Genomic DNA, 72,089 nt, shown 5'->3' on the forward strand with positions numbered 1-72,089 from the left:
AGATAGAGCTAGGCGTCATCTGCATATTGATGACAACCCAGCTTGAAACTCTGAACCAGCTGGGCCAGAAGGTGCATAAAGATGTTAAGAAGGGTGTGGGGGGAAAGCACCACCCCCTTAGGGACCCCACAAGGGAGTCCACAGGGACATGACAGCTCATCCTCCGCTGCTACACTCTGTGTCCGGCTCTGCAAGAAGGAGCACAGCTATTGAAGGTCTGTCCCCTATATCCTTGCCCTGGCGAGGTAGCGAGCCAACAACTCATAGTCGACCACATGAATTGTAGCCGACACATCTAACATCACAAGGATGGTTGAACCACCCTGATGCAGCTGGCTTTGGAGATCATCCATCACCATCTCCACCCCATGGCCAGGACATATGCCCAACCAGTATGGGTCGAGTGCCAAAGTTTCTTCCAAGAATGCCAGGAGCTGGTCTGCAGATTTAAACTCTGCTAACAAGGAGAGTAGCCTCTCTGTCATTTAAAAAGTTTTTGTGATCTTCTCTCCTTTAATATTATTGCCATTTGGGTTTTCCTATTTAATGCCCTGGGCATATTTGTTAAATACTATGAAACACTTAAACAGTTATTAAACATATGCTCAGCTCTATTTTAGAGGCTGCTCATCCAGAAATATTTCTGGTAGTCAGCCAAATGTCCTTTGCCTGGAAAGTAAAACAAACCCTAAGAAGACAGAACGTGCATCCCTGAATGAATAGAAGGATGAACTGAAGAACACAGAACACCAAATTCCATGGAATATATTTCAGACTTACTTTGCAAACTGTTCACAATCTGACTACTTGCTATTAGTAGATAGCAAAGGGAGAACAGACCGTGAACAAGAAATCTTCCAAAAATATAAACATGTTGAGAAGTTCAATGTGAATGGAATCCCCATTTGAACTTACTGATCATTTACACACAACTCAGACCCCTGACTGGATCCCCTTGATGTTTTTGTTTGAAGTTCAACTCAAATGCAATGTCAGGCGGATTTGCATCTGCACTGTAGCTACTGTACAGAAGACGTTGCTTCATGTATTACAGGGTCATGGCAGGTCAAGCTGTGGCAAATAGCTTACATTTTATATCCTACGTGTTGCAACTGTAGCTTTTGCATGGGCACATTCAGTGTACAGTACCTTCTCAAATACAGAAAGCATATATCTCCCAGGTTCATGGTCATGTCATTAAAATGATCTGCTTTTTGAGCACAGATAATTCTTGGTTGGCACCTTCTTTGCACATACACATCAAATAATGCATCTTTACATCTGCATTTTTGATTAACAAACACCAAATAATCTGGGTGCGATGGGTCAAGTACAGAAACCATGCCATCCTGACATGCTGTTTGACTAGTGGAACTATCTTTTAACAATAATAATTTTGCCAAGGCAAAGGAAAATATATTGGCAACAGTGCAAGAATGTACATGCCCATCTACATCTGGACATGTTGCATTTATTTTTCATTGATAACGAACACTGAGTCAGTTGCCATGAAGGGCACAAAGAAAAGTCATTCTTGGAAGTCACCGTGGATTTCTTTTTATTTTAAAATGTGACAAATTGCTGGGAGGAAGATTATAGTAAAGGTGGTGGGTGGACATAGTGGCAGTTGGAGGAGAAGGGACTCTGTGGAAAAGCTCTATGAGTTCATGTGGGTGCAACTGGCTTTCTAGCATAACTGAAGACATTTGAACTCTTCAAACTCCATTAAACAATTTGTTGGATGTTCAACTATGTTGAAGGCAAGTGGCAGATAAATCATGAGTTGTAATCAGTAAACAGACCATGCATTAAAACAGCAGGGGATCAAACATTTTTAAAAGGTATTAAATACCTGTTGGCTTTGGAATAAAACTGATTCCTATCCTCCCCTTCATGCAGGTTTATTGAATTTTTTGAGGCATGGCAGGTTACAGCAAGAAGGGGAGGCTAGGAGGCTATTAGTCCTGTACAGAGTTACTTCAATCTTAAATGCATTGATTTCCATAGACCTAGACTGGAGTAACAATGCCTAGGATTGTTGTTGTTGTTTGGGTCATGTCTGACCCATCGCGACCCCATTGACAATGATCCTCCAGGCCTTCCTGTCCTCTACCATTTCCCAGAGTCCATTCAAGCACGCATGCATAGGATTACACTGTTATAATTTCTGAGAAATCTTTTGCACTCTGTTATTTTGAATTCAAGACTGTCTCTGAGACAGTGACCCCTAACCTTTTTATCACCAGGGACCGGTCAACGCTTGACAATTTTACTGAGGCCCGGGGGGGGGGAGTCTTTTGCTGAAGGACGTCGCTGCTGCCTGAGGCCCTGCTCCGCTTGCTTTCCCGACAGCGCCCCTGACTTCCCACCACCCACTGGGGGGGGGTGCTGCCAGCAACAGCTGCACAAGGCCACACTGAGGGGGAGCCCCAGCCATGGTGGCCGCCGGAGAGCACCGAAGGTGAGCTGGCGGCCCCGAGGCAGTAGCCAGGGCAGAGGATGAGGAGGAGCCACGGCCTGGTACCGACTGATCCACGAACCGGCACCGGTCCCTGGACCGGGGGATGGGGACAGCTGTCCTAGAACACCAACTACAAGAAGGACTGAGCCAGAAACATAACAAACAAGCTTCTACCCACACATGGGGGGGGGGGAGCCATTTCTCCCACACTTTGCCGTACAGGATTAGTAAATGCTGCTGGATTCTGTGAAAGGATGAGGCAGAGAAGTATAAGGGATCATCAAGAGCTCAGCATCATCAGCTGTTTAGTACCAAGGGATGAAGAAGAGCTGTGGTTTTTTTGTGCCCTGCTTTTACTACCCAAAGTAGTCTTGTAGTGACTTACAATCACCAACCTTTCCTCTCCTCCAACAAGACACCCTATGAGGTAGGTATGCGAGGCTGAGAGAGCTTTGAGAGAACTGTGACTGGCCCAAGGTCAACTAGCTGGCTGCATGTGAAGGAGTGGGGAAATCAAACCTGGTTCTCCAGATTAGAGGCCACTGCTCTTAACCGCTACACCAAGCTGGCTTGGTATTGTGGTTAGGAGTGAGGACTTCTAATCTGGCGAGCCAGGTTTGATTCCGTGCGCCCCCACATGCAGCCAGCTGGGTGACCTTGGCTCGCCATGGCGCTAATAAAGCTGTTCTGACCGAGCAGTGATATCAGGGCTCTTTCAGCCTCACCTCCATCACAGGGTATCTGTTGTGGGGAGAGGAAAGGGAAGGCAACTGTAAGCTGCTTTGAGCCTCCTTCGGGTAGAGAAAAACGACATATAAGAACCAATTCTTCTTCTTCTGGCTCTCTCAGTGACTAAGATTCTGCCACATGTGATTCAAAATCAAAATTTTTCTACCACTCTTCCCAACTGTGTCCTGCAGAAAGTCTTGCAGAGTCTCTGACACCCCAAGAGTCTGAGGATTTGAAAATCAACTGTAGTTTGCAGAGTTTCCAGCAGACTCTTTGACACCTGTGATTTTCCATTTCCCCTGCGGCAGAGGAGGAAAGAAGGAAACTCTCAAGGGATCAATTAATACTTTAACTCCACCTAAGGCAAAGAAAGGTTTTCCAAGGTGTCTGGCACTATGATTCAGGTCACAAAGATTGTGCCAACCCGTAAACAGATCATTCCTAGTTCAAAGGCAAACCTGGGTCTATCAGGATCAGCAGAGATGGCACCATCCAAACGACTGACTGACTGACTGTTATGGAAACCCCCCTCATCCTGTTGATACTTTTTCCTTGAGCGACCTCTCTCATTCTCCTGGCTGCACTCGGCTGTGCTAAATAATACCAGGAGGAAGGTGCCAGCTATACCCAGCCTGGTTGACTCCGAATAAGTGAAACACTATCTTGTACTGGATCAGCCTGTTTAATTTAGGGTTTGTAATTTCAAAATATTACAGGTACTGAGGCTTTTAAAGAACAAAACACAAAATAAACATTCAGGCTGCCAAACTGCTTCATTTGACAAAAAGGATTGCGATGTGTAGGAGTAATTCAGAAGGATGGTTTTGAAATCTGAGTTCTAGCCACTCTTCAGAAACAAGATTGCAAATAAAAGTGTGTAACAGATGAAAACACATCCGTTCTGGAAGGCCAGGCCTCTCCTTTTAAGTATAGCCCATCCTTCTTCTCTATCTCCCCCAGGCCTATCCTGAGAAATCAAACCAGCCCTGGGGAAAAAGGCCTCTGAGTAGCTCCATCTGTGCTTCTGATTGGCAAGAAGGGTGCAGCCAAGCAGGCCCATGTGCTGAGAACTGGAAGGCACTGAAGCCTGATCCTGACTGGTGGAAACCTAAACTGACCCCAGTGCTTTGGTTCTGGAGAGTGCCTGTGCCATCAGATTTCACAGATGAGCAGGCCAGATGCATTAAACATGAATACAAAATTTTGTTTATTTAAACAGATACGTAAATAAAAATAATTTAGATAATTTCTTACATTCCTTTCACAAGATTTCTCAAGGTAAATTACAAAATGAAATAAAAACAAGTGCAAGAAGAGGCAACCATATCTTGCATATCTGTTCTTTGTCCCCCCCCCCCCTTCTTGCCACATTTTTTTCACTAAAATGGCTGTTGTTGACTTGCTTGATGTATCCAGGCCCTGGTCATTTTAAGATAAAGAAATAAAAAGAGCCAGTTTGATGTAGTGGTTAAGAGTGACGGCTTCTAATCTGGTGAGTGGAGATGATTCCCTGCTCCTCTCCCACATGCAGCTTCTAATCTGGTGAGTGGATATGATTTCCCATTCCTCCCCCACATGCAGCCAGCTGGGTGACCTTGGGCTAGTCACACTCCTGTTAGAAGCTGTTCTTACAAAGCAGTTTCTTCTCAGAGCTCTCTCAGCCTCACCTATGGGGTCTATTGTGGGAAGGGAAAGGGAAGGTGATAGTAAGCCACTATGAGACTTCTTTGGGCAGTGGAAGGAAGGTTACAAAAAACAATTCTTCTTCTTCATCAAATAGCCACTAGGACAGGCAGGACATATACCATGGCCATCCTGAGAAAGAAAGAAGCGTTGCAGAAGGACAGCTGTAGAGGCTGTCTGCTGAAAAAGCACCACAGTTATAATGCATGACAATTCAGGACTCAAGGATCACTTTTCTGGGGCCAGTGCAAACTAGAAGTAAAGAGACTCCTAAAGTTGCCAACTCTGGATTGGGAAATTCCTGGAATTTTTTGGGGTGGAACCTGAGATAGGCAGGGTTTGGAGAAGGGAGGGACCTCAGCAGGGTGTAATGCCATAGAGGCTACTCCTAAACTACCCTTTTCTCTAGGGCACTGATCTCTGTAATTTGGCGATCAGCTGTAATTTGCTGTGAATCAATCCTGGCCTCCTGCTCACAGACCTCCTGCTCCTTCTGTAGCCTATATCCAACCTCATGAATCAGGAAATTTAAAGACATATATACTTCCAAAAGGATGCAAGTAGACCATACCATGCTAAAGGGCTAAGACGCTGATAACCCAACAGTGGAACATGCAACAAGGTCATAGGAAATCGCCTCTTGGGGAGAAATAATAGTGTTAATGATTATTGTATTTGGTATTTATCTACTGTATTTCAAGTATTCAAGGGAGCTCAAGCCCAGTCTCCCTTCCAGCAGACATGTAAGGCAGGGCAATGTAATCTGCAGCTGGAGCACAGCTGCTCACCTTGGCAGAAGGATAAAAAGAAGTGGCTAATGTTGCTTCCTTTGCAGGAACCACTGCTGCTGGGGGGGATCCTTCATTTGCAGCACACTTTGCACCCTGTTGAGTCAACATCAACACATATCAGCACCACTGCCTCAGATTCTCCTGCAGGGTGTGAATGGGGGAAGAGCACTGATAGTGACTCACAAACTGGGGGTGTATCTGAGGAATGAACTGCAGCTAAAGGAGGAAGTGCAACAAAGTCTTTTCCCTACCTTGCTGCAGAGTATGTCAGCTTAAGTTGAGAGTTTTTTGAAGCCTCTTATTCTCTCTTTTTATAAAAGGCAGCCTCAGTAACATTTAGAATGCAGAGTATGATCATATAAATCACAAATTCAAAGCAATACAAAACTGTTCCTCCAGTTCCTCATGGTTGGAAAGTCACCTCCACGCACACACGCACACTGGAAAGATGCTCTGTATGCATTTATGAACTGTGCATGTTTGCCTGCTCCTTCCCTTGCCAAGCTGCTGGGGGTCATCAAATTCAAGCACTCTCAGGCTGCCTTGGAAACAACTGATAAAACACTTGCCATCTCCATAATGACTGGCTGCTCAGCTTTCATCTGGTCAGCCTGGAGCTCTCCCGGAGGAAGTGTCAGGCTGTCCCTTTCAGGCAGTTGGGTCAAAGCTGAGCATTTACAGAGCCAAGTTCTGCTTCAAGAAGCAACGGGCAAACTACTGGCTCCTCCCAAGCTGCTGCTACTCCTCTCCAACATTGGCCCATGGCAAGCAAAATAGCCAATCCACCCCATCAGTGGAATCCCAGGTCTAGCTTCATGCCTGTGGCAGAACTGACAGTCCTCCTCCTGCTGGCCCTCTGTATTGACACAATGGATATGAGAAGAATGGTTGGTTGTATATATGAAAGTTACATGGAGGCCTTCTATTTAAAGTAATGGCTGGTGTCATGTGGTGACAGATGTCCCAGGCTAGGGACCAAAGAAGGAAGAAGGGAAGAAGGAAGAGAGCTGAAGTTGAGCAACATATAGGGCTGCCAGCTCTTGATTGAGAAATACCTAGAGACATTAGGGGTGGAGCCAGGAGTAAGCAGGATTTGGAACAGGAAGGGAACTCAGTGTTGTATAATATGATGGAGCCTGACCTCCAAAGTAGCCATTTTCTCCAGAAGTACTGGTCCCTTTAGGCTGGAGATAACCTGTAATACCAGGGAATCCCCAGGTCCCACCTCAGGACTGGGATTCCCAATTCCTTCCCATACATGCAGCAAGGTCCTCAGTGGATTGCTTAATGCCTCCTGTGAAGCTATGAACAAAATTAGTGAAATAAGCATGGTTACTAGCTAAACTGAAAATTAATTTGTAAAGAATTTAGCCAACTCTTAAGTAGAAGTCAGAATTTTCTGAAATGTCTGGATCTAAGTAAGAATCTATTCTTTGAATAAAAGATGATTGAAACTTGAATCATGAGTGAGGGCATGATTCTGCAACAGGAGTGCTGCTGCTATGAATTTCAGCCATGAAGGTAGTGTCCCCCTCAGGCTAGGAAATAAGGCTCCTCCACCATCATGATTACCATCAATGCATCAATTGGATTGCATGGAATGTTTGTTAATACATATTTTGAACACAAAATATAGGAGCTTTAAATATGCCCAACACCTTTTTCCTATTTTTATTTTCGATTTGTGGTGGCTGTATCTCTACTTGGCTTTTCCTTCAGTGCCACCCTCCTACTTTTGTCCTATAAATTTATGGCCTGATTTCCTCTACTCTGAAGTACCTGTGTTGTTCTTCCTATCTTCCCTGTCTATCTGGTTTCCCGATCTAGGCATATATTTCTTCTCATTCTGCACACATTGGATAATGCACTTTCAGTTAACTTTAGAAGCACTTTTTCCAGTTTTGCACAAGAAAATACAACTGCAAAAGCCCATTGGGAGCGATTGTCCAACATGTGCAGAAAGTAAACCACCCCATGCACCCCATTCGAGCTCAGACCTAATTAAGGATGTCACTGAACATACAAATGAACAGCAGTTATTTCGTATTTGGATAGAACAGTAATAAAAGGAGTGCTTTTCTTCTTTGGATCAGGGATACCTAATATGTAAAGCCTGAAGTTTTTTTAAACGAGAATAGCAACTATATGACTGCTCTGGTATTCAGAGCCACCTATATGAACTATAAAGGTAAAGGTAAAGGTATCCCCTGTGCAAGCACCGAGTCATGTCTGACCCTTGGGGTGACGCCCTCTAGCGTTTTCTTGGCAGACTCAATACGGGGTGGTTTGCCAGTGCCTTCCCCAGTCATCACCGTTTACCCCCCAGCAAGCTGGGTACTCATTTTACCGACCTCGGAAGGATGGAAGGCTGAGTCAACCTTGAGCCGGCTGCTGGGATTGAACTCCCAACCTCATGGGCAGACAGATTCAGACAGCATATCGCTGCCTTACCACTCTGCGCCACAAGAGGCTCTTGCTATATGAACTATACTGTTCATATAAATATGAAAGAAGGAGGAGGCAAGGAGACAACCTTGTCTAACGCTCAGGAAATAGTCTGAATTCTATACTGTAATTGACTATTAACAGGATATGAAACTGTAGAGTGTCTGCATGTGGAGTTCCATTCTGCTGTACTTTGCTAGAACAGAAAATTCCTAACTCCCTTTATCCCCTGCCTATTTCTTGCTCATTTTTCCAGTGAGAAACTAAAAAAGCCAATGGGGGTACAGAAGTAAATTGATTGCCTCTGCAACTCTTCTGATTTGTTTGAAGTATGCTGGCTTTTTGTACCAAGGTTGGGGAAAGTGAAGGGGAGTTGACTGGATAGAGCTCATACTGGAGAGGCCTGATAGATAGGCAGAGTTTGGATAAAATGCTGTGAGAACCATCACTTTTGTGTGTGGGGGGGGAGAGGGGTTGGTACAATTTTTTTTGTAGTGGATGTTAAGGATCTTGTCAAATTTCATGAATACAGTTTCAGTTTTAAAAGTCCCCATTTCTGGCTTGGGAGCTTCCCACCCATTTCTGGCTTGGGAGCTTCCCACTCAGGACATTTATAAATCCCTGAAATGCAATCAGAACTTTACTAATCAAGATGAAATCGGAACCATATCCATTCTTTAATACCATATGCTCTTTGAATCTGAAAATAATTATTTCCAACATTCATGAGTAGTCAGAAATCTTCAAATCCATCAGTTGTTCTCGTGCCTTGTTGTCTGGTTTTGGTTTGCCATGTAACAGAGAGAAGGGAGATAGAAACTCAGCAGATGTGCATCACAAAGATGTCATCCAAACAGAATATGTAGTTGACCTGTTATCTTGAGGGGACTTTTTGTGTACACTGTACAGTTTAGATTTTGGGAAGTCTTCCTATTCTATATGAGCTTGCAAATTGTTTGCATGAACAATTTGTTCTCTGGGACAGTGTTTATGTGCTAGGCAGGGGCAAAGGCTTTAGTTGTACGCATTGGCAGACTACCAGAATTGTGTGGTTGGGGAGAGAAGACAGGTGCTGAGAGTGGAACAGAGGAAGAGGCAAGCTGGTAATAGGCTTTGGCAGCCTAAGAGAGGGGAAAAGGTAGCTAGGAATATTCCTACAGAACAATCAAAGAAGGTAATCAGAATGGATGTACTTTGGTTACATAAACCAACACAGTGTTTTTAGAGTTGTGACCTAGCGCTGTTATGATGAGTCCTTGATCACATTGGTATATTATAGTTTTGGTTCGTTAGTCAGCTGTACTTGCTTGGAGAAGTATGACTTGGTCACAGTTATCTATATGCTGATCACATCCAGATTAGACTGCTGCAATCCACTTTACATGGGATTGCCTTAGAAGACTATAGGATATCTTCATTTGGTCTAAAATTGTTTACTTGAACGGGTAAGTAGGAACAGCTCAAAGGTACTGGAAGAACTTCACTGGGTACTGACTTATTTATGGGCACAGTTCAAGGTCCTGGTAGTTTTAATATCTGAAGGACTAAATAGCCTGGAGCATGATGATCTGAAAGGCTGGCTGCTCCAATTTGAATCTGCCCAACCAACAGAGCTCCTGCATGGTATTCCTATATTGTGAGATGGGCTAGATGTCTATTGGAGACAGGGTGTTCTTGGTTGTGACATTTTGTCTGTGGAGGTTCAGTTACCCCTCGAGTAGATAGGGCCCAGAGGAAAAACTCACCAAAGGAAATGGCAGAGTTGATCTTTCCCTTCTCCAAGCAACTTCTTAAGGCTGGAAGAATGTCATAGGAAAAATGTACATCAGTGCAGAGTTCTGTAGTAACAAAGGGGGATCAGGTAAAACAACCTGTATTCCCCTCTTCCATTAGTACAAGTCAATAACAGAAGAGGGAAAAGGAAACAGTTTAACCTAATTTCTCCTCAAGGTAGCTATGTCCTGTGCTGTGGTGTTTTTCGTTTGTGTGGTTCTCCAGGTCCTCATACAGGATTTTCAGAGCAAAAGCAGGCTACTTGCAGAAGGGAATGACAGGGGGAAATCCCTGGCCCAGGGCTAGCTCTGCTCATTTTGCTGTCCCAAGCAGTGACAGCATGGCTTGGAAGGAGACATGCTCCTCTTGCTGCATGAGTGAGGTTAGTATCTGCACATGCCCTGGTGCATTTTTGAGCAGTGGTGGCACAAGTTCCCTTTTCACCTGCTCAGCTTCTACCTGCTATAGAGTTTCTCTACAGGCCACTTAAGCTAGGAAAGTTGGGAGGTACAAGTAGGGGGCCCAAATCCTGGTTGGGAAATCTTGGAGATTTGGGGGTGGATCCCGGGGAAGGGAATATTTACAGCTGGGAGGGACCATAACAGGTATAACGCCATAGCATACACTCTGCGAAGCAGCCATTTTTTCCAGAGAAACTGGAGGTCAGTTATAATTCCAAGAGAATCTTCAGGACCTACCTGGAGGTTGACAACCATAGGTACAAGGCATTGTTAACCAACGGTGACCTGCCCAATGATGCCCAAAGTGACCATGTGGGTCACTTGGGCAGTGAACCAGCTCTATTTCTCCCAACTCCTCCATAAGATTTTCTTCAGGATACAACCTATTATCTTCAAATGGGGCCATTCCCAGCCTTATTTACCAGGTAAAGTTTTTCCTGTTTTCCTAGGCTTTGGGTGGTAGGTGGACAGAATGAGTTTTTCCCCTCTCACTCTTTGTACTGTTTTTAATATTTGCTGTGATGCTGAAGCTGTTTTAATTTATACAGATTGTTAGGGGATTGATTTTATTGTGTTGCAAGTTGCCTCAAGAATTATGCACCAGCCAGCATATAAATGGTTTAAAACAAACAAATAAAACCAGAAAAAAAAAATAAAAGCCAGAGATTAACTCAGGCTGAAATTCCACAAGGACCATTCTAAGGGAGATGAATGTTTTAGCTCAATGTGTACACAAGACACACCCCTCACACTCTACCATAAATGGACAATGGGAAAACCTTGAGTCTCTGCAGGAGACCTTACAGCTGATCCCTGCCTCTGGTCTGAGAAAGCAACCATGTCATGTCAGGAGTGAGATATAAGGTAGGTCAGCCTATCTTCAACTTCATGCCATACTTAACCAAGACTTTTATCTAGCCTCTTTACTCAGAGAATAAATTTTAAAGGTGCATATATCCTTATCACTGCTGGATATGTATACTCAGGTAGGTATTAAACCTAGCCCATCTTTAAAATTGACTTAGAATAGTCTTTGGATCCATGAACAAAATTAAAATAAAAAAGCATAGTATTTTTTAAAAAGGATACTAATATGAAATATTAAAATGAACCGAGTTGTATCAATTTTTTTAACCAATCTGAATTTTCTGGGTGAAAAAACATTATTACATAGCTGTTGCTCTGCTAGTTTAATTTGTCTGCTTTGCAGGGCTGTCTCTCCCTCTCTCTCTGTCTCTCTCTGGAATGGCCATGAAAAGTCATGTCAGTCTGACCCCCCCCCCCCAGAAGAAACAAGGCAACTTGCTAAAGAGCAGCAGTTCTGTTCTTGAAAAGCTACAGAAAGGCAATAGGATACTGGAGCTAATTGTCAATGGACATTTGTAAGCCAACAGATGAGACTGAAAGGCTGAGCTATAAGAACTTTGATTTTCCTTTTAGAATCATTAAAAAGAAACTCTGCATATTCCCACTTTTGCGTGCAGGAAAAATACCTGGAAGCGCAGTACCGAGAAAAGAAATGGGGGAAAAAACCTTAAGGCTGATTTCCGCTCCTCACCTATATAAAATGATCAGACGTTTTCAGATTCAACAGCAAATCAAGAGGCAAGTGGCTACACATCAGAGCATAAGGTAAGACACTATGAGTGATATATATCTATGAATTTGGCTTACCTTTCTGTAATTATCTGCACACCTTGTTGCCTACTAAATATGTGATTATATACACACACATTTGTATCTAGTTAATCTTATTTGGAAGATATCAGTTGTTCACCAGCAGCAAACATTTCAATTATACGACAGCATGCAAAGATTAAAGTAGCAGCTATCAGCTTCCTATGGTTTTCAGAGGAGGGAAGAAAGGTCTGATCCTCTAGAATTAGTACTGGATTCCTGCACAAAGGCATACCACTGGGTAAGGAATGTACCTAATTTCATACATGATGGACAAGTAGTTCTACTCTATATCAGTCTTGGGGTCATCAGTCTTTAACCAAATGCTCAGGATGCTGCCCCTGAGGGTCCTCTGTTTCTCAGGACAATGAATTAAGGTACTCAAGTGGGAAGGGAAGTTAGTAAAGATCCTTTTCATCAATTCCACTTTGTTCATGTTTTACAAGATCCAAGCCTATTACTGTGTTGGTAATTTTAGTGAGCTTTCTGCAATTAATTCAGGCAGTATTTCTTGAGCATTTAGTCAGTTTGTAACCCAGAAGGTTATGTGCATAGCTAAGTTCGGTTATCCTCCTAAATGTGCATCACTTTGCACATTAATAATGATTGCTTTTTCAATGGTTCTAAAACTGCCCAACAATGTTTTTTCTTATCTTTTTTTTCATCTCAGTCACAATGTATGAGAATGAGAATATGCAGAGAATGAGAAATGCTAAATTTGCTGATGAACACATGCATTTGCATATAGGAGAATGGGCAGCTGTGATTGTGGAGCATAATCCTGCCTTAAGATATAAAGGGAAAATCCCAGAGGAACTGGCATGGCCAAAATGATGTTGTAAAGTGCTGAAAATATCTGACAAAATAAGAACTTGCTTGTGAGATCACACCAATGTCCATCTATAGCAGCACTGTGTGTCCCATAATGGCCACTAGGGGCGCATGCAAAAATAGTTGCATTTGAATTAGGCTGTAGTGTCATTTTTAATGTTTGTTTTGCATTTTTAAATATCCGATTTAAAGCTAGTGAATTAATACGTTGAGCTGGGGGTTGGACTAGATGGCCTGTATGGCCTCTTCCAACTCTATGATTCTATGATTCTAACAAACTTAATCAGTTAGCCATTTTTGCAGAAATGTATTCAAAACACAGTGAATTAAAATCTGATTTGATTTTTATATCATTAACTTGGTAAGATAACCAATCTGAATAGCATTTCCTCTGAATTTCAGATCCTATGTAGGCCAGATTTGGCTATTTGTGTATTTACATTTGTGTTCTCATGGCAGCAAGGGATAGAATAGTGGCAGAAAGGAGAGAGAGAGAGAGAATCTGGAGATATGTGCTTGACAGGAACATGCATGTTATAGAATGCTTACCCAAGGTCACATCACACATAATCATTCCTGATTCTGTGCACCATGTTGGCTCACAGACTTGAGTAAGAGTTACACTGAATACAAGCAGGGGTACTCCTTGCTGGAGCCACTATAGCTTTTGAATTTTTGCTTGGTGACAGAAGCAGGAAAATACCTCATTTATTCCTCCCAGAAGAAAGAATAGTAGAAGTGTCAAAGATAGAGGCAGAAATTTTGGCCATGGCTCATTCACCTTCTTAAGCCCACTGCCTGACATCTATTACAAAAGAGGCAAAAAAAGAGGTAGTCTTTCCGGATCAAGTTTAAGGTATTGGTTTTAAACTTTGAGACTTTACGCGGCCTGAGTCTTATCTATCTGCAGGACCACTTATCTGTTTATGCCCCCTGCAGGGCTCTTGCTCCATGGGTATAGAATCATAGAATCATAGAGTTGGAAGGGGCCATACAGGCCATCTAGTCCAACCCCCTGCTCAACGCAGGATCAGCCCAAAGCATCCTAAATCATCCAAGAAAAGTGTGTATCCAACCTTTGCTTGAAGACTGAGGGGGAGCTCACCACCTCCTTAGGCAGCCTATTCCATGAATGAATTTACTGGTTTTCCCAGGCCTCTGGGATATATGCCTGGCCTCGACCTGGGCCCCCAGAAGAGCTAAGGGCCCTGTCAGAGTTGTCAACTTTCCACAGGACCTGCAAGATGGAGCTCTTCCACCAGGTGTACGGTTGAGGCCAGGGCAGTACCTGGTGTTACCATCTGAGGATCTCTAAATTGAGGTCAACTAGGTTCCTCGCTCCCAGTGAGAGAGAGTTATTGACCCATATGCTGAACGGGGGAGAGGTTTGGTATTTTATTGTTTGCCAACTTGTTATACTATATTATATTTTTGTATTAAGGGGTATTTTAAGGGGATTTTACAGTATTTTTACTGATTTTGTAAACTGCCGTGAGACATCTGAGAGCGGTGGTATATAAATATAAAATAAATAAATAAAGCGCCTCAGATCTGTCTTAGCTTAGTTAATTAATTATTATTTGAACGAACCAAAGCATATTAATGCTTTTCCATCTACAGTGCAGGTTCTTTAATGTCTATTCAGTGGTTCTGTCAGCATAAAAAGTGGTGAAGACTTACCTCCAGCCACCATTGATGTGGTGGAGGAGCGGGCGGTGGGAAGATGCACAGGGGGGTGGCACCATGGTGGCAAGTTCGGTGGGCACTGCGTACACTCATTGCACCCACTTTGATGCATGGGTGTTGGCTTGGGGCACCTCAAAAGGTGCCACATCGAGGGGCTCTGCCTCTTGCGCCAAACTTGCTGCCAGAGCAGCTTCCCTTCCACCCACTCTGTTAAGCTTATGCTGCTAAGCTTATGTCTGTATGGCCACAATATCTTTATATTGCATTTCATCATAGCTGGCGGTTTTGGCATGGGATGGAGCCTGTTTGGGGGAGTTCAATCTGCACATTGGACTCTCCAAGTTGGGGACCTCCCTATGAGATTGCAACATAATGATGGGGGGAAGCACTCACCATCAGGGTTTTGCATTCAGGCAGCATCTTATTTAAACTGGGTTGCTAACCATGCAAAGCAGCTATGTAGCGCACAGAGAAGCTTTTCATGGGCAATAGCCCAATTTAAACAGGTTACTGAGCAAGTACATCAATGGAAAGGGGGAACAAAGCCTGTGCCTCTCTGTCTCTTGGTCTCTGCAACTCTGCCTGCCTGTCACATAGACCGATTATGCATGGACAGAGAAGGGCAGGCCAGTGCCTGCATGACAGCAGGGCTAATCCCTGCTTATGCATGATGCCATTGCCATCTGGGCCCCCTCCCAGCCCTGGCTCCAAGTAGGGCCTCTGATGGCCCACAGCAAGGGAATGTGGATTCTTCCATGTTACCTTGTTTGCAATGGTCGCAATCCGAGGCCCGGTCTGGCCAGGGCCGTGCATACAGAAAGAGCCAGGTCTTTGAGGCCTGCCTCCTCCCCCCACCTAGGGATACCCCGTTCAAATTCGTGGTGTGTGGCATTGAATGGAGCATTTGTACCCCCCCTCCCAAAGGTGGCAGAGCAGCAAACTGCTGTGAGGCACGGCGGAACCCACCCGCCCTGGAGTCGTGTGTGCCCACACACAGCTGTGGTTTAGATTGTGTGTGCCAGGGTGTCTCCACCTGTTCTTACACAAGAAGAGGTGGGGCATGCTGCCCCACTGCTAGGAATCGGTGGCATCCCGGTGTGGCCGCCTCTGTGCATAATCCATCATATACAATCAAACTGTTTGTCTCTGTCTGCTAAATATCTTGTTGACTAGCTACCCATTGTACAGAAGGCAGAAATTGTAACCTCAACTCTCTTCCTTCACAATCTGCTCTTCTGCCAGCAGGTGCAAGCAAAGTCACTGCCTAAAAGAAACTACTCAGATTTTACACAAATGCAGGCCCATGTTTACATATAATCCCAAAGTCCTCCCAAAGAGATTGAGAGGTACAAAGATCAGCAGAAAGTAGAATGCTAAGTACAGTAATGTCAATTGGGAAATCCATGATTGGCAAAACTGTTAACTGTTCTGACTGGATAATGTCTGTATCAGGAAAAAATATGCTGAGTCACCCCCTTTCCTTCCCGCCCTTCTTGCTGCTTAGAAATATAAACCAGAATGTTCCATAATAAAGTAAAGTTTTTGACTGTTCCAGAATGTTGGAAATAACTAAGTTTGGATTTGGGTCATATCCTTATTAGAAACTCCCTAAGGGCACATTCTTCATGACCAGCTATATGACGTATATCATGTTCTCCTAGGTGGAGTATGATACAATAGTCAAGAAAGATACATTAAGCAAGATAATTCAGGAACATTTTTTTTTGTTAACAGGAAAATATCTTAGCCAAAGAGAAGTCTTTCTCCAGTGCCATGAAAGTTTTCTACAGCCAGTCTGTCTTTCTTCTATTCACAACATGGGCCTTGTACTTGGTGCCAGTCATTGGGAACAGATTTTTCTATTTTGGACCTTGTGCTTTTTCAGTGAACATTAATGAAATTCGAGATGGCTTTGCTACAATTAAAGCCTTCATTGTAAGTATTGTTCTGTTCCTTCCTTCCATGAAGACCTAATCACGTAGAGATTCATTAGGATGAAATGTCTGGGTGAAGATGGTTTGCTTATATGATTCCTTGGACTGAGCACTTCCAGGATGAGAAAGACCAAACATTGTGACAATTGTGGCAGAGAAAACCAAAACAGGTGGCCCTCATGGACATTATCTGCCATCACATGATCTGCTATCCATAAAAATAGAAAGTCAAAACTGAATGAATGTGTTTGCCACCAGTGCTGAAGTGCACAGGAACCCAGAGGCCTCTTGAAGCCCTCATGAAAAAAGAATGCAAACTAGGATATGTATCTTGGGCTCATGACAAAGGCAGCCACTAGTTACCCTATTTTGCCACTAAGTTAAGACAAGAAGCAACACTGGCAGTCCCATCAAGAGCCACAAATGGGTCATTGTCAGTTGCTGGAGGGAGATATTCATGAGGCCACAATATGATTTCTGTTTTCATAACATATATTAGTAAAACAGCATAGCTTTTGGATTGCCACTGATAAGTTTCATTTGAAGGAAAATAGATCAAGGCTGCAGAAAAAGATTTAAGATTGCAATCCTTACTTAGCATATGCTTGGGAGTAAGCCCTCCTGAAGTTCAAGGAACATGGGCTGCAAGAAACATTTCCTAACTGTCAAACAGGGAAAAAAATTCTTTAAAGAAGGTGGAAAGTGTTTTTTTTTTAAGGAGATTGCCTCAGACAGTATTAATCACACAGAACACATCTGGTAGGAAGAAGCTGTTACATCAGATGATCTTCAAAGCCTTCTTAACTCTCACAGTGAATCCAGTTGACTGTTTCCTGCTTTTTTGATTTGGTTATTTGATACATAAAGTTTTGTTTAAAAAAAAACACCAAAATTAAAAATGATTTAGACTGGTAATATCTGGATCAAACAAGAGGCTTTAAGATCTGGACCTGAAACTACCATTGCGGTATAGTGGGTAAGTGTGGTGGCCTCTAATCTGGAGAACCAGGTTTGATTCCCCGCTTCTCCACATGCAGCCCACTATGCTTCTATGAGCAAGTCATAGTTCTCCTTGAGCAGTTCTCACAGAGCAGTTCTGTTAGAACTCTCTCAGCCCCACCTACCTGACAAGGGACTATTGTGGGGAGAAGAAGGGACAGGTATTTGTAAGCTGCTTTGGGACTCTGTTGGGTAATAAAAGCAGGGCATAAAAAACAACTCCTCTACCTTATTATTATTATTAATAATCATAATTGAAATTCTATATTGCCCTTCCAAAACCAGCCCACAGTAGTCCCCCTCCCCACGTTTAGCAGATGAAGAGCATTGGAAAAATGGAAAAGCTTGAAAACTATTTTGTGCTTTTTGGGCTGGCCATAAAATGGCTTTTCTTACTTGATTTTCTTTGGACTAAAGTGTCTGCCTGCAGCCCTGGTCTATGAAACATGAGCTACTTTCAGAATGATTTTTGACCTTTAAAATCTATTTTGATAACATTTTTGAACGGATCCAGCCCAGTGATATCTTAGCACTATGGAAGTCAACCTTGGCAACAGGGAAAATATAACTATGACTGCCTTTATTAGAGTTTTTTCAAGTTGAAACCTATTATTATGCTAAACTAGTCAGCCCCTCCTACCGTTTATATTAGACTTTTTGCTGTTTAATGATCAGTGCAGTGAAAAGTGTCAAGTCAGACTGGATTTTCTCTCTTCTGTTTAGCAAGCCAGAGATCCCATCAGGACAACAAGCATTCTCTCCAATCCACCGTCTTTGCATGATTTTCAAGTAAGTATTACTAAGTAGGATCTTTCGCTACGTATTTCATTTGTTTTTTCACTTGGTCTGTTTTACATGTCTGTGTGGTGTAGCAGATGGTGGGTAACCATTCTTGGATTGATGTACGTGAGTGAGGTGTAGATTCCAATCCCAGCTCAGGTATGATAGATAACCTTGCTGTCCAGCTGACCTTTGATCAGCCACTGGCTCTCTCAGCCTACCCTACGCAACAGTGTTCTCTTGAGGATGAAATCAAACTATTTTCATGTGCTGTCACAGGCTCCTTAGGAAAAAGTGGGATCTCAACGGAAGTAAAATTAATTTCCTTTGTGAATTCAACCATAGCACATGATTCCATTATTATTGGGAGAAATGCTCCAATTTTATCAGACATAGCCTATTTTCAGATACTTGCCTTCATTAGATCCTTACTCACATTTTGTCCCTCTATCTTTTGCTTTTGAATGCTTTTAAAAAATATTATTAGTGCAAATTGCTAGTGTCGTCTTTTTTTTTAAAGAATCCAGCTCCGTTCTTGGGTTCTTTAAGCAGCAGTATTACCTGGAGAGGAAACGTATGGATATTCAGCACCTAATGAGCACAAGTTATACAAAAACTATGCAAATAAATGATTATCAGGAGAGGCCCCTGATCTCTCAGAAGCTATATTTAAAAACGGAATTCCTTTCTAGAACTGTAGGCTCCTGCACATTGCAGAGACAGTATGTTTGCCTTATTAAGTTGCAATCCTAAGAGCACTTACTGGAAAGGAAGCCACAGAGAACTCAATGGGACTTATTTCTGGGTTAGGCATGCCAATTCCAGCTTGGAAAAGTCCTGGAAATTTGGGGTGATGCCTGGGATGGGTGGAGTTTGGGAAGGGGAGGGAACTCAGTGGGGATGTGATGTCACACAGCCTCTCCCTCCTGAAATTATTATTATTATTATTATTATTATTATTATTGAATTTATTGCCCGCTGCTCCCCAGAGGCTCGCAGTGGGTTATAACCTCTGTTAAAAACCCAGTAGAAACCACTTAACAAAGATGTCCTTTGCTCTAGGGGACATCATTTCTGCAGTCTGGGGAGCTGATCTATGTAGTTTGGAAGATACTTGTAACTTTGAGAGGACTCCAGTCTGCACCAGGAGGGTGGCCCATCTAGTGAATAGCATTTAGAATAATGTTTCATGGCAAAGATCCTTATGACCCTAGAAGGTAGTAAATCATTTTACTTACTTCTTGTATCCTACCACTCTGCTCAGCTGAAGACACTGCACTGTAGTTGCCAGCACATGAGATTTCTCCAGGCATGGAAAGTGTCTTGCAATGATAGAATGAACTAACCTTAGCTGGGAGTGGTAAGATATTACATTATGTCCATATTTCCCAATGCCACACAAACACTCAGAATGACTAAGATAAAACGTACAGCTGTGCTCACAAGGAAATAACCACAAAGGTATTGTATAAATAATGTAATGGAAATGTGCTACTGCAGGCACTGACTTTGGAAAGGACACTATGATGCATATCTGAGCTGCTTGTTAGTATCAGACTTTGAGATACTTTTCATAAGCACTGATGACTCCAACTGTGGCAGCTATTTACATTCCAAGGAGGCAAAACAAATTCCCTCGTTGGAATCTAAATGGACCCTACAATTGGAATATCCAGTGGTTATGATACATATTGGACTATCTAATAGCAGCAAGCCACTCCTATAATCTTTTCCCAAAGACAATGCCTCCAGCAGCACCATGCAATAATAACCAAATATAATTGGTTCCAGTGATGATGACAAACATTATATCTGCTTCCAGCCTCTAATCAGACATTTATACAAAATTATCCAGTTGCTTGGGAAGTACTGCAGTGAGGTTTCTTAAAATGAAACCATCGTTTTATCATGCCCTAGCCTCCAGTTTCTGATAAGGTGCCTTACAGAGAGACCGATACACATTTTTATAAGTGCTCAACATAATTAGATGGTTTATGTTGCAGCAAAGAGGGCAAAGGGTGGAACACAACCTGTCAGATCCCTAGAGCCCTTCTTCTGTGTCTTCCCTGTTGCATCCAGTTTCAAAATGGAAGGTGTCAGGGCAGATGCCGTCTTAGCCTTGCACCCCCTGAGTTGCAGAGCAGGAGTAAGAAGGGTATAGACAGAGAATGGAGGTTCAACAGCTCTTCACCAAAGGAGGAGGCCTTGAAGCAGGGGTGCAACCAGCTTTTCTAGCTAGGTGGGGCTACTACATTACCAGATGAGACTTCAAAGAAATGAAAGGAAAATCCATGATTTTTCTTACACCTAACTTCTATACTTGTTGCCAAGAAGTGTCTATTTGTCTAACAGTGTCTATTTGCCAAAGTGTCTATTTGCCAAAGAAGTGTCTATCAAGCCTAAATTAAACATCTTCCTATCTATATATCACATTTTTATCCCACCCTTCCCCTGAGGCACCTCCATGGTTCTTCCCTCTTTATTTTATCGTCACAACAATCCTGTGAGATAGTGTAACCTGAAAGATATGGGCAGCCCTATCAAGGCAGAGCAGGGATCTGAACAGAGACTGGTGGAGGAGACGTTTCAATGGCCAAGGAGCGAGCCATGCTGAATGAGCCCTGTGGAACAGAAAGCCATCAGCACAGGGCCTGCAGGTTTCAGACCTGGCTGCAGATCCTAAGAAGGGCAGACACTCAGCCAAATGTAATCAGTTCCTGTCCTGTCCCAAACTGACCCAAGCAGCTGTGGCATCACTGGCTGAGCTGTTGGGGCTGGGCTCTGCTTCCTCCAGTCCTCCAGGAGCCTTTTGTGTCAGAGGTCCCTCCCCCTCCTCCTGGAAATATACCCAGTAAATGAAATGGCCAGTCCCCCCATGTTCGAACTCAGGTCTCCCAAATCTAGTTTGGCACTCTAATCACTACACCACACTGGCTCTTTTACCTGAGAACTGCAGAGTGATGTCTTTTAATTCTGCCATAAAAAAGGGGCCGAAGGTCAAATTTATGGAGCAAAAGCCCTTTGCTTACTTATGTTGGATAATAAACATAGATTTGTAGATGAGTTTGCCTAGGGTCAGGGAGAGACTAGGAGGAAAAATTGCCTGGCCCAACCCTCTGAAGGAAGGAAGGACAATGAATCTGCTCAGATAGCCCTGCACTGCATGTGACTTGGCCAGGCATCTCCTTTGCCACATGGAGCTCATCTGGGTGCCAGGTCTTTGCATATTATGGGGCTCAGGCTGGCTGCCTGCTGCCTTCCTCACCCTGCACAGGGCTGGGGCTGCTGTTCACCCGGCATGGGGCTTAGGGCATTGTGCTTGTGTCAGCAGCTGCTGCCTACCTTGGTGTAGTGGTTAAGAGTGGTGGCCTCTATTCCAGAGAGCTGGGTTTGATCCTCGCTCCTCCATATGCAGCCATCTGGGTGACCCTTTGCTAGTCACAGTCCTGTTACAGTTGTTTTCACAGAGTAATCTCTGGTTGAACCCCAGTGTTGTGCATATTCATACACAATGTCGGGGTTGTCTGTGTGTGCCAGGAATTCTGTCCCCCATGTATCCTTGGGAAGCAGTGGGGCATGCTATCCCACTGTTAGGCATTGGCAGCAGCCCAACGCAGCTGCTGCCATGCATTATTGGCCTGAATGTCTATTGTGGGGAGAGGAAGAAAAGACAATTGTAAGCTGCTTTGAGACACCTTTGGGTAGTGAAGAGTGGGATATAAAAACCAACATGTCTTCCTTGCACAGAGAGGACTATCCCTCACCTCCCTGGCCACTGGCTACTGGGACCTGTCCTGGTAGCTTTAATGGCCAATCTACCCCTGCCTAGGCTCTGTGAAAGTAGATGGTAATGGAGAGTTAAGGATAGTGACTTGTATCCATGCCAGAATGGAGCTTGCGGAGTAGGACTTTCACACCTTCTCTTCTGCAGTCCACTGAACCTCCTGGAATTTTATTCCACAGGATGGGTCAGTGGATGAGCAGCACAGAGGAAGGGGGGTCTCAGTGATCTGGCACCACTTCCACTGTCCATCCACTGGTGCAATCCTGGGGGCGGGGGGGGGAATGTCTGTAGACTTCTGTTTGAGGGACTGCACCAATAAATGTTCCACATCAAATATTTTAGTGGGGGGGGGGAATGAGCACTATGATATAGTGTAGTCATTACAAAAGATATTCTACAAATAAGGTTAAACAATAATCCATTTTGTTTAAAACCAAATACTCCATTCTGTGAACAGAGATCACAGAAAAATGTGCATTTATTTTTATGGATGACAATGCCATCATCTTCCATTGAACTCACCCCCCTCCCATTCCACCTCAGCAAAAAAGCCTCAATGCCTGCTCTGGATTGGATCCATATATTTCTAGAAAGACTTAAGGATAGCTGTAGGCACCCAGGCTAGAATGTGATAGGGTTGCCTTCCTAAAGGTAGTGCCTGGAGACCTCCTAGAATTACAAGTGATCACTAGACTAAAGAGAATACTTCCCCGGAGAGAACTACTTCCAAGGACAGGACCTATGGTATTATACCTGTTTAATAACTACACTAATAACATTAACAATAGCAGCAGTTGCAACAACAGCAACATTTTATTTATAACCAACCCTTCCTTGAAGACTCAGAGTGGGTAACAACATACAAATAATAATTCAGAATTAGATTAAAATAGGTCACTCAAAGCCACCTCTTCTCTTTAGGGTGAGGGGGGTGATGTAACCATGGAGGGAATGATAAGGGGGTTGATGGTTTAGCTAATGTTCTGAGAAGACAGATATTTTGGCCAGGAAGCCCATATTTCCAGTATTATCTCTGACCTCAACTGTTGGTCTAGTGGAACAGCTCTGACTTGCAGACCCTGAAGAACTGCCCTAGGTCCCACAGGGCCCTGATCCCACCAAAGAGAGCATCCCACCAGGCCAGTTTAACATCATTGGGGCCAGGGACCTTGAACAAATTTTGCTCATTAGGCTTTAATGTCCCTTCCCCACCTTCCCCAGGTTTCTCCACTCAAATCTCCAGGAATTTCCCAACATGGACTTGGCAGTCCTAGCAAGTATATGTACAAACGGTTTTCTTTCACAGCTACAGCTTCTCTGGCATGCAGGGGAAGGGTGAGCCAGCTTGGTATAGTGGTTAGGAGCATCAACCTCTAGTCTGGCAACCCAGGCTTGATTCCCCACTCCCCCACATGCAGTCACAGCACTGATAAAGCTGTTCTGACCGAGGAGTAATATCAGGGATTTCTCAGCCTCACCCACCTCACAGGGTGTCTGTTTTGGGGAGAGGAAAGGGAAGGCAATTCTAAGCCACTTTGACACTCCTTCGGGTAGAGAAAAGCGGCATATAAGAACCAACTCTTCTTCTTCTGCTTCACACAAGTGGGAAGAAAAGCTGGGGACACTCCCCTTTACAGAGACTGACCCCCTCCAAGCTGAGTCTAGTTAAAAGATTAGGCAAAATTGTGCCAGCACCTGTTCATTGCCATTAGGGTTGGACACTTCAGCACCCAAAACAGCCGGTCGCTCCTGACGCAGCCAGGGGAGGTGCGGTCATCAGCAGCTCTGGCTGGCTGCGTTGGGAGTAACCGGCCGCTTGGGGCACCGAGGTGCCCAACCCTAATTGCCATCATTTTACATGAGTTTTTAAATGCTGTGATGCCCTGATCCACTTGTGGGCTTGTGGTGCAGAACTCTTCCCAAGTGTTTCCAAGGGTCAAAGCACCAGTACATGCTGCAAAATCGTCATGAATTTGCTTGTGAAAGGCAGCACAGTGAAAGCTGCTGCCACCTATCCCCTCTTGATTCCAATCATCTTTGAACACTCCCCTATGGAACATTTGAGAACAGCTGTGTCTTTTTTTCTGGGCTAGCTTGGGCCTCCTTCCAAGCACTCCCACCTATCAGTACAAGGAAAGGAAGTCCAAAAGCTTCTGTGATATCACAGAAAATGATGGGGAATCTTCTCATTATGCTATGAACAGAGGGAGAAAAGCCTGAGAGTTGAATGGTGCTGAGAGAGAAGCCTAAACAATTTTGGTCAATGGAGAAGAGAGGTTGGCGTCTGTATCAGACAAGAAGTGAGACCACATGATTTGTCTGATCTATTGCAGCTCCTTTTGTGTGCTTGTGAGGTACTGATATTCTCAGGCCTTCCACCAAGCTGAATTGTAGCCCATTCAGTGATGAATTAAAAGTCCTCACCCTTCCCCAGCATATAGTGCTAGGAGGCTGCAAGGAGATGCCACAAATTAAAAGGCCTGTTTTCAGGAAACTTCCTAGGTGGGAGAGTATTCCTGTGGCCCCTATCCTGTCAGCAGCCCTGTCTTGAAGAAAGGGGATATACCCAGATATTGTGTCCTTTCCCTTCTTATCCCCATCTTCCAATCATCCCAAGGGGATCTCAGTTGGCTGGTGAGTTAATGTAAAGGAAGCCATTTCCTGATTTTTATATGGCCCATGACCCTACAAAACCTACAGCTATCAGTGTCTGAAGCTTGGTTCTACAGTGCTTTACTAACACAGAATCTTCTTCCTGGAGTCTTTAGACAGATGTTGCCTCATCCATCTCATCTTCAAGTTCTACATGGACAAAGTGTTCAGGCAATGTGAGACCGAAAACCTTCTTGTTAATCGGAAAATTAGTGGCATAGCCAACTCCTTCCTCAGCACAGAGAAGCAACTCAGGCAATGTGTAAGTCATATGAGTGTTATCTTTTTATTTTTTTGCATGAAATAAATACATTTTTCTTAGTATCTGTTAATATGAGATGGAAATTAAACTGCTGATCCATAGTTACATTTGTGTATGATGACATTCCCCTTATTAAACAGCAGAACGTTCCAAGGCAGCTTTACAGAAATCAGTTTCCTTTGGCGACGATAGCAATAGAGAATGGGCAGCAATGTCATAAGAACACACGGGTGATGGCTCAGTGGCACAACTCTGGCACAGTGCTGGTGCAGTTAGGCTTGCCATCTCTCGGCTAGCAATCCGTGTGAGGCTATGGGGTTGGGACTTACCCTAAGGGCATCCTGTGATGCTGTGACATCTGTCTGTGAAACCAGAACTGATGTCGCTGCATCTCAGGATACTCTCAGATTAATCTAAAGCTCTGTGGTGAAAACTATAGGGATTTGGGTGGATCCTATAGCATCCTGTCACACAGCAATATTCCTTCCAGTCACTCAGCCAGAAGTAAAATCACAGCATGGCAGGAAACTGTCATCATTCCGCATTTCCCCAGCCACCCATGAAGTGCTGGCTGAGGACAAGAGAGTGCTGATGCAGGATTCCCCACCAGCAGAAGGCACGTGACAACCCTGTGTGTAGTGCCAGAGTTGCTAGTCAGCGTCCTTAGACCTTTTGAGATGGTCTTAGGATGATTGTGAATGTTGTTTTACAATCGATATCTGTAACATACATGTACTAAGTGCAAAACTGTCTCTAAAATGTTTAAATTATAGGAGGATATTTTTCAGTTGAACATTAGGAGACACCATGCTAACTGTGAGAGCACTTTGACAGTGGAGTCAGTTACTTGTGACCTCAAGCAGATATTAAGTTAAAGGTTTGACTTGATGGTCTATAATGCTCTTTCCAATCATGTGATTCTACTAATCAAATAGAGGCATTGAACAGTGAATAAGATAGTTGTCCCAAAGCAGTAGCATCCCTGTGTGTCACTAATAGTCAATGAAATAAAAATTGTGTATATATGGTTACACAGCTTCAGCTGACAGAATGAAGCTGGAACAACAACTAATGGGATCAAATAAGTTTTATTATATTTTCTTACTAGGAAGACCATAATATGTGCAACTGTGGAGCATATGCGATGAACAAATTTGAGCAGATTCTCTTCAACTATGAGCAGGTAAAATTATCACTGGATGTTTGGCACCTAGTCCTCAAGGGACTTTATTTGATCAACATTTAAAATGTTAAACAGAGTATAAGTCAACAGATGAATGTGAAACTGTTTTCCATATTCAAAGTGGTATAGAAGTTATTGGCAAAGATGGTAATAACAAAAATGCACATAAACTGAAAGGGCTGGCTCCTAAACATCACATGAAATTTCTGCTGGTGCAAACAGACTTCCTGTGACCAAAGAGGTATGTTCTTCCAGCAGAAGGTTCATTATGTCAGAGGAAACCTCAGCCACTGATGGAAGGGCTCATTGGAACCAACCTGTAGTGATTTAGTTTGGACATGCCAATTGAATGTGAAGATACTATATGTTTCAGTTGGTTGTTTACTAAATTTGCATTTCAATTTTTAGATGGATGTCACATCTGCAGCAACAAAATCCCTTGGAGAACTGGATATTTTACTTGATTGGCTAGATGCCTATTAGAATCAATATGTACTCACAGTGAGCTCAGGTACAATGTTAAGATACTGTGTGCACCTCAGGATCAAAGTATACATGACAAGGGAGATCCTTCTTTCAAAAAATGCAGCTAGCACCATAAGGAAAAAAACAGACATATTCATTACCTCTACTTGCCTTCCCCCCATGGAACTTATTACAGCTTCAAATGGCAAGAGTTAAATCATGGAAAGGGAACAGGAGGAAGTGGCTAAACATCTGTCCAGCTAAAGAGCCCATTTTTAATCTTCAACACAGCAACATGGAGATAATTCAGCCTTCTGAAATAACCACACATCTCCCATGTCATATTGGGCTTGTGTTATAATGATGATGGATGCAACGTGTGTTACCTCAACATTTCAAGAAAACCAAGAAGAGATGGTTTGTTGTGATAAATACAATCCATTTGGACTTCTCCTGTGCAAACATCATTTACATGAATGGGAGCTAGACTAAGTAAAATTTAGATAATAATGATCACAAGTGAAGACCCATGTTAATGTTTCATATGTTTAATTGTATATATTACATGGGAGGGGGGCTCCAATAGGTATGCAGCACGCATATATGTCAATACACCAATTGCCCCACCCCATAGCTGCAAGCGCTGTGTGCACTGAGTCTCAGGTATGTGCACTTGCAAGTTACACTTTGTTCATTATTGAACATGCATGGCTTGAAAACTGAGGCTGCAGCAAGTCTCCCTGGGTCTGTCTGTATGGAATCAGCTCCAGCAAAAGCTAGTGCCTCAAAATGCCTTCTTTGTCAAGCGGGGAAGCGCTCCCCCCAGTGCAGACCCATTTTGCTGACCCAATAAGTAACAATGGGGATCCCTATGACAATTCTGCCGCATCTCCTAGGATGAGATTGCTGTGCACTTGGATGACTAGCAAGGCCAAATATTAATATAAGCTTTTTTCAGCTGTGTGTAATTGCTCAATTCCCTTTATTTCCAGTGAGTTTATGCAGGCAAAGTTCCCAGTAGATTATCACTGCATTCATGTGTTGTTGGATTCAGTGGAAGACAAATGCCATACTTACTGAAAAGGAAGATTACTGTGAATGTAAGACAATCTCTCTCCAAAGGTTATACACACACCAAAATATAAACTAAGTTATACATACTTAGTCTTCCTTTCAGGTAAATAGATCAAGATGGGCTGTCGTGTTTGTCTGCAGCAGTGGAAAAGAGTAAAGAGTCCAGTTGCACCTTAAAGATTAACAACACTTGTGGTAGGATATGAACTTTTGTGAGTCACTGCTCACTTCTAGTTCCAGGTAAATGGGGGTAACATAACATTGAAGAGCAAATAGTCTCTGATGTCTTTACCTTCCAATAGGCTCTTGTTAATAGAAGCCTAAATTGCTATGCATATGGAAGTAAATCTATGAGGAGGATGCTGTTTTTTTTCTGCTCATAGCATTATATTCGAGACTCTGAATGAATACTTCCCATGCAGTGTTTTTCATATGCGCGTCTCCATGGACATATGTCAAAAGCACTTCCATGGAGGTAAAGACGTATTGCGCCAAAAGAGGCACTTCTTATGTTCAGTGTAGCAAAGCAATGCATTCCTGATTACACTTGAAGTATTTTTAGAAGCTGGATTCAAAACACTGGATCCAGTCAGTGGATGTGTCCCGGGCACATGTATAGACTAGAACTTCTCTATGAAGTCTCTTACACATTGTTTTTGTTTGCATAACTTTTGTTTGCAGCGTCGCTTTCCTTATATCTAAACTGATTTTCAGTGTTTGCTATGCAGACAGCCATTAGAGCTGAGAACATGAAAGAACAAAATATGGATAAATGCAGCACCATGGATACCAGTTACTTTGATCAGCAGTGTCATTCTAAGCAGAGTTAGCCATTGAAATTGATAACCCTAGAAGGATGTAGCTCTGTTTAGAATGACCTCATTACTGTACCCAAATGGAAAAGGAGGGAATTGAGACGTTTCTGTAAGATTCTGACACAGATGGATGTATCGCAAGTAGGAAACATCACAATTCTGTCTACATTTGTAAAAAAATGAACAGCCCTACTAAGTTAAATTCAAGTTGATATCCATGTTGGTCTGAAGCAGCACAACAAAACAAAATCAGAGTCCAGTGGCACCTTTAAGACCAACAAAGATTTATTCTAGGCGTGAGCTTTCGAGTGCAAGCACTACTAAATGAAAGAGAGGCAAGAAGTAAGATAAGAAGTATATCACAGAACTGTTAGTTCCACTTTTCTGAGGTACTAACTTGCAAAGAAAAAAAACTTGGAAGTATTACTTGGAGCAGATCACATGATCGGTTAATGGCTAATGGAGATTACACAATGCACTCCAAAAACAGTTGATCTGGACATATCCTGAGATATAAGGAGAAACTGGTAAACTGACCACAGAGAACCAAATATAAGCTACTTATCTTTTCTAATGTTCCTAAATGTAGATATAAGCTACTTTATGTTCCTGATTAGGCTTGAAATGTTACTATTTAACATTTGATCTTTCCATCATTTCATAGTAAACAAGACTGATGACATAATAGACTTCTTAATTGTATGATATTTGGACCCAAGCCCATGGTGTGGATCCTATGAACAAATTTGGGGCATTCTAGTTTCTGCAGCACAATGAGCTTCCTCTTGCACTGTACTGTTGGGAGTGGGTCTGAAAAAGCCCTGGTGCAAACCCAAAATGCTAGCACAAGAGCCAGCAGGCTGTGCCATACAAATTATCTAGCATGCAGAGTTTGTTCATAGGACTCCAACCCCATATATTAACTTTTATTCATTTATAAAATGTGAGGTAGAAACAGAAATGCTTATTCTGCAATTACAGTGTTAGATTGGGAAGTATGTATGAAAACAGAATAGCTTTTTGCTAAGTGAGGTTCCCAGGGAGGTTATACAAATTTACTTGGAAGTAAGCCTCATTTAACTCAGCTCCTTTTAATTTTAGAGCAAGTATACATGGGACTGTGCTACCAATAAATGCTCACCAATGAGGGAGGAAGAAAACCTTTCTACCTTCCAAAAACAAATGAGATAAAAAATATATGACCCAAGTCCAGGATCCAGTGCTGTAATAATTTAAGTTGGGTACTTGTTCTTATGAACTGCAGTGTAAGACTATTGTGGAAGTTAATGGTGAGGTGCATATGCATAAGGTACCTAATACATGCAATCTTCATATCACATTTGGGTTCATCTCTTACCATATAAATCAGAGTAAAATACCATGATAAGATGTGCTGCTTACATCACAAATATGGTCATTTTCTACTATTTAGTTTCTTGGGTTTTCTAATTGAAAACTATTATATTGTCGTTACCTCACTGCCAACAGTGTCACCATGTAATTAAAACTCAGAATCCAATGTCCTTGATTTTAATTCAACTAAACTGTATAAAATGTTGGTTTTATCTTTGTATAATACTTTCTATATTGCTCAATGTATAATTCTGTGTGATAAACAACTTTAAAGATAAACACGTTATAGGTTCCTACATTGTATCAGTTTCAGTAAGGACATATTGTCCCAAACCCTCAGATATTTTTCAGAAATATATGAGACTGGATCTCTTTCATCCTGACACTTATATTTGTTTTTCTTTCCTTTAAAAAGTTCTGTGCCATAAATATTATATTGTTTGTTTAATCTTCCTGAAACATGTAATTGAATAAAACTGAACACTTTAGATCTGGTGGGCAGTATTTGAACTGCAATTTATATTATGTTTCTTATTGGTTCCTTGACTCCATCTTTATTTGCTTAAAAGGCACTTTAAGTCCTTATTGGTGCATTTTATAATATATGAAGGGTGCACAATGTATCTTCTCTGCATGCTAGCATAGTCTTAGCTCCTGTGAGAGACTGGGTGGGATTTACAAGCTAGTAGCTTTTTTTTCAAAATCTTAGAAATCCAACATTATTAAAGTGGGAGAAAATTATTAACATTTCAGTGGCTGAGACTCCCATACTGGAAAGTGTCCCAACAGAAGAACTGTTGCTTTCCAGGTCTTTTAAAATTTTCTTTACTGTTTTCCCCATTATTGAAGAGTTATGTTGCAATCAGAAATTGTTTCCTGTATTGACACTTCAGTTGTACTCTGAAAGACACAGGTTGCAACTTATATTCATATTTCTGTAACCAATTCTCCATTGCTGGAATAGAACACAGGAAAGTCTGAAGCAGATGATCTTACTCCCAAACATCTATCCTAATTGACTAAACCCAGCTATCACTTCCTTATGTGGTGGACTGCCCGACACTCCTTGAGCTGAGGTGGTGTCCATAACATTCACTCTACCCTTGAGCCAATTCTCAAATCTCCTAACATTCCAAAAGTTACTACACTTCTTTAAGTGGAAAAGTTCAAAATGGCTTCAGTTTCCTTAAATCAAGAACAAGAACCATTCTAACTCTTACTGATCATCCCTTACATCTGAATAAGAACAGACATACTTTTCAAACCCAAGTATTAGCTGCTGGTTTTGGATGAAACCAGAAATCCCTTCAGCCCACCAGAAGATATAAAATAGTTCAGCATGATAAAAAACAAGTCTTACTGTGAAAAATAACAGACAGATCTCCACAAATTGGCTGAGTGGACAACAATGTGGCAAATAAAGTTCAGTGTAAGTTAAGGGCAAGGTGATGCATATTGGAACAAAACAAAAAAAAATCCCAGCTTTAAGTGCATGCAAGTGAGGTTCGAGCTTGTTGAGACTGATCTGGAAAAAGACCTTGGAGTCAGACTGGATAAAGGTAAAGGTATCCCCTGTGCAAGCATTGGGTCATGTCTGACCCTTGGGGTGATGCCCTCCAGCGTTTTCATGGCAGACTCAATACGGGGTGGTTTGCCAGTGCCTTCCCCAGTCATTACCGTTTTACCCCCCAGCAAGCTGGGTCCTCATTTTACCGACCTCGGAAGGACGGAAGGCTGAGTCAACCTTGAGCTGGCTGCTGGGATTGAACTCCCAGCCTCATGGGCAGAGCTTTCAGACGGCTACCTTACCACTCTGCACCACAAGAGGCTCTCAGACTGGATAGCTTAATGTAAATGTTGATCCAGACCATTTCTGCATGGAGGCAGACAACATGTGCTGCCTCCTGCTTGTAAAACCGCAATGCGTGTTTGGCCGCTTCCTGATGGGAGACCCCTCCTGCATTATGCCACCATCTCGATGCAGCTTTTCGCCTTCTTGATGAGATGGTGGAGAAGCCAGAATCATGGACAACTCACAAGTTTCTTCCTGCTCCTCAGATTGTAAATCAACATGAGCCATCAATCCCCTCTCAGTGGTGGTTTTGGGGACTCAAACGTTCCTCCCCCGCTGAATCCTGAGATGATTGTTTTTTAAGGAAACTTCTGTGGTACTATGGGGACCTGCAACAACAACATAACGTTTTTCTTGATTTCTTTTTGGGATTCATAAATATTTCTTGCGTGTTCACAATACAAAATAAAAATACAGAACATGGATGCCATGCTGATGGAGGGCGGTCTGCTTCATGTCATGCACTCCTCACGCTTTCCCTGTTCATGACTTCCTACTAGAAAACAAAAATGTGAATGTATTTGGATAGGGTTGCTGGCGGCTGCCAATATATTATTATGCACTTCGAAGAGAACATGACAGTACATTTTATTTCCAGTGATACACGGGCGTGGTTCGCATTCCCATTGCAATGTGGACTGCGCCATTTTTTTAAAAATTGCGATCCTTGACTATGTAAGTTGAAATAATCAACAATTCTCAATTGCTTGTTAGCTGGCTTGTTAGCTGGCAAGTGTATTGTGTCCCCTTAACCTCCCTCTGGCGTTTTTTCTGGCCCATTTAGTTATCAAACTGCCACCGGCCCCAGCTGTTCAACTCCTCTAGGTATAATATATTGTTAAGTAAAAGCCAACAACAGCTTAATAAGCCTAGAAGGAGCTTAAAAGGGGAATAAAAGAAAGAAAAACTTGCGGAGCATTATCGTGTTGCTTTCTCCCTCCTTGCACAGCCGCAGACCTCCAAATTGCGATCCAGAAATGAAGAGCGGAGGGTGGACCAACTGCTACCATGACTGTTGCGCGTTTCTTCATTCAGACAGGCTTGCCTCAGTTTGTGCCTTGTTGTACACCATCTGTCTGTCTGTCTGTCTGTCTGTCTGTCTGTCTGTCTGTCTGTCTATCTATCCCACCCTTCCCTATGGCTCTGGGTGGTTAACATTAAATGTTGTGGAATACTTACATGGTGTATTATAATAATACAAGAAAGAATAATACCATGACAATAAAGGAAGAGCAGGTTCTACCACTTCCCTTCATCACGGGGCAAAAAGGATCAAAACTCGCACCAACTTCTGCACAGCCGTGGGTTGCTGCTGACATCACAAGGGAGTAGTATTAAAACCTGCAAACAATGAGAGGTCAGACAGAGGCAAATTCCTCAAGCAGAAATGGTGCCACATCAGTGAAAAAGGCAAGTTTCTTGCTGGGCATTAAGAAAGGGAACAAAAATAAAAAGCCAATATCACAATGCCCCTGTATATATCTACGGTTCAGCCTCATGTGGAACACTTTGTGCAGTTCTGATCACCATATCTTTAAAAGACCATTGCAAAACTAGAAATAATAGAGAAAAGGGCAACCAAGATGATTACAGGGTTGAAGGGCAGAACTTTTCTGTGAGAAAAGATTAAAGAGCCTAGGAATTTTGAAGAGATGACTAAAGGGGGATAAGATAGAGGTTTATCAAGATATGTATGGATTGGACAGAGAGAGATTTTTTTCCCTCTCCTGAAATACTAAAACTTTGGGGACATCCAAGGAAGTTGAACAACAGTAGATTCAGGAAAGACAAAAAGAAATACTTATGGTCCTTAATGGAGAGGCAGGCTTGGAGCTGGATGCCTGGCCTTGGGTGCCTTTTGCTTCAACTATTGACTAATCACTGTCAGCGTTCTACTGGGGGGGGGTGGAGTTTGGGATATGCTTTCCCTTCCTTATCCAAAACTGGTTTAATGGTAGCGGTAAGAGAGGTGAAGCAGAAAGGGAGGGGGGATTTCAATCCCTCACAAGTCTCACAAGTCCACAGTCTGTAGATACCAGTTAGAGAATACTGGTCTCAGATACAGCTGCCAAGGAACACCGAATCAGATCAATAAGTGTACTTGCCAGGAAGGACTAGTTATATGCATAGAAAACTGGGTGATTATAGATTAGATAAGATTAAGGCAGTAAGAGGCATCTCTTAAAACTGCTCCTGAAATGTCAACTGGTCCAGAATGCAGCTGCATGGGTTCTTCCTGGGACACAGTGGAGGACCTATATATGACCTGTGCTCTCCCAGCTGTACTGGCTCCAGATTCAAGGTTTCTGTCATAATCTTTAAAGCCCTAAACCAGTGGTTCTCAAACTAGGGTTTGGGACCCTTTTGGGGGTCGAACAACCTTTTTACAGGGGTTGCAGCAAGGTGAGTAGCTTAGCTGGGGGGGGGGTGCTGCCACTGTTGCTGCTCCTCCTGCTTACATAATTTTATGGTTGGGGGTTACCACAACATGAGGAACTGTATTAAAGGGTTGCGGCATTAGGAAGGTTGGGAACCACTGCCCTAAACGGTCTGGGACTATGGGACCACCACTCTCTATATGTCCCCCAGAGAACTTCAAGATCCAGTGAGAAAATTTGCCCAGGATCCCTGGTTTGAAAGTAGGGATGCCAGTCTCCTGCAGGACCTTACATGATTCTGCAGGGCTTGCAAGACAGAGCTGTTCTACCAGGACTGTGGCTGAGGCCTGAAAGAACATCTGAAATCTACCTGCTTTCTTGTCAAAATCTGCCAAATTAGACTCCTACTAACGGGTTCATATGCACCTCCCCCTCTTTTCCATATAACAGAGAAAACTGGGGAAATGTAGTTTTTAATTCTGTTTTAATATTTTAACACTAATTTATTTGAATTGAAACATATATTTTGTATTCTGTTTTACGTAATTTTACCTTTATTGTAATCCACCCTGAGTCTCTGGAGAGAAGGTGGAGAATAAATGTTAATAATAATAAGTATATGAACAACAGTAAATGGCGGTAAATAAGATTTGTTGAGAATGCAAGAAAGACGTTTGAGCCCAGTGGCCACTTTAGGACTAGTTTTCTCCTACTCTGATCCAGTGTTCCTTGGGTTATAATTCCTAAACAGGGATAAAAATATATGCAGACTATTTCCCCCCTAACTACACAACAATAGCAGCCTCTTCCCCAACAGATACAAAATAAAAACACAGGGTCTAAAAGTCTCCTTGTCCCTTGTTGCAAATGCTGCTTGCCTTTTCTGCTTCCTTCTGACTCATTTGGTGAAAAGACCTCAATAGCAATTAGTCTGGAAGTTTGTGTTCAGTAGTTTAGCTGAGAAAAAAAATGAGAAGAAAAGTATTTCTGAGAATGTTCAGCATGGCTTTGCCTCATCACTAAACAAATGGCAACAGCGCACACATCTTTAAACGCCCGCGACGCCCTAAAGTAGTAAGGGCTTGTGGGGAGGAGTTAGGGCGAGACTCGTCTGGGATAAAAACTCGGAGAGGGCCAATCAGGAGCCGCGAAGCTCCTGATTGGCCCTCTCCGAGAGCCACTTGGCCCGCCCCAGACTCCCTGCACACACTCCGTCCCCATATGGCTCACTGCCGGGAAAGGAGCAGGGCAGCTGCGTCGAAGATGTAGCCGCCCTGCTCCTTTCCCGGCAGTGATCCATCACCCTTCTGTGGTGTCTGAAAGTGCCCTTCGCGCCCCCACCCTGACCATCCGTTCACGCCCGCCACGGCCCCCGGCCTTCCCACCCCGCTCCGCGGTCGCCATCCCCGGCCCCCGACGCCCACGCCCTTCCAACACCCCCCCCCACTTACCGATCCCTGCTTGGTCGCCTTCCCACGAAATTCCCCGCTGCTGCCACCCGCACCCTTGCACACACACCTCACCGCTTCACATGCCATTCCCCGCCGCTGCCCACACACTACACATACGTTTCAACGAATATACCTTGATTCTTCCTAATGTAAAGACCCATCTAGCTGGCGTGTGAGCTGGCGAGTCATCGTTACCACGCTCCCCCGAGTGGAACCCCCCCTCCTCACCGGCGCGATTTTCGGCCGAAATTAAAGGGAACTGGTGAACAGGGGGCTGTGTTGTGCTTGGGGACTTAGGGGAGCTTTAAAGTACTTCTGTAGCCAGAGAAGCCTCTCTGGGTGAATGAAGCCTCGCTGGTTCATTGCTTTCCCCGCTCGCTCCGAGGAAAAAAAAATGGTGATCGGTTTGCCGGAAGTTCGGAGGAGAGAGCCAGGGGGAGGGACTTTGTTGCAACCGCTACACTGAGAATGCACAGGTCTTTTTTGCAAGTGTTGCAGGTTGTTGGCAGGAGTTTAGCGATTTTCTGCAACTCACTCTACGCAGGACAACCCTAACCTTGATCCGGAAACTACAACTGGTGCAGAACGCCGCGGCCAGGATTCTCAGTAAGACATCATGGAGTTCTCATATCCGGCTGGTACTCCAAGAACTCAGTTGGCTCCCACTTGAATTCTGGATTAAGCTTAAGGCTTTGGTAATCACCTTTAAGGCCATACGCGGTCTGGGCCCAGTGTATCTGAGAAACCGCCTCCCTGCCTATACCACCAGAAGAGTGCTACGCTCTGCCACTTCAAACAGGCTATGGATCCCTGTCCCTAAAGAGGCATGTTGGACCTCAACAAGGGCCAGGGCCTTTTCAGTCCTGGCCCCCACCTGGTGGAATGAGCTCCCCGAAGAGACCAGGGCCCTGCCAGAACTTCCACAATTCTGCAGGGCCTGCAAAAAGGAGCTCTTCCACCAGGCATTTGCTTGAGACTGACTGTCCCATAACATCTACAGGTCCCCCCCCCCCCAGACTGAGGGATCTAACTTACTGAGGGAGTGTCAGTTATCGTTAAAATACTGTTCTTGTTGATATGTTATTGTTATATTGTTATATTGATTCTGAGAGTGTTCTATGTAAATGATTCAAAATGTTTTATGTAAACAGCCTAGAGCCGTAGGGAAGGGTGGTATAAAAATCTAAATAAATTAAAAAAAATAAAGTAGTATAACACTTGTACAGCTGAGAGGGAGGAAATGTAGATATTTCTTTCAGGAATTTTGTGGTAGGAGGCCTCTGTTGGACATGTTTCCCCAAGCGATTGCTCTGGTTGCTCATGCTTAGAAATTGCCCTAGTCATGAAGCATGGATATATATATATATTATAAATAATACAGGAGAAGTTCTAGAGGAAATGTTTATAGGTGCTGTCACAACCCCTGATACTGGCCTTTCTCTCGTTATTGTATTTTATACCACTTTACTAATAACAAGCCTCACAGAATGAGAGTTGTGCACCACCTCACCACCCATACCCTCTTTTTTATTTTTATACAAATTGCTAAACTCCTGCCAACAACCTGCAACACTTGCAAAAAAGACCTGTGCATTCTCAGTGTAGCGGTTGCAACAAAGTCCCTCCCCCTGGCTCTCTCCTCCGAACTTCTGGCAAACCGATCACCATTTTTTTTTCCTCGGAGCGAGCGGGGAAAGCAATGAACCAGCGAGGCTTCATTCACCCAGAGAGGCTTCTCTGGCTACAGAAGTACTTTAAAGCTCCCCTAAGTCCCCAAGCACAACACAGCCCCCTGTTCGCCAGTTCCCTTTAATTTCGGCCGAAAATCGCGCCGGTGAGGAGGGGGGGTTTCCACTCGGGGGAGCGTGGTAACGATGACTCGCCAGCTCACACGCCAGTTAGATGGGTCTCTACATTAGGAAGAATCAAGGCATATTCATTTAAACGTATGTGTGTGTTTTTTTTAACTGTGCTTAAAGGGAAAGGGGCTTTTCGGGAGCATGATAACAACTGCCCATTGGCTGTTCATTTGATTGACGACCAGGTGTGGGAACAAGCAAGAAAATGCACAGCTTCCTATAGCTCATTCAGGAGCTCTACACCTTAGCTGTTACATGGTGAAGATTCAAGATGGATCTGCCTATCTGCCTTAAGCAGATATCTTCTCAAACAAAGGGAGGAAACAGATAGCTTCTCTTCCTGCTAATCTTGTGGACACATGAGGCAATGGCTCCTGATAAATAAACCTGCATATCTAAACAGACCACTTGACTCACCCTGCCTGTCCCCACCCTGCCTGTCCCCTCTAGCAACTGTAAACAAACAGTTTAACTCTTTGACTGAGAGTCTGTGGCTGGCTCTTGCTAAAAGACAAAGTCTAACAGTTTTGAACTCCCGATTTTGTGCAAAATAAACTTTTCTCTTTGCTTCATCCAGAAGTTTTCTTGGCTGACTTATTTTGGATTATTGTAACTTTTGCTATTTTGGGTTTTGTGCATTTGCACAAAGATTTTATGCCTAACATTCAGATCCTCACTCATTACAAAGAAGTTTGCTAGGCAAACTCCTTGGGCCAGTCACACTCTCTCAGCCCGAAGGGATTCAGCTTTCCATGGAATCACGTGTCTTCTTAAAATCTAATGTGCAGGTAAACCTGCATTTTATTTTCAATTGATGGGAAGTGCCTTCCGATTGGGCCCTCACCTGGACCGGCCCTGCCCACTCTCCATGCAGTTAGGTCTTAGCCTTGTATGTTTATATAGCGACAGCTGTATAAAGATGGCAGAATTTATTTATGTCTTCACAAGTAGGGGTATGCATTTGGATAATCTGGAGCCGAAAATATATCTAAAATTCACCGTTTGGGGTTAACACAGTATCCAAAATGACTCCAAACACTCCTGAAATTTCAAGTAATTAAAATTTATATCTGGAATTTCAGGAGTGTTTCAGGTTTTGGGGAGGCCGGGCATTAGAAGGGAAAGAAAGGAAACAGGCCCAGGCAAACAACTATTTGGAGGAACCTGGTCCTCCTAACCTTTAAAGGGCCATTATTTTTTATGGAAAGACCTTGCCTACAGAATTCCACGGGGCCAGGTTTACTTCCACAGAAAATAATGGCATTTTAAAATTTAAAGAAAAAAGAGACACCAGCTAACAGCTAAGCAGCAGACTAATAATGGGATAGACATAGCCTCTGGGACCCCAGCCCCATGGAAACCTCCCCCATTGTCTCTTTAAATTTTAAAGAGAAAGGAAGGCCCAAACTAGCCCTCAACTTAATCAGCATGGACCTTACTGGTGGTCGTAGGCCCATGTTACTCTAGACCTTCTTCCTAATTACATTTCCTGCCATTGGCCTCAGAGAGGGTAGAGAGTGCCCTTACAGACAAAAAATGTCATGGCAGTTCACAAGCTGGCCTGTTATATGCTGAACACTCCCCAAAATTTGAGATAATAGATCTAGTGCCCTCCCCAAAATCTGGATCTGAAATGAATACCAAATTTTAAAGCTGACTAAATGTATGTAATGCTGTCTGCTTTATACGGAATTAATCACACTGGCCTGAAGAATGATCTGGGTACGAAGAAGCTATGACAGGTGATTCTACTCTCTTGGTTTCGTGTCCTTTTGAGAGATCATGTTTTAAAAAAACCCGATTCATTCTTTTGTAGTGACAATATCTGCATCCAATCAGAGACCTTACAATCTGGCCCTGAGACTTCTTTTTCTCACCCCCCCCCCCCAATAGCTAGCTAATCAAATGATGAATACTGGCAAATTAAAAAAAAAACAATGTACAGTGTTTCATATTATTTTGGCTGGTTCCAGTAAAAAGTAGTTATTGACCTTAGTTTTTATTTTCCTTTGGACTAATGTGACTACCTACAATTTCTGTCTACGAAACCTGAAAAACTTTCAGAAAGGCTTTCACTCTCCAAAGTTATTTTGATAACAGTTTTGAACAGATCCAGTGATATTGGCATCAGGCTTAGCAACAGGGAAATATAACTATGGTTATCCCGAAACTTTTGCTCTTGTTACCTTTTTCAAGCTGAAACATATTATTATGCTAAAGTAATCAGCCCCTCCTACTATTTATATTAGGCATTTGCTTTTTATTGATCTGTGCAGCCAAAAGTGCACCATCAGACTGGATTTTCTCTTTCTCTGTTTAGCAAGCCAAAGATCCTATCAAGACAACAAGCATTTTGTCATATCCAGAATCTTGGTATGATTTTCAAGTAAGTACTAATAGTTAGGCTCTCTTTTTATAACTTTTGCTAGCATTTTCCTTTGTGGCACGGAAGATAGAAGCCTGAATATACTAACTCTGTCTTCATTCTGTGTTGAAGCTAAGCCTTTCAACCAGACTTGATTTTTTTAATGAACCTGTGGTGTAGCATAGTGTAGATATCCCCTGAACAGCTGAGTGTCTGCAAATTTGTGTGCCAGTTGTTGGAATAGTTTGACACAAACCAACTGAACATATCTTTCATTGGTTCACAATCTGATCCTGAGTACTGAACAAGGTCAGTGAAATTGCTGAACAGGTTTGCTAAGAAATTTGCAGCAGCCCTAATTCAGATTCTTGCATCCACATCTGCATACAGCTGAAAGGATTCAGCTTTCCATGGAATCATGTGTCTTCTTAAAACCTATTGTGCAGGTAAACCTGCATTTTATTTTCAATTGATGGGAAGCATGGGTGTTAAACTAAGATAAAATAAGATGTGGGTTGCTGTTACATACAAAAGGGAAACTTACCCAACATTCCAAGAGCCATTTAATGATAACTGGACCTAATGCATCTTGTTACTGATTTTGATGGATCAAGGGATTTATGGGAGGTGCTCCTTTGTTACTGGGCAGCATCAGCTGTGAGGCAAAGGGAGCTTAGCATCTCTTGGGACAGGATTGTGTAGGTAATAAAAGACAGAGCAGCATTGGTTCAACTGAAATTGAAGCTGGGGTGGAGTATCCAATGTGCAGGCAGTTTGAAATGGCTGGCGATTAGATTATATTTTGTTTTGGAAGCAGTGGGAGGTTCCTTGTGTCTTCATTACATGTTGTGAAGGAAAGCACATATGTGAAGAGGTTATGAGAAGTAAGAAGGAAGTCGGGGAAAGTTCTGTACTATTCACTTGCACTGGACACCAGCCCTGTGTTTTAGGAGAAGATCTGGTGCTGTCCAGCTGCTGCTGTCCAGCTATTATTAATGAAAACCAGTGTGGTATAGTTGTTCATCACAGTTGGGTTAACCTGATTCAAATCCCTGCTCTAGATGCAGTCTCATCCAGAACCACTCAACAGGGTGGTCCTGAAGATAAACTGGAGAGGGTAGAACCTTGAAGGTTCATACAGTGAGGGTGGGATGGAAATGTGGTATATAGATAGGAAGATGTGATTTAGGCTTCATCAATACTGCAGCATGGCAGCCACTGTAGCTGAGAGAAATCATTGATTTTATATTTATTTCTGCAAAGTCTCATCTAGAAATGGACAAGTCCAACTCAGCATGAAAGTTTTGTTCTAACTCTATTTCAAGCTCTCCTGCTTGAGGAAAGAGACGTACAGGTGCTTGGGAGAACAGTTGTAAATCTGCATTGTCTGCACAGAATATTTCCTCCATGCTGTTGTGCAGCTCAGGGAGCCAGTATCAAGTCAACAACTGCCCAACATCTTCCATTTTGAATTTAAAGGTAACAGGGAAGATGCAAAGGGAACAGAGAAAGAGAAGCAGTGGGTCATATTGCAACCTTTGCCTGCTTTGCTACCCCATGAGCCACCTGCCTGGGTCAAGCACTTAGGAAAATATATATCCATTTCTGTCAGGCGCCATAAGAAATATCATCGTGTTAAAACATCTATTTCATTTTAATATTTCTATACAGTGCTTCCCAACAGCAAGTGGAGACTCTTGCACAACTTGAACTGTCAGGCAGGAAGAATTTGTGATGCTTGTCTTAATCACTGGAATTGATTACATTTGATTAGCGTTGCAAGGTGCTGCTGCAGGCAGTGTCTTTGGAAAGAGACCTAAGATAATATATGTGAGCTGCTTGTCACTATTAGACATCGTGATGTTTATCATAACCACTGGATATTCCAACTATGATGTCTATTCAAATTCAAATTAATCACTGGAGATTCCAACTGTGGCGTCTACCCACATTGAAATGAGGGTACTTATTTTTTCTCATTTGAATCTAAGTAGACGCCACTGTTGGAATCTCCAGTGATTATGAAAAGCATATCTATGTCTGATATTGACAAACTGTTCAGATATGTATCTTAATGCTCCTTCCAAAGACAGTGCCTGCAGCACCACATTCCAACTATATTATTTATGTAATATTTCTATGATTATTTTCTTTTTAAAGTTGCTGTTGTAACTTTGTTACTTTAGCATTCAGGTAGTATTGGAAAGCATGAATATAGAATTGTACCCTACAACTCCTTTCAGTGAAGTGTGGCACATTGTGTTGGTTCAGAGCACATCCCAAGAGTGGAAGTGTTTCTAATGTTGGAAGGATATGCCTTGTGTCAGTGTTATGCGCCAATCACAGAAGAGAAGTGTAATCGAATAAGCCGACAAGCAGAACAATACATCACATCTCCGGGAGTTCATTCCACCAGGTGGGGGCCAGAACAGAGGCCAGGTGGACTTCTTTCGGGCCAGGGACCATTAGCCGGTTGGTGGCGGTGGAGCGTTGGGCTCTTTTGGGGGCATAAGCAGGGAGGCAGTCCCTCAGGTACACTGGGCCATGACCATGTATGGCCTTGAAGGTAATTACCAGAACCTTTAGTCTGATCTGGAATTCAACTGGCAACCACTGTAGTTGATGGAGAATGGGCCAGATGTGTGACCTCCACAGTGTTGCTGTGAGGATTCTGGCCACTGCATTTTGGACCAGCTATAGTTTCTGGGTTAAGGCTAAGGGCAAGTCTGCGTAGAGTGAGTTACAGAAGTCCAGTCTAGAGGTGATCGTCACATGGATCACTGTGGCTAGGTGTTCCGGGGCCAGGTAGGGTGCTAGTAGCTTGGCTTGGCGGAGATGGTAAAATGCCAGCCATGCTACCTTTGTGACCTGGGCTTCCAGTGTGAGGGAAGCATCCAGAATCACACCCAGGTTCCTGGCGGAGTGAGCCGTAGTGAGCTCAACGCCATCCAGGGTGATCTCACATTGAGATGACTCTCAAAAACTGAAGTGGACAGGATGTTAACAGCAATGAGGCCAACCACTTGCTCACTAGACCCATGCCCATCTTGGCTCCTAAAAACAATGGACATAAGAACTGGGGCCTCTCTCTGGGAAATAATCAGTCTCTCTCTCTCAATGGGAGAATTCCCAGAGGGACTAAAAGAAGCAGTGGTATGCCTGTTGCTCGAAAAACCATCCCTAGACCCACAGAAGCCTAACAACTACCGCCTCATCTCGTACCTAGTGTTCCTGGGGAAGTTAGTTGAAAGGGCTGCAGCACACCAAATATCAGCATTCCTAGAGGAAACTTCAGCCCTTGACCCATTTCAGTTGGGTTTCCAGCCTGGCCATGGGGTGGAAATGGCGCTAGTCGCCCTGACAGATTATCTCTGTCACCAGCTAGACCAAGGTGGTTCAGCACTGCTTATACTATTAGATCTGACAAGATAAATAGGACAGCTTCAAATAGAATACAACCTCAGGAAAAGAAACTATCCAAAGGCAATACAATAAACTTAATACTATCAAAAATAAAAATAGTCTCTCCTTATAAGTTCTTTCTTTTCTTATTCTTTTATTTGTTGGGACTTCTACCAGAACGGCATCCTGGTAATGTCTGTTTTCAATGGAAAACAACTTTCCTCAATGGGAACTCCTCCAATTAGTCAATTTTCAAATACAATGGATCTCTATCCAATAGCTTATTTTAAACTAGTAATAATATACAAATGGCCACCAGCTCTAAGAAGTATGGGGAGAAATGTGTAATTTACAATCCCTAGTACAGAATCTCATTATTTACCACTGCCATACATTCAGTAGGCATTTTCATTGAGTTGTCCACCACAACCTCAAGATCAGGTCTCAGGGGAAATTAGTAGGTCTTGTAGATCTCAGGGGAAATTAAAACCTTGGAAAGATATTAGAAATATGAAGGAATTAATATTGAATAGTCAATCAGTTTCAAATTTATAATTAATTTGGAAGGTAGAACTCTAAAAGAAAAGACTATGTTTGAACAATCTGTTCCACATAATATATTTCTGATAAGGCCTTGGAGGAGGAGCATGTCTCATAGCTTAAGTGCTACTCAGTGCTTAACATCCACTCAGGGTGGTTGTCCCGCCCTGAGTGCCTCCTCTTCCAACTGGAAGGAGAAGCCAACCACAGAGTTCTTCTACCCACCCCCAGTCTAGTGCCCATTGTATTCCTGAATTACAGGGTCGATAATTTAAAAAGTGACTGTACAGGCACAAACTGCAAGTGATTCTGTGGTTTACACATCAGTCAGCTTAATGACTTGGATAAGCATGACTTCAGAGGATACTGCCACTGGTCTGATCAATAACATGACTAGGGTCAAGTCTTGGACTAGGGTCAAGTCTGCACTTGGCTTTTTATCGTCTCCCAGATTTCCATTTTGATTTGGGGAGCTTTAAATTTTTCCTCTGCAACATCCATGATCAAGTCTGTGGTGGCACTATTTTCTCCACAATATCCAGGAGTGGATATAACTCGCTACATCTGAGAAATGTACCCTATATACTCGCGTATAAGCCTAGTTTTTCAGCAACTTTTTTCACACTGAAAAAGCCGTCCTCAGCTTATACATGGGTCTATATGGTAATTGAAATAAAAGCCTGCTCCAACCAGCCAATTGTTGCTCTGGCAGCTTGTAGAAGCAAAAATAATGAACTTGGAGGGGTGGGTCCCAGTGAAGAAACAAATATAGAGAAATATAGATGCACTGGGAAACCAATATGGCAATAAAATATCCAAATTGGACTTATATAGAGTCTTCTCTCTTCAGTAATTCTTTATTCTTATTATTTCACACAAGTCCCGACGAATTTCGCCTTACAGCTTTTTCAAGGGAAAATGGTTCTTGGAAAATAAAAAGGTAAAATTAGTGGTTGTTCAACATTGATATTAACAAATTAACAAGTAATGGTCATGAATACATACTTTATATTTAAGGACCAACCTCAACTTATTTAGGAATCTCTTGATAGAGTATCTAAAACAAACATACAATATTCAATTTTTTCTGAAAACAGTAGTAAGTATATTCTTCAATAATTGTAAAAAATATAACAAGCTAATATTGTTATTCTATAGCATTAAACTTGTAGAAAAAAGAAGATGAAACAGAAACTTAGAAGGTCATGCTAACAATAGCTAAACTTAGCTTGTGGCGCCCCAGACGCACCTGAATCAGGGAGTGGAGAATGCTAAATACCCTCTCTAATTATCAATAGCTTGGATACTACAGAATCTTGAGACAAATAATTGCAGTGATTATAGAAATCAATGAAAGTCTAACAAATTATTCAGTCCTTTAGGTTCTAATGTTCCAATTTTAAAGATGGCACAAGTCCCTAGGAATAGAAAGAGCTCTTTGAAAAGATTTGTGAATGACTTTATCTGGATAGCTACGATCCTTAAGATCTCTTTTTAGGGTGTTTGCAGCTGACATAAATTCTGTTATTGAGGAACTATTCCTTCTGCATCTTAAAAATTGATCAAATTGAAGGTTCTTCTTATTTTCTATTTTTTATTTTGCAGAGTTGGAAGGGGCCATACAGGCCATCTAGTCCAACCACCTACTCAACGCAGGATCAGTCCAAAGCATCCTAAGGCATCCAAGAAAAGTGTGTATCCAACCTTTGTTTGAAGACTGCCAGTGAGGGGGAGATCACCACCTCCTTAGGCAGCCTATTCCGCTGCTGAACTACTCTGACTATGAAAACATTTTTCCTGATATCTAGCCTATATCATTGTACTTGTAGTTTAAACCCATTACTGCGCATCCTTTCCTCTGCAGCCAATGAAAACAGCATCCTGCCCTCCTCCAAGTGACAACCTTTCAGATACTTAAAGAGGGCTATCATGTCCCCTCTCAACCTCCTTTTCTCCAGGGTGAACATTCCCAAGTCCCTCAACCTATCCTCATAGGGCTTGGTCCCTTGGCCCCAGATCATCCTCATCGCTCTCCTCTGTACCCTTTCAATTTTATCTACATCCTTCTTGAAGTGCTGGGGATGATAGGATTGGTAAGAGAGCAAGGAGTTACAATCTGTAGGTTTTCTAAACAAAGATACCTGTAATCCACCTATATTATTGAAAGAGACTAACGTGTCTAGAAAGGAAACACTAATATTACTATATGTTCCCTCAAATTTAATAGAAGGGTGTAGGCTATTCGTCCACTCATAAAATCCAGAAATACAAGGCTCATCATTAAGCACAAGAAAGATGTCATCAATATAGCGCCCCGTAAAGATTATATTAAAGTGGTAGGAATTACTGTCAGTATTCAGAAAGGTACTCTTTTTAAAGTGTGCCATATATAGAATGGCTACAGTGGCCGTCACTGCGCTACCCATGCTAACTCCATCAACTCAAACCTAAAGAAATTAAAATAAAAAATTAGAAGAACTGGTCCTCAAGAAGATCCGTGAGCAAGTGTGTGGGTGGATCTAATTGTTCCCGAATATTTAGAAGGTCTTTTAAAATTGTTATTGCCTCATTTAAAGGAATGGAAGCGTACAAGGATTTCACATCCAGTGTTGCCAACAGGTATGTTGAATCAACCTGAAGATTCTCAACTATAGAAATAAAGTGTTTGGTATTTTTAACGAATGTGGCTATCTTGGGGAGAAAAGGAGACAAATAATAATCCAAAAATTTGGAGAGAGGCTCTAAATGTGAGCCAGAAGAACTTACTATAGGCCACCCTGGAGGATGGAGAATTCCTTTATGAATCTTAGGAAGTGTATAAAACACTGGAGTCCTAGGAGATTTAACTGTAAGAAATTTAGCTGTAGGTTCTGAAATAAGAGACAATGCATGAGCCTCATTTACTATAGTCTTAATGATATTGCTAACCTTCAAAGTAGGATCAGAAGAACGTTTCTTATAAGCTTGCCTGTTGCCAAGTTGCTGCAGCCTGTAGGACATCAACAGTTCAACTGAGGGACTCTGATCTTTTTTTTTCCCCTTTTGCCTTAACTTCTTCCTCTTCTTGATCACTTCTTCCAAACTATATTTTTTTGTTTCTGTGGGTGAAAAGCAGGGTACAAAAACCAGCTGCTATTCATTCTCTTGACTTTTCTGTATTTGTTGGGGGTGGGGGAGGCTAGTTGGGAGAGTCTGTGATGATGGAACATTTCCCACCCTCGGCTTATATGCGAGTCAATAAGTTTGCCCAGATTTTGTGGTAAAATTAGGTCCCTCGGCTTATATGTGAGTGTATACGGTACTCTTAAAGCCCCAATATTTCAAGTGTAGGTGTCTGTGTTTTACCATATTAATTTCCTTCCCCTTCTCCACAACTCCAATGCTGATGTATTGCAGTAGTCTGTTACCAATTGGTCAGGATATCATTTCAAAAACTGCGGGAAAACTGGGGTTCCTGGTTGCCATTCCCTCACAAGTTTATTTTTTGCCCTCATTTTTGGGATCGCTTTTAAATGACTGTGATCCAAAAGCCCACTATTCTATGAGCAGAGATTTGCCTTTTGGAGTCCCCCCCCCACAAGTTCTCTCCTGATGCTGACACTCCACCCCAATCCTCATGCTCAGGCTCCAAGAAAAGAAAAATGAACAAGCAGCCTCATGCCCCATTTGCCCTTCTCCCGGCTTGCTCAAGAAAAGGCAGGAAATAAAACCCTCTCTACCCTTGTACATCTTCAATGCCAGCTGGAGCTTCACACAACCACTGCTCCCTCCCCCCCCCCAAAAAAAATTAAGCAGGAAGGAGACAGGAGACTGGCTGCAGAAGGCATGGACTTGGCGCCTGTTTCAGGAAAAGGAAGGTTGCAAATCTGTTGGAAAATCTGTCTTCAGAGTGATCAGAATTCACCCTCTATATGCGCCCTCTAGCTCAACTGGTACAGGGCTTTGGGCTGGGCTGTTACTAATATGCAGATGACACTCAACTCTACCTCTTGATGGATGTCCAGCCAGACTCTCCCTTGGATAAATTTGGCAGTTGTTTGGAAGCAGTGGATAGATGGCTTAGGCAGAGTTGCCTGAAATTCAACTCCTCTAAGATGGAGGTCCTGTGGCTGGGTAGAAGGGGGCAGGAACAGGTAGCACATCTCCCATGCATAGACGGGCTGCAATTAACACCTGCACTGACAGCCAGGAATTTGGGTGAGATCCTTGATGCCTCACTTAGCATGGAGGCTCAGATCACAAAGGTAGCTCACATGACATTTTTCCATCTGCGCCAAGCTTGACTACTAGCGCCTTTCCTGTCCTCGGACCACTTGGCCACAGTCATCCATGCAATGGTCACTTCCAGACTGGTCTTCTGTAACTTGATCTACAGAGGCCTACCCTTGTCTTTGACCTGTAAAATTCAGCTGGTACAGTATGTAGCTGCCAGGTTCCTTACTAGGACATCTTGGAAGGCCCACATTCAGCCGGTGTTGAGACAACTACACTGATTACCTATCTGCTTCTGGATCAAGTTCAAGATTTTGGTTTTGACCTTTAGGCTATATGCAGCCTGTGTCCTACCTATCTGAGGAACTGAATCACAGAATCATAGAGTTGGAAGGAGCCATACAGGCCATCTAGTCCAACCCCTGCTCAACACAGGATCAGCCCAAAGCATCCTAAAGCTTATCTGCTTATGCCCCCCGTAGAGCTCTTTGCTCCATTGGTAGGAATCTGCTGGTTATCCCGGGCCCCTGGGATATCTGCCTGGCCTCAACCAGGGCCAGGGCCTTTTTGGCCTCAGCCCCAGCCTGGTGGAATGAGTTCCAGGAAGAACTAAAGGCCCTGATGGAGTTATCTAGGTTCCTCAGGGCTTGCAAGATGGAGCTCTTCTGCCAGGCATTTGGTTGAGGCCAGGGTTATGACCTGGGTGTCCCACCCTATTCTGTACATCCCATATTGAACATGGAAGATCAGGACCGTGAACTATTCTATTAAGATCTTGATTTTGGTCCTCAGTTTGGGACCAGCTGAGTTGGATTGGGGGAAACTGTTTTCGCACCGCCATCTTTATAAGTGCTTAATTTTATTATTAATGTTATTATGTCTTAATGGGATTTTATGGGTTATGCTGTTTTATTGTTTTATTTTGTAAGCCGCCTCAAGGCGACATTGTCAAGAGAGGCAGAGTATAAATACAAAAACAAAGAAACAACAAATAAATTTGTTTGTTTGGAAAAGTATGCCCCCAGGATTCCCTTCTGCTTCTGCTGCTGTCACTGCAAGGCAGGCATGGCCAGGGCTGGGGGGGGGGGGTGAAACGGAAAAAGGAGCTAGCCTGCACCAGACCCTGCAGAACGGTTCACTTGGCATGGGCAAAAAAATTGAAATGGTTGGTGGGGAGAGCAGGCTTTGCCCCTTCTGGGCCAGAGGGGGCACACTGTGACTTTCTCATGGCTGGCCGGACTGCCAGGCTTGGAGTTGCTCTAAGAGGGGCCCCTGAGCCCAAAATGTCTGGAGAAGTGATTCCCAAAGTTGAACAATAGCCTAAACTCTGGCCAACTGCCCCTCTTCCCTCTAGGAGATCATTTAGGAAATACAAGGTCTATCCGTTCCCCATTTTCCTTGGCAGGGATGAGACAGGGAGCAGGAGTTGGGATGGCAAACTCATTGGGATACCTGATCCATTCCCAGCTGTGATTCTCCCACATTTGACATGCTCTCCACAGATTCAGTTTGCCAGGCCATACTGGCTACATACAAGGTGGGTGGAGGACCTGGGCACCAAGGATCCATGTGTAGCTTCTTTGTTGATGGAGCATCAGGGGCTGCCATGAACCACTGTTGCCTCCAATTTATGAGCCTCGTCTTGTCCAAAGCAAACTCAACAAATGCAGGCTCAAAGCACCTTGGCTACTGAGAGTCTTCTACTGGCCAGGTATTGTCTCTCCTGGCTGACACAAACACAACTAGTTCATTTGAATCCCAAACAGGCACACCAACATGGGTGTAGTTTGGAAAGAGTCCAAACGGGGAAGAATAGCCATTCTCGAAGTGTAGCCTCTCTCCCCAGTGCCCTGGGGCAAGGACAGCATGTTCATACCTGCCAGCTGGCCCCAGACTCCAGTCCTAGCCACAAAGCTCAGTCTTTGGGCTGAGGAGAATGAAGCACTGAGGACTGCATGGAGAAGTGGCACCCTGCCTCCTTTCTGGGTGAGGGCAGCTTGAGCAGAGGAGGAGACGCCTCTTGGGAGCTCCAACTAGCACTAGTGTTGGTAAAGATTGGGGAGTGGAAGGAAGGCTAGATTACTCACCGGTTCCTTGCCAGCTGAGATCACCAGGCAGTTTCTGCTCTCCCGTCCTTGGGTCTCCCTCTCCTCAATAGTGGTGGGCAGGTCCTCCGGGTTCCCTCTCACTGGGGCTGTGCAGACCATGGTGGCAGGATGATGATCCTTGAGGGCATATTGGGAGACCAACTCCAACCCCTAGTGTGAGCAAATCTGCCTCATCAGTACCGATAGTGTGCCCACTACTGCATGTAGCTGGGTGCAGAATTTGATTTGTGCCTCTGCCATCTCCCATCGCAGTCTCCCAGTTCAGCCTGGGTTGGTCCTGCTCTACTGGTTCAGTCCAGATATCTGGATCCAGGTCACCGGTTGTGGACATTCTGGCTTCCCCATGGCCAGCTATGTTCCTTCCTGCCATTGCTCTGGCATTCCTTTGCTTCACACACTACCCGCACTTCCTGCTCTGGGCTCTGACGATGTGAGCGGGCATGTAGTGAGACTTCATGCTTCCTTTGTTGTCCCAAGAAGAAACTTCTGCCATGCACTCTTTGAGATAGATTTTGGAATCCTAGTCACCTTCCGTAGACATGTTGGTCAAATGAGGGAGACAGATCCAGAAAAGTGAGTTCCTACAAAATTTCAGGTTTCTTCAGTTTCCCAGAATACACAGTCTTTGACTTGGCACAAAAATTAAGTTGTTCTTAAGCAAGAAAGTGAACTCGACATATACTTTGTCAGAACTGGGGTTCAGGAAACTGAACACAGCATATAATCCTTTCTGCTCCGACCCCCACCCGTGAGAACCCAAATAATATGGAAGGCTTCAAAGGGAAAACAAGCCAGACAACTGGCAGATAACAGGGGAGCCCAAGGGCATGTCCAAAGGCCGGAAAGATGGAGTGGGGGGGGGAAGGAAAGGTGCGAATAAGGAAAGGAAAGGAAGGAAAGGAAAGGAAAGGAAAGGAAAGGAAAGGAAAGGAAAGGAAAGGAAAGGAAAGGAAAGGAAAGGAAAGGAAAGGAAAGGAAAGGAAAGGAAAGGAAAGGAGGGAGTAATACATTTTCTAGAGTCAATCTACACATCTAGCAGCAATAAACATAGGCATGCTGATGAAAAAGAACAGACATTCCAAATCGTTTGTGGCAGTGTCCAGACTTGGGAATCTCCAGATGAGAATTCCTGGAGATTTCTCCTGGAATCTCCTGGAGATTTCTAAGCTCTTACAATCCAAAACATCAATGAATCCCAACAAGATTTACAACACAAAAGCAGTTCTCCACAGGAAGGCAAGGCAATTAACATACTCTTCAAAAACCAATAGTGGTAATTATACACTGGATAAGGTGGAGGGTGGTGGTGGAAAGATACACACTGGAACCATAGCAATTTGACAACCAAATTGGTTTTGACACTAATAAAGCTCATGTTTACAACTCACGCCCTACCTGACTGGCCCTCCCTGAGAATGTGCCACCAAGAGAGAGAGAGAGCAAGCACTCCTCCAATGATAACCAGTCAGTTCAAGTTGCTCTCTGCCAATGAGGGGCAATCAGGTCAATTGCAGAAAACCCACTCCCTACCTGACTGGCCCTTCCTGGGGGTGAGCCGCTGATAGGAAGAGAACACTCTGCTAATGAGGGCCTATCAGCTCAAATTGCACTCTGCCAATGAGGGCCAATCAGTTAATAATGCATGCAGACACTTCCTACCTGATTCCCCCTCCCCACCCCCGGAAATATTTCCCAATCACCTGATGGTCCTCAACCAGGAATGGCCCACCTTGGTAGTTTAGCCCCCACCATGAGGGAGCTCTTCACCAGGAAAACCGAATAAGGAATCAGGTTTTCATCTCCAACTTCCTGTCAGATTCAGACATTTGCTCAGTGGAAGACAAGCCAGCCTCAGAGCTTGCACTGCCTGCCAGTAAGTTGTCCTGGCCTCCTGGCTTCTTTCAGCTCAGAGGACATAAGGGGAAGCAATCTTCCTCCTGGTACAGCCACTGTGTGCCATCAGGAGAGTGGGCTGGGGGGCATTCCTATGGGACCCAAGGCAGCCAGGAAAAGCCTCTGCCATGGGAATGTTTACTCATGAGTAAGTTATTCATTTACTTATTATATTTGTATACCGCCCTCCTGTGGAACTATGGGGTTATGTGAGGTTTGCAGTTTGCAATTTGAAAAGGGAGGTATTCTTTGGGGATTACCATCACAGGAAAATGCAGCAAGGAAAATAATGCTGATGTGGGTAGGATTGGGAAGATGTAGACTTTCCCTTTCCACATGGATGCCACCTTGGTCTTGTTGCAGTCTTTCCAAGGCCATCACAACAAAGCAAATTTGAGACCAATAGCATGGAATGTGTGGAAATTGTAGATGAGACACAGAAGCACAATGAGGTCATGGGGACTTGTGGAGGGGGGGAGACACTGTTTCCCAGTAGCACCTTCCCAGTACAAGAAGAGTTAATTTTTGTATCCTGATTTTCAATGCCAAAAGGTGTCTCAGACAGGTTTATAATAGTCTTCCCTTCCTCTCCCTACAACAGACACCCTCTGAGGTAGGTGTAACTGAGAAAGCTCTTTGAGAAACTGCTCTTTGAGAACAGTTTCTAACAGGACTGTGAATTATAGGAGCAGGGAATAAAGTCCGGCTTGCCACATTAGAAACCACTGCTCTTAACCACTACACCAAGCTGTACGGATTATCATTGCCTTAAAGAGGTATAGCTAGAGCACAGGCAGAACAAGCTGTCACAGAAGGATGGTGAAAGTCTTTTTTGACTTGCTCACTGACTGTTATGGGATTCTTTTCCTTTAAATTTTGACCTTCTGCTTTTGTCTTCTATGTTTTCTCTCTGTGCCTCTATTTCTGTCCCTGACAGAGCAGTTTCTCAGTGGAACAGGCATTCTTGGGAGGTGGTGAATTCTCCATCTTTGGAAATTTTTAAACAAAGGCTGGATAGCCATTTGACAGAGAGACTGATTCTGTGAAGGTTCAAAGGGGTGGCAGGTTACAGTAGATGAGCAAAAATGTTGTATTCTGCATTGTGCGGGGGTTGGACTAGATGACCCAGGACGTACCTTCTAACTCTGTTATTCTATGATTCTATGACTCAAACAAGAGACAACTTTGAGCATTAAGGATCATTCTTATATTTGACCAAGCACAGGTCAATTTAAATCCCATACACTCCTTCAGTCATCTAACAATATTTCCAGTTTGGTGATGATAAGGTATTATTTTGATACCCAAATATCACATCTTCTAACCAGTTAAACCAAGATAGTGATCTCATTCCCAGAAATGTCACCACCAACAACAGATATGGCTTCCAACCCTCTTAAAATTCTACCTGTGAAAAGACAATTTCTCATAATATGATGCTTAAGCAGGAATGGGTTTGTTGATGTGTTTAAACAGATTTTTAAAATACACATGCCATTCAGACAGAAACACTTGAACTGCCCAAATGAAGCAATATAAATAGAAACAAAGAATATTCATAGTGCAATCCTAAATAGTTATAACTTCTCGAATTCACTGATATCAACGAGTTTAGAAAATTATCACAGTTTAAAATTTCACTATAAATCACTTAGGAATTACCAGCAAATTCTTTAAAACTTGCCCCACATACATAGTTAAACATGTATAAGATACATCATTAAGTGTAGGTTTACAGAAATACAGAAAAATATATACTCATAAAGCCAATTCCTTCTCAATTATTATATTAATAAATGTCTGTTAAAAGTTACTAAAACACAGAACTTTATAATAATGCTCTAATGAAGCATACCAAAAACTCTTATGAACATATTTAATATTGTATGCTAATGTAACAACAACAATATAAATTACAAAGAATTGGAGTCCTATGCTTCTGTTTCTTGTTGGATTGTATGACGATTGCTTTAGGATGCTTAGGGCTGATCCTGCGTTGAGCAGAGGGTTGGACTAGATGGGCTGTATGGCCCATTCCAACTCTATGATTCTATGATTCTATGTTGTTCCTTCCTTTGGCACAAGCAGCCATGCTCCAATGGCACATGAAGAATAGAATAATGGGATCCAAAGTCATAGTTACTACATATTATGTCACATGAGGGATGATGGAAAAGAACAATCAATCAATCAATCAATATTTATTTACAGTCGTTCAGACCAAATTTAAAATACAAGCAATTAAAAACTAAGACAATTTAAAAAGAGAAAAAACAGTAATAGTACTATAAAATTTTTAAAAGATCTGACAACATAAAAACTTTAAGATGTTTCATTCAATATTTAAAACATAGTTTAAGTTGCCAGTGACAAATGACTCTTTGTACTTTTGAAATTAGATCAATTTCATGGCTGCAGTGCAAAATTTTGCTGTGCAGAGAGTTATTTGCCTGTCTTCATCTTGAAGCAGCACCTTGACTTTCTCCTTTGGGGAAGATCTTGGGTAGGTGTTCAAAATTGGCGGAATAAAGTTACATCTGATGGTATCATAAATGGGGCAGAACAGAAGTACATATGCGTCTGACTCTATCCATCCACTGGAGAAAAGAACTATTATTTAGGTTAATTATACAGTATTGGATATCCAATAATAAGTACTTTCCGATGTCAAATGCCAACATCAAATATCTGGCACTGAATATTCAGCAGAAATTCAGCATCAGTAGTCATGCAGGAAGTTCTAGGCTAAGTTCTAGGCACAAGTTCAATTCAGTTTTCCTGTGATGCCCATTTTTGTGCCTGTGTTTTTCTAATCAGTCTTGTCAACCCAATCTAAAAAGATGTCTAGCTCACCAAGTGCTTTCAGGGCTGCAGTATGGGATTCCATCTGAAAGAGGACAAAAAAATATATTTTATTTACATTTATAGGCCACTCCTATTTAACCAGTCATCTCAAGGTGACTTACAATATTATTTAATGCATCTTGTAGATCTATAGCGTTCATGATTCAAAAACATATGAAAAATGCTTCTTTGAGCATACTACCTCCCTGTTTGCAGCCAGAAGAGAACAGACTGAGGTAAATTCCGCATGGCGGCACATGGAGGACACATTTCAATGCTGGATCTGTTCCAGCACTGAAATGTGTCCTCCTGAGAAATGTAGTAGTGGTGGATAGGTTCCACTGCATGGGGAGGGCAGTGTGTGCGGGGAGGGATTATTTTGAAACCCTGGTAAGGTGCCAGCCCAGCGTTGGTGTCATGTGGAAGCAGGGGTTAGCCCTGTTTCCATATGACTTTTCTCTTGGCCTATTCTGCCCTTGTGGAATCAGCCTGAATGAACAACGACAGAATAGTTAGGTCTTTCCTCCCTCTCTTTCTATACAAAGTTGATTTTCTTCTTAGTAAAGCTATTTTATTCTATTAAGCAGCCAGATGTTTTTCAAATAATCTACTCCAGTGTTCTTACTGGCTTTTTGGAGACTTTCTGCTCCTTTGAGCATATTTCCTCCCTGCTTGTCTCCAGAAGAGAATAGACTGAATGAACAACAACGAAACAGGCCTTTCTTCTCTCTCTTTCTATGAAAAGTTGTTTCTCTTCTTAAAAAAACCTTTTTTTGTTCTTTTAATCAATGTAGTAATGTGCTCCTTTGCATATTTAAACTATGTCAAAAAGGTTCTGAACCCAGAATGAGCATTCACACTGTGAAATAAAGATAAACTGGCAAGGAGAAGGAGAAGCAAAATGGCAGTTTCTTGCAACACTTAGTTACCTACTGGATAGGCTTACTGAAGGTAACTATCTGATCTGGAAGGAGAGAATGAAGATATGGGACTATGGCATATCATTAAAAAAACAACAACAACCAGGAGATGAAGACCAAACAAAGCAAAGGACCTAGGATACAGACATTGAAAAGACAAAAGGGGGCAAAATTAAGGGTTTGACTGTGATAGAGATGTTTTGACAGTCATACAAAAACAGCAAAAGAATTAGAATGGAGCTTTGTTAATTTACCTTACAAAAGAAACTCTTTGTCTGACCATTTAAACCAGAAAGGCTAATTTAACAACGCTGAGAACAGGATCTAGTTATATTGATTTTAATGTTAATTTAAGTACTGTTATTAGATCTGAAAAAATACTTAACAATAAGTAACAAAAACAAGGTGATTTGCCATTCATGTGGTAAACAAGGTCACTTCAAAAATGACTGTAATGCTTCTAAACAGAGGAGTGCCTTTCTAAAACAGACAAATGGTTTTAATATGTTGTAAGTCACCCTGAGCGCTTAGGGAAGGGCAGCATAAAATTTTCAAAATAAATATAAAGTGTGGCAGATGGAAGGTCTGTTGTACCAAAAGGAGTAGGCTCAGAATCTGTAAAATATAAGCTTCCAAATGGCCAAATTATATAGGTTGGCACTGAAAATTGTGATGTACTGTTTCATCTAGATTCAATTAAAGACTGAAATATATTTAGACCGATTCTGCATGGAGGTACAAACCTCACGCTGCCACCTACTTGCAAACGCGGTTGTAAGCCACATGTTTGCAAGCCTCCTCACAGGAGACCCCTCCTGTGTTTTCCCTCTGCCTCATCATGGCTGAATTGTAGCTGAAGTCAATTTTATTGGAGTATATGTATAATTGCTGAGACACACCATCTCCTTTTTTAATTGCTGCATCGTCCCATGTGATTTCCCTTTGTGTCATTTTGATTTTCAAAAGAGGAATGGTGACATCATTTGATGGGAAATGTTTCATTAAGCAAAAATGGGAATTGATTGCAACTGGTAGTGTACATGACCTATGTGCCTTAGACACATGTATGCAGAGTGCAAACCTTACTAAATGTTGCAATCATGTTCCTGGCTGTTGCACAGATGCCTTGGACATAGAAATAATAATGTTATTGTGCAACTTGAGAGCCAGAACCTGACCAAGGACATACAGATAACCAAATGCAATACTGAAAGAGGCTGTATGCAGTGCATTCCTTGAAATGGAACCAGAACTATTGTCATGGCCCAGTCAGCTTCAGCAAAGCAAAGTGGGGTAGAGGTAGTAAGCAGACTTGACCCAGAGCCACAGCCACTGACAGAGACACTGCAGGAGGAGCCAGTTGCTGAAAAGCCAGACATAAATTTACAGTCAAGTACCAATGTAATGGCCTCTCAGCCCTGAGTTTGCAGAGAGATGCATGTGCTGGTCAGTTTACCTCCCCTATCAACCAAACTTCAGGAATGGTGAGTAAGGAAGATAAGGAGGGAACTGTAATTGGCAGCACAACACTGGTTCCACATCAAAGATGAGGAGTGTTTGCAAGAGTAGGGCTGAGGAGACTAACAGGTGCTTAGTGTGATGCATTTAAGCAGCAAACTAGGGAATGGCTGTGTAAAACCAATTTGTCTGTTTACCATTGGCCTTGTGGCCTGTATTGGTCTCTTTGCATCTGACTGTAGCCTGTATTTTAGACACTTTTGGATTCTCCTTTGGTCTTGAACCTGTGAGTTGTATGTAAATGGTATTGGACCCTTGGAAATGTATTCTGATAACTTGATGCTTAGAAACTTTCTACTGTGTGCCTGCAATCACAAATCAACATTTTTTGGCAGTGGGATGGAAGAAATGAGTGGCTCTGCTGATTTGGTAACTCAAGATAAGCTCAGATAAAACTGCTCACCCAAGCTGTGGCTGTGTTCCTACAACAAGAGGCAGCTCATACTGCTGGCAAGTGTCCAGCGCCTTTGTCAGATAGGTTTACTGGTGATCTGGAATAATTTCCTGCATTCCTTGCTTGATGCAAATTGTTTATAAAACTCAGTGCTTGGGATTTCCCCAATGAAAGGAGCAGGTGGCCAAATGGGCTACCCCACTGTTGACTAGCCAATCACCTTTGCTAAAAAATTTCAGGGACTTTATAGGACACTTGTTTGACATTTCCTAACCCCTTGAAGCCTGAGAATGGAAGATTGATCAATGACCGGCATTCTGCCATGCAAAAGCTTTGCAGCTGTGCAGCCCATGGTCTCACTCAGAGCCTGGATTTAAACACAGTGACAGTAAGATACCTTCAGGAAGAAGGAGCTTCAGGCACTCCATAACTCCACCAGAACAGTGCTTACAAACTTTGCTGAGCAAATGGGAATGTTGACTCATTGGGATATGGTCTGTGTTCCACCAGGACCTTTACAGGAGAAATTATACACCTGGTGTATAATTTCAAGCCTGCTGGATTTTTTTGGATGTTATAAAACTCTAAATCTCCCGATTTAGGGAATTTTGGGGGCCTAGCTGATGCTATTCAATATGTGGCATTTTGTGACATCTGCTGAGAGTCAAAAGACCAAAAAAGAAAACCTTCTGGCTTTTGGAGGGCATTACAATCCCTTCTAGGAACTTTCTTCAGCTTATTATCCTCAGTCCAATAGCCAGATGGAGTACACTAGAATCATAGAGTTGAAAGGTACCTCCTGGGTCATCTAGTCCAACCCCCTGCACTAATGAGAATAGCATAGAAGGAAGATAAGAAGAAAACTGCAAGACAGAAGATGCAGCCCTTGATTGGCAGCACAACACTTAGCAGGAGCAGGGCTGAGGTGACTGGCAGGTGCCTACATGATGTATATGAGCAGCAAACTAGGGAGTGGTTGCACGGAAGCAACTTGTCTGTTTACCATTGGCGTGGCAGCCTGTATTCTGGACTGGTTTCCTTGCCTCTGACCCTCACCGGTATGTTAGACAATCTTCTTTTGGATTCTCCTTTGGATTTGAAGCTATGAGTTACATCTAAATAGTATTTGATCCTTGGAACTGTCTTTTGATAAACTTTGATGCTGGGAAACTACCTCTCTCTTTCTGCTGTATGTCTGCAATCACACTTCAATCTAAGCACATAAAAAATCAGCCTTTTCACATGACCAATATGGGTATAATTAAAGGATGCGTAAGTGGGATTATGACAACTGAAGCCCAATCTCACACTTGTTAATTGAATCTTCTGCTCAGAGTTCACAGAAGCACAGGTGTGAAGATCAGGATGGGCCTGTCCCATTTTTTTTCCTTTTCATATAGGATACATTAATGGAGGAGGGAAAGGTTTGCATATTGAATTATTCTTGACTAGTATTTTATCATACAGTGAACAGCCTAAGAATAGCATATTGAATAACAACGGTAGACTATTTATTTAGTGTTTCTCATATCTGCGTATACTTCCTTTAGAGTTAGCATGGTGGTAGACTCTAATCTGGAGAACTGGGTTTGATTTAAGGCCTTTATTGTAATTTTTTCTGTCCGTTTTAATGGGGTTTTATTGGGGTTTTACTGGACATTTACTGGTTCTGGGAGTGGCAGGTAATAGTAATAGTAATAGTAATAGTAATAGTAATAGTAATAGTAATAGTAATAGTAATAGTAATAGTAATAGTAATAGTAATAGTAATTCCCCACTTCTCCACATGCAGCCAGCTAAATGACATTAGGTTAGTCTCAGTTCTCTTATGGCTATTCTCTCAGAGCTGTCCTGTTAGAGCTTTCTCATCCTCACCTACTACACAGGGTGTTTGTTGTGGGGAGAGGAATACACAAGTTTTTGTAAGCTACTTTGGGGTAGTGAAAAGCGGGGTATAAAAACAAGCTCTCCTTCATTAATAATTTTGTCAGTGCTCTAATCAATAAGTGGAGATCAGGATTGATTTATGCCCCACTTTTCTCCCCAATGTGGATCCCAAAGGGCTTACAACATTCTTCTCCATTTTATTATCAAAAACCTGTGAAGAAGGTTAGTCTGAAAGAGTGTGATGAGCCCAAGGTCACGCAGTAAGCTTCCATGGCAAAGGAGACATTTAAACCTGGTTCTCCCAATCTGAGAACCCCTCCTAATCTGAGAACCACTCCACCACACAAGCTGTGATGATCTCTAACTCAACTGAGAACCTGTGCAATTGTCCAGCACAGGGAGCATCTTTTTCTCTCTCTTTCTCTGGGATTTTAAGACAATCGAGGGAAACAACCTGGGACTTTTATTCCCTATATCTTTGCCTACTTTGCCTCTATGGGTGGGCCAGACTTGGCTGTTAATGCGCATGTTCATGCCAATGAAAGATTCTTGGCTGCTAGCTGTAATGAAGGAAAATGCTGTGCTAGAGGTTTTTGGATGATACATGAAAGCTGCAGAACAAAAGACTTTTAGACATGTTTTCCTGGAGAGGGTTCCAGATCCGCCTGACACCACTTGTCATATAAAACTAGGCTACCAGCACTTGAGATCTCTTGCATTTCCAGTAGTTAAATTACAAAGTGAAAACACATTTACCCTTTCAAACCGACTCAGGATTTGCTCGTATCTGTGGATGGCTTCCTTCCCACAAGGACATGTTGTAACAGTATCCTAAAGAAAAATAATGCACTAAGTAAAATGATGTTTGAGCATATTTCTTTGAGTCTCCACTGAGAAGTAGAACCAATTGCAGAAATGAATGCCTGAAAGAAACCTTGGATTACGAAAGGAGGGGACTTTCTTCCAGTATAAACATGTAAAATAGTCAGCGACATTTGTTTAATCAAGTTTTGAATACTAACTGTGTGAGAGTATTTTACTAGTTCATTATCAACTTCTTCCTAACAGTTCTTCATCATCCATTCCAGTCATTTGATTCTCTTGAAGTGCTGTGATTAGCTGATTGGCTATTATGTGCCATACAAGAAGAAGGAAGTAGTAATAAGAATGGACAAAGAAAACAATACATATTGAATGCTACAGAAAACAGCTTTACTGATGATAGGAACTTTGGTGTTTGCTAAGAAAAAAAAACAGTTTTATATGATAATTTTCATTGGCACATAAGATAAAGATAGGGATTTAGTTTTCATTTCACCCCCGGTTCACTGAAAGAAAACACATTTGTTCTGCTTAACATTCTGGAAAAATTTCTTGTTGAAGCAAGCAAGTTTTTCTAAAATTTAAGAGATGATATGGCCATTGTTAATGGATCTTGTGAGTGAGGTTTATAATAGCATCATTATTTAAACTACTTTCAGAAGCAAAATTATTTCCTTTATCTGGCAGATTCAATATCAATTTTATTGTCACAGCTGGTGGTCTGGCATTGGAGGATCCTCTTCGGGGAGACCAGTCTGCAAACCAGTCTCCCTTGTTATTGGGGTCTCCATAAGAGATGGCATGTATGTGAGTAGGGTGCCAACACGGCTGGGTTAGCAAGCTCACATTGCCAGAAGGTTTGGAGAGACAGACAGAGGCTTATGCCCATTGGATCCACTTTAAGCCATCCTCCCATTTCCCTTGAACTCCTGTAATAAAAGTCTAATCATGCAGTCGCTAAATGTACCTGCAGACGTCCTCATTTGCAGTTGCATGTCAGTATCTATGGGCTGAGTTAAAGGGAGCTTGCAGGACTATTTAGAAGAAGGAACATACTTCCTTCCTTCCTCTCCCATCCCCTAGGCTCTCTGGCCCAGCTCCAGTCTCACCCGTTCATTTTCCAACACTTTGTTTTCTCTGAACTCACTGGTTTTCAGGATTGTCACTTGGTCCAGACTGTAAAGGACCAAGACTGGTTGGAAGTAACATTCATGCTGCTCTCCTCCTCATCCGAAGGGCCAGGCACTCAGAATCCCTGTCTCCCAATACCCATTATAGTTTGAAAACCTAGGTATGTCTAAGAAGTTGCAGTAGTAGAGAAGGGGGAAATCCCTGCTACTGTGGAGGGCTTTCTGATCACTTCTGCTCTCACAGCTCTTTGGATCAGAATGTTTGTCTACACTTGTTTCACCATGTTTGGATGCTAATTTGCATCACATGAAATACATAATTCTGAGATGCAGTGAGAACTTCTGGGAACTTGGATAGCATTGATGCCAAACAAAGAATTTTTCTCAGATAAAATATTGTATATTTCAGTTGTGAGCCAAAATGGAGATGTTTTATGAATAATTTAATCTCCCTCAAAAAGAGGATGGGAAAATGTGCTCCCATTGACAAGACAACAGGGCTGGCGTTTTCTCCACTTGATTCAGTTGCACATAATGAACTAATTGGGGCAGGACACTGACAGGGGTACGTATTGGGATGCATGCTGGAATGCAGACATTTCTGTAATATCTGCAGAAATAGATACCTGCAATATCTGTAACTGGATGCATATCCAAATGCAAATATCATCCACTATCATAAATGCTACACTAACTTCAGTGGAACATACATCCAGATGCATATTACCATCTATGTTATGTGCCAATGAATCATACATCACTCTGTGCAATTACATCCAGAATGTGAGTGTGTGTGTGTGGGGGGGGGGGGCTACAATACTGGCAGAGAATGTAACTGCCAGCAAAGTACAGCAAGGAACAGAGGATTGACTTGGTTGCCTAGACAAAGATGATAATACCTTCTTTTCCCACCCATTCAAAGTGAGAATATTGTCATTACCATGTGGACAAATTTGATTGGCTATATCATGACATCATAATTTTCATTACACAATCCCTCACTGACATAGATAATAGAATCATAGAGTTGGAAGGTACCTGCAGGGTCATCTAGTCCAGCCCCCTACACAATACAGGAACTCACAACTACCTGTCCACCCATAGACCGATTATGCATGGGAGGGATGCACCAGGCCAGCACTCGCATGTCAGTGGGGCAGATCCCCACAGACACATGAAGTTCATGTCAGCCCAACTCCCTGCTAGCTCTGGCCCATGTTAGGGCCTCCGATGCCCTGCGTTAAGGAAAGGCTGAGTTTTCATGCCTCTTCAGCTGGGCCCATCCCTCCTCTGCCTACGATGTCCCAGCAAGGACACAAAATGCCCCATTTGGCTTCGTGGCACCGCGGAGTCAAACAGGTCATTCATCAACACCCACAATGGTGGAATAGTATTGCCATACTATCCCACCCTCATGCAGGGACACTCCCTACCCCTCACCACTGCACCATGGCAGATGCTATCTGCCCTGGAATTGTGCGTGTACATGCACAACTCTGGGGCAGACCATGTGCGCCAGCGGATTTTGTTCCCAGTGCGTATGCAGGAAGTAGTGTGGCATGCTGACCCACTGGATAGAACCTCTGGTAGCCTGCTACGGCTGCCACTGTGCATAATTGGCCAGTCTGACCCCAAGTGATCCACTGCCAAAAATCTCCAGAATATAGCTTGGCCTGGATGAAATTCACCTATCATATCACATTGGGGATCAGTGGATCTTTCAATGAATAATTTTTTCATGTCAAGATAAATCAGGTATCAAAAATCAATCAGGGAAACAATGGCTACATGTCAAAAGCTGAGACATAAGGTCATCCCACCATTTTATTTATTAATTGGACTTACATACCGCCACTCTCGGCCCAGCCAGCTTGTGACAGTTTACAATAAGAAAACACAAATACATCTAAAAATATAGTATCCCATAAAACCAACAACAGCTCTACAATAGATGGTGGCTAAAACAATCCATACTCAGCCCCCCCTCCCTCCTCCAGCGTATCAACTCTCATGATGTTCAATTAATGTCATTAGGCAATGTTGGCCCTGGGGGTACTGCTTACTCAAGAAAAAAAGAAGATAAAAGGAAAAGGGGCGAGGGGACCTGATCTTATTACCCCAAACCCCTACCTAGTCTCAACCATATGCCTGGCAGAAGAGCTCCATCTTACAGGCCCTGCAGAACCTGGAGAGTTCCATCAGGGCCCTCAGCTCTTCCAGGAGCTCATTCCACCAGACAGGGGCCAGGACTGAAAAAGCTCTGGTCCTTGTTAAGGCCAGGCATGCCTCCTGGAGGCCCAGGACTAGCAGCAAATTCATACCTGCAGAGCGAAGGGCTCTGCGGGGAGCATAGGCAGTCCAGGAGATAGGACCCAGGCCGCATGTAGCCTTAAAAGTCAAAACCAAAACCTTGAACTTGATCCAGAAGCAAACTGGCAACCAGTGCAGCTGCCTCAGCAATGGTTGTACATGGGCCCTCCAAGATGACCTAGCGAGGACTTGTGCAGCTGCGTTCTGTACTAGTTGTAATTTCTGGGTGAGTTACAGAAGTCTAATCTGGAAGTGACTGTTCCATGGATCACTGTGGCCAAGTGTTTTGCGGACAGGTAGGGCACTAGAAGCCATGCTTGGCGCAGATTAAAAAAACACCATCTGGGATACCTACATGATCTGAGCCTCCATAGATAAATAGGCATTGAAGATCACCCCAAATTCCTAGCCATTGGTGCAGATGTAAGTTGCACCCCATCCAGGCAGGGGAGATGTGCTTCCTGGTCCTCTCCCGTTCTACCCAGCCATAGGACCTCCATCTTGGAGGGGTTGAATTTCATATGACTTTGCCTGATTCATCCAGTCACTGCTTCCAAATAAGCAAATGTATCTGGGGGGGGGGGGGGGAGATCCGTCCATCCATCTGTCCATCAGGAGATAGAGCTGGGTGACATTTGCATATTGGTGACACCACAGCCCATAACTTCAAACCAGCTGGGCCAGAGGGTGCATATAGATGTTAAAATGTATGGGGGAGAGTATCCTTCCCCACAGCAACCCTATGTGACCAGTTCTTGAGAAAGGAGGCCAGCCATTTTAAGGCTGTGCCCCCCCCCCCAATCCCTGTATCATCGAGATGGCGGACCAATAGCTTGTGATCAACCACATCAAATGCAGCTGATAGATCTAACAAAACAAGAATGGCCAATCCACCCTGATCCATCTGGCACCAGAGATCATCCATCAGAGTGATCAGCACAGTCTCCACCCCATGGCAGACCACAGATCCATTGTAATTAAGTGCTGAAAGATTGTATTGCCCATGTGCGGCCTCCTCCTCATCAAGAATTTTGATAGGCAGGACTGTTATTTGTTATTGATTCTCTGATCCTTTCCCACTTATTTGCTGGCCTCCTTTGGTCCAAATGTCCCTCTGGTTCCAAAAGTTTGCATTTGTCATTTTTACCCTTTCATAGCGATAATTCTTCACAAGAGTTCTATAACAATTTTTGCAATAGAAAGTGGTACTGGAAATGCAAAATATGTTTATTTAAGAGCAAGCAGAAATGTTTGGTGTAGTGGTTAGGACTTCTAATCTGGCATGCCGGGTTCGATTCTGCACTCCCCCACATGCAGCCAGCTGGGTGACCTTGGGCTCACCACGGCACTGATAAAATTGTTCTGACCGGGCAGTGATATCAGGGCTCTCTCAGCCTCACCCACCCCACAGGGTGTCTGTTGTGGGGAGAGGAAAGGGAAGGCGACTGTAAGCCACTTTGAGCCTCCTTCGGGTAGGGAAAAGCGGCATATAAGAACCAACTCTTCTTCTTCTTCTTCTATATATCAAAATCCAAATCAGTTATTTTAACCAAATATTTTATAGAAAAAAGGGAGATGTTTTAAAGGGACAACAGAAATCATGTCTGCACAGATTCATCTTCAATAGCACTTTAGAGATTGTCATGAGTTTCCTGGTCTAATCTTTCAAGAATCATATGCTCGGAAATCTTGTGGGTCTTAAAGGATCTATTGGGCTCAAATCTAACTGTTGTACTGCAGACCAGCATGACTACTCTGAAACAAATCCACACAGCTATTCTAGAATAATCCATCATAGCATATGCATCATTAAGGCATCAAATGCATCAATACCTCATGAATCAGAACCAAAGTCACTGTCAATATGCAGATGACTTCAGCAGAGAGTAGCCAGTTCAGTTCCAGGCACGCTTGTTAAATAATTACAAAGAGAACAGTACAAGATATTTCTCTGCCTGGGGCCCTGGAGAGCACTTGCCAGTAAGAAAAGGCAATATATGAGGCCAATGGACCGGTGCTCTAATTCAGTGAACTACAATTTCATATGTTCCATTCATAAGTAGGGTTATGTTGCATACTTTGTTTACTTTGTTAAAATGTTATTTCTCTGTTTATTGGTATATTATTATTATTATTATTACTGTTGCCTTTCATTTGATATAATCACTGAGTTTAATGTATTATTCTTATTTTTGTTTCATGTGAACTACCCTGAGCCTTAGGGGCAGATGTTATATAACTGTAATAAATAAATAAATACATCTGTAACAGCTTGCACTGTTAATATTAGGACAAGGGGCAGGTGGGCAGGGTCTGGTCAGGGAGTGTCTGGACAGCAGGCGTCCCGATTGGCCTGGTCCCACTGGCACCTGCCCCCAACAGCCCAGCCAGGGGCAATCTGGAGCAATCGCTTCCAGTTTTCTCCTGGCCGCCATCTTTAACCCGCTCCGTGGATTAAATAATTTGTTAGAGGCCATGGCGGTGGGCCCTGTCCGTGATGAGGAAGGGTGCCCATAGGCCCCTTCCCCCGCCCCTTTCCCCTGTCAGTCTGCCGCCAAGGGACCAATAGCAAGCCGCACGCAGCGCGGTTCGCCATTGGTCCCTTGCCGCCAGACTCATGAATCGGGAGGCGTGCAGCACCTCCCGATCCGCACCCCCCCTCAGCCGCTTGCGGCCGGCCGCCATTCCCTCCCTAGCCCCGGCCATGCTAGGTCGCACGCTGCCGCCGCACCACCCTGAAGACATGGCCCAGGACCCCGCCGCCAACACGCCGCCTCCCCACCGCCGCCAAACACAACCCGCCGCTGCGCCTGAGCCTCCGCCAACCCACTGCTACCTTCCCCCGTGCCTCCACCCACGCTGCGAACCGCCACACCCCCGCAAAGACCTGCAGCAGCCGCCGGGGCACACGCCAGCACCGGTGTCGCCTTCCCCGGCCACTCACACAATGCCTCTGCGGCTCCGGGAGTGCCGCCGCCAGCTGCCACCTGCGCACACTGCAGTGCCGCCGCTGCTGCCCGCCAGCCTGCCCCCTCACACCGCGCATCGCCCACCACCCCACCTTGCCACGAGCGCCCGTCGGCAATGCCTCAGCCACTGGCTGCACGCGGTTGGCGCCCGCGGCCCCAGCAACACATCAGACACCGGGAAAACAAGACTGACGCAACGAGCCGGGGAGGGGTCCCAGGAGCTGCCGCTGCCTCGCAGGATGCCCTCTCGGGAGTGGGTGCGGGGCCCGGAGACACCCCACCCAACTCACCAGGCTTGCTAGCGCCCGCTGCATTTACCCTGCAGCAGGCTTAATTTCTAGTTAATACATAAATAAATACTATAGGCTTTCAACTGATTCCTAATTGCTGTAACTCACACAGAGAGCCAGCTCCTTCTTGATGCTGAGAAAGTTGTTGGCAATTCGGCTGACTCTCCTTTGATGAAAGTTGCTGTTTGCTTGACATTGGTTGAAGACATTTGCCAGATAGAATTTCAGTAAGTGATGAAAGAAACAACACCTGCCTTCAGTCTATAATAAATCAGAAGACATCTTGTTAGAATGGGTAATACAGCCCATAATTCAGTAATATTAGTTAGATTGAATTCTACTTTGAATTTTTTTTGAAAATGTTTAAATTTCAATTTTTCATATGGATTTTAAATGCTAAGCAGTCAAGCCTTATGTGCGTTTTCTCAGTAGTAAGTCTGACTGAGACTTTTTCCTCATGGAGGATTCACCAGCCGTTATGCTGTGCTGTCCCCTAGTTATTTGGCCCAGGATAGTTCTTCCAATGTTTTCCCACATCTGCATGGAAAGCCCTTGCCCCACTCCCCCCACCACCACATTTTCCACAAGATTTGAGTCCACATGCAGTAGCCGAGGAACAGGAAGTGAAAACTTCCAACCTTCATTTTTTTACTTGTCAGTCATTGTCACATGGTGAAAACTACCAATCTTCCAGTGCCATTTTGTCACATTTGAGCGCACCCCCCTTCCAAGTCTGAAATCGATATGTGGTTTCTTTAAAAATCTACACTATTCATGTTATAATGCAATTCCAGTGTAACAAAATTGTCACATACCCCCTGCCGCCACATGTCTCCTCTGCCAGCGAGTTGTGTGTACATTGTGTTCCTGCCCAGGGAACATGCAGCCCCGCAAGCCAGCCAAGGCTGGGGTCAGCGATGAGCCAGGCTGGGCAAACCATGGCCGTGCTGTGCAGTGGCCAGAAAGAGGCAGTACAGCCTCAGAAGCCAGTAGAGCAGCACAGTACCAACCAAAAAGGGGGGGGTCCTCTTTCCTCCTCAATGTTTAAATACCTTCAATAACTGAAGGATCCACTGGAGTGAGTCCTTAGGCAGGCTCCACATGAACGACAGAACTCCAGCTGCACAGCCTTGGGTCAGTGAATGGGAGGCACGCTGTGTGGGAGGCACATGGCACTGGGGCTGCTCTTAACCACTGCACCTTGCTGGAAGCCACAGCCTCAGGCTCACCTGCATGCATCCTGTTTGCTGGCAGAGGAGGCACATGGTGGTGCTGGGGATTTAGTATTGACACACAATGTACAGCATGGCAGAAGGTGGGGGGATTTCATTATACTGGAATTTCATAGTGATGCAACCAGCCCTTTTTGGGGAGGTGGAGAAGTTGTGGGAGTTGATGACAGAAGTAACACTGGGTGTGGGGGGAAACAATGGCCCACGTTTTTTTGCTTCTGTATAGCCTAGCCCCAATTTACACCCCATTGTATCCCATGGCAAAAAGTGAGGCATGGACTCCTCTGTGTTCCCTTGCTGAGGGACAACTGCGGGTGCAAGTTGGGTCACCACTGGAACCCCACAAGAAGAGGCCTGAAAACAGACCCGAACAAGTAATGATCAGTGCCTAATCAATCATGCGGAAAAGGTCTGAACTCAATCTGGTTTAATCCCATAGGACAACAGCCTTCAATTTGCTGCCATCTTTTTTCATGTTATATATGATATATATATATATCATGATATATATATATATATATATATATATATATATATATATATATATATATATATATATATATATATATATATAGTAAACAACCATCTATTATTAAATTTCTTACATCATCTCCTCCAAAATGCTATCTATTTTTGTTTATCTAGTTCCAAATACTAAATAAATATGCCAGCTACCAAATATTGCCATGTATGATCTGTTAGATATCACCACCCGGAGATGTCACAGTGAGGGGTGGTATATAAATTAAATGAATGAATGAATAAATAAATAAATATTGAAATCAAATATATTTGGATGTCAAATCCCATATCAAATAAACAGAGGTATTAGATGAATATTCTAACATTCACAGACGAGACTATTGGAGAGCAATTTCACTTTGGAACCTTACCCAGTACAAGCACAAATTTCTTATTGCCCTAGATTACAGATCAGCTGGATAGCTCAAGTAACTAGTATCAGATGAAGTTAAAAAGTGGAAATTCCGAGATCTTCCATATTCTCCCCTTCCCAATGCTTAGTTTTGGACACTGACTGATATAGGAGATATACCTTTGTGTCTTGAAGAGAATACAATCTCTGCAGCAGTCTGATACTTGTGTACTGATCTTGAGCCTGCTGAGGAAGACATGACACAGCCCCGATGAAAATGAAAATGAAGGTCTGGATTGAACATTACACTCCTCTATAATTCTAATTAGCTTTTATGTATTTATATTATTTATAATCAAATTTTTGCACTTGGACTCAAGGCAGACTACACAGAGTGAGATAACACAATGGACGGATGTCCAATAAATAATGCAGTAGGAGTAGGGCTGTAGAATCAGTCAGAAATCTGAAAAGAGAACTGAAGCAAAGCATAGTAGAATCCTACTTTCAACAAACTCTACACAGTAATATATACCATAGTCCCTAGTAACTTTGTGAGCAATTTAGTCTGTTGCCTGTATAGAAAAGAAGAAGAGTTGGTTCTTAGATGCCACTTTTCTCTACCCGAAGGAGTCTCAAAGCAGCTTACAATCACCTTCCCTTTCCTCCCCCCACCACAGACACCCTGTGAGGTGGGTGAGGCTGAGAGAGCCCTGATATCACTGCTTGGTCAGAACAGTTTTATCAATGCTGTGGTGAGGCCAAGGTCACTCAGCTGGTTGTATGTGGGAAGCATGGGATCAAACCCAGCTCACCAGATTAGAAGTTCACATTCCTAACCACTACACCAAGACATCTTGAACAATTCAGTTTTGTTTAGTTTTAAAGCTGCCTTTCCCAACTTATCAAACAAGACTGACCCCCATACTCACAGTCATTTCCTTGATTTCTCCAAAGCCCTTTCTTATTTCATACATATCCATAGAGATGACACAGTGCCCAAAATTGAGCTGTTTGAGGCTGCTGATGGGCATCAAACAAAACAGAAAGATTGTGTGCAGGACAGAGGAGACACAAGTACTCTCCATTTCAGCACTGGGTAGCAAACCTTCATTATCCAGCCAGTAGAGCTATTAGTGAGAAATAAAACATCTGAGTCAGCCCTACCTTGCGCTGGGAAATGCTGATTTTGTGATTTGAATGCAAGAAGCTGTGAACACTGGGGCTCAGGTACATAAAGATTTTCTTTTGCGAGCAACTTCAACCTATATGTATTGCAAATAGCTTATTCGCTATCCTATATCCTTCTCCAGCAGGTGCAACTCGAGGTTTTATCTTGCCATTTCTCTTCCATTATGGAGAAGACTTTTCCTTTTGTTTATTTAAAATAATACTGACCATGAGCATTTTATTTACCTGCATCTATTCACAAACATCTTATTTCTTTTCATGTTTTTCAGACTCTGAACAAGTTCAACTGCTTTTGAATCTATCAGAAATAAAATCTCCTTCACCACCTTTTGCTATACATCAGAGGTATTGTGTAAGGGCACCCACCTGTGATTATGTGTTTGTGTGTGCCTATCTCTCTTTCTTTCCTGGTATACTAGGGTGCTGCATGGAAGGAAATGGGAGTTGAGACAACTAGAGTGAGTTTGGAGGAAGAATTGGGGCAAAGCATCAAGAGCATCTTATAGGTCACTTATGAAAGCCTATGAGATGGCAGTGAAAGTTGCTCCCCCTCAGCATGGCACTGTGCAGCTGCTGCTGGCAGCACCCCCAGCAGGCGATGGGAAGTCAGGGGTGCTGATGGGAAAGCAAGTGGAGCAGGGGCTCAGGCGGCAGTGTCCCTCGACAAAAGACTACCCCCCCCTCCCACCTCAGTAAAATTGTCAAGCGTTGACTGGTAATAAAAAGGTTGGGGACCACTGGATTAGGAAACCTCTTTGGGAGATAATAAACTTGTTGCTGTCCTCAGGATATTCCCAGGGAGCTTAAGGGAGGCAGTGATTTGCCCTCTATTGGAGAAACCATCACTAGATCCATGGGACCTCACCAGCTACCATCCTGTCTTGCATCTAGTGTTTCTGGAGAAGGTGATTGGGCAGGCAGCTGTGGATCAATGATAAGTATATTTGGATGAAGTATTCTGGACCCATTCCAGTCTCACTTCCAGCCTGGCCCTGACATATAACCTCCAGAGTCAGCTGGACTAAGCTGGGTCAGTGCCGCTCATATTGTTAGTCCTCATGGCATCGTTTGACTTAGATGATCACAAGCTGATAGCTTGTTGCCTCATTGATGTGGGAAATAAAGGGATCAACCTTACAGTGGATGGTCTTCATCCTCCAAGTTCAAGGACATAGGGTAGTAGTCAGGGGGAGAATCAAATCACTTTGAACTCCTTTGTGGAGTGCCTCAGAGTGCCGTTCTCTCCCCAAACCTTATTCAGTTGACCTGAAGACATGGAATTGGGTACCACCAGTATGCGGATGACAGACAGCTCTGTCTGGTAATGAGTGTCTGGCTGGATACATCCCCCAAGATTTACTAGCCAGGTGTTTGAAGGCTGTGATGGAATGGCTCCAGCAGAGCCACCTGAAGCTCAACCCCAAGAAGACGGATGTCCTGTAGCTAGAGAGGAAAGGGCCAGAAGAGGAAGCATGTCTCCCTTTTCCTTACAAGCTACAATTAACAACTTCATGCTCCATCAAGAATTTGGGAGTGATCTTTGATGCCTCCCTTACAATGGAGATCATGAACATAGCATACCAGAAGTTCTTCCATGTTAGCCAGGTGAAGCTACTAGCACCTTAATTGACCCAGAAACTGGTACAGAATGTAGCTGCCCAAGTCCTCGCTAGGACACCATGTAGGGCCCATATGACCTTTGCTCCAGCAGCTGCATTGTTTGCTGGTTGAATTCTGGATCAAGTATAAGGTTCTGATTGTAGCTTTCAAGGCCATACACAGTCTGGGCCCTGCTTTTCTAAGGGACGCT

The 72,089-nt window shown here is 43.2% G+C and overlaps 2 protein-coding genes across 3 annotated transcripts; one reads left to right on the forward strand and one right to left on the reverse strand.

Moving 5' to 3' along the window:
- Positions 1–11,117: 11,117 nt before the first annotated feature.
- On the forward strand, positions 11,118–30,326 carry LOC143836054 (interleukin-20-like). Of its 2 annotated transcripts, none has more exons than XM_077334814.1 (7): positions 11,118–11,207; positions 11,828–11,975; positions 16,272–16,472; positions 18,194–18,259; positions 24,796–24,948; positions 26,057–26,131; positions 26,540–30,326. In XM_077334814.1, the coding sequence occupies exons 3-7, from the start codon at positions 16,311–16,313 to the stop codon at positions 26,612–26,614; spliced, it is 531 nt and encodes a 176-aa protein (XP_077190929.1). In that variant the 5' UTR covers positions 11,118–11,207; positions 11,828–11,975; positions 16,272–16,310; the 3' UTR covers positions 26,615–30,326. The 2 variants fall into 2 exon arrangements, with proteins under 2 accessions (XP_077190929.1, XP_077190930.1); XM_077334815.1 differs by lacking the exon at positions 11,118–11,207 and adding an exon at positions 11,252–11,329.
- A 24,381-nt stretch (positions 30,327–54,707) lies between these two features.
- IL20 (interleukin 20) lies at positions 54,708–71,875 on the reverse strand. Its single transcript, XM_077336215.1, has 6 exons — positions 71,861–71,875; positions 70,021–70,218; positions 69,269–69,334; positions 67,091–67,243; positions 60,218–60,292; positions 54,708–54,785 (listed from the first exon to the last, which is right to left on the reverse strand). The coding sequence occupies exons 1-6, from the start codon at positions 71,873–71,875 to the stop codon at positions 54,708–54,710; spliced, it is 585 nt and encodes a 194-aa protein (XP_077192330.1).
- Positions 71,876–72,089: the final 214 nt, after the last annotated feature.

Source organism: Paroedura picta, chromosome 4 (genome assembly GCF_049243985.1).
Source record: "Paroedura picta isolate Pp20150507F chromosome 4, Ppicta_v3.0, whole genome shotgun sequence".
Taxonomy (NCBI): domain Eukaryota; kingdom Metazoa; phylum Chordata; class Lepidosauria; order Squamata; family Gekkonidae; genus Paroedura; species Paroedura picta.

What these genes read in the sequence shown, in the direction of transcription:
- LOC143836054 (XM_077334814.1), top strand. Translation starts at nt 16,311, where the DNA reads ATGAAAGTTTTCTACAGCCAGTCTGTCTTTCTTCTATTCACAACATGG. An exon ending in CTACAATTAAAGCCTTCATT is followed by an intron (nt 16,473 to 18,193) that starts GTAAGTATTGTT and finishes TCTTCTGTTTAG; the next exon opens with CAAGCCAGAGATCCCATCAG. An exon ending in AGAAGCAACTCAGGCAATGT is followed by an intron (nt 24,949 to 26,056) that starts GTAAGTCATATG and finishes TTTTCTTACTAG; the next exon opens with GAAGACCATAATATGTGCAA.
- IL20 (XM_077336215.1), bottom strand. An exon ending in ATTCTCTTCAAGACACAAAG is followed by an intron (nt 67,244 to 69,268) that starts GTATATCTCCTA and finishes GATTTATTATAG; the next exon opens with ACTGAAGGCAGGTGTTGTTT. An exon ending in AGAAGGAGCTGGCTCTCTGT is followed by an intron (nt 60,293 to 67,090) that starts GTGAGTTACAGC and finishes ATTTTTCTTTAG; the next exon opens with GATACTGTTACAACATGTCC.